The sequence below is a fragment of the Bufo bufo genome, chromosome 6 (assembly GCF_905171765.1).
Source record: "Bufo bufo chromosome 6, aBufBuf1.1, whole genome shotgun sequence".
Lineage (NCBI taxonomy): Eukaryota > Metazoa > Chordata > Amphibia > Anura > Bufonidae > Bufo > Bufo bufo.
The window spans coordinates 325,182,345-325,254,433 of record NC_053394.1 but is presented as its reverse complement, the minus strand read 5'-3'; the positions used below and the strand labels follow the sequence as shown (position 1 = coordinate 325,254,433).

The window sequence follows — 72,089 nt, the reverse complement described above, 5'->3', positions numbered from 1 at the left end:
GGGGACACATGCTGCTGGGGACACCGCTGACAGGGACATTGCTGTGCTGATGGGGATGTTGCGGTGGACACTGCTGATGGGGACATTGCTGTTCTGATGGGACATTGCTGGGGACACCGCTGATGGGGACATGGGTATCCCCATCAGCGGTGACCCATCATCGGTTTCCACATCAGCACAGCGGCGTCCCCATCAGCAATGATGGGGACGCTGCTAATGTGGAAACTGCTGATGTGAACATTGCTGTGCTGATGGGGACATTGCTGAGGACACCGCTGATTGGCACACTGCTGATGGGGACAAAGGTGTCCCCATCAATGGTGTCCCCATCAGTACAGCAATGTCCCCATCAGCGTCCCCATTCTGATGGGGACATTGCTGTTCTGATGGGGACACCACTGATAGGGACACGGGTGTCCCCATCAACCGCGTCCCCAAAGGCAGTGTCCCCATCAGCTGCTAATGGGGACTCCGCTGATGGGGACATTGCTGTTCTGATGGGGACATCATTAATGGGGACATTGCTGTGCTGATGCTGACATTGCTGTTCTGATGGGGACATTGCTGTGCTGATGGGGACACCGCTGATGGGGACATTGCTGTGCTGATGGGGACACCGCTGATGGGGACATTGCTGTGCTGATGGGGACAACGCTGATAGGGACACGGGTGTCCCCATCAATGGTGTCCCCATCAGTGGTGTCCCCATCAGCACAGCAATGTCCCCAACAGCAGCGTCCCCATCAGTGGTGTCCCCATCAGCACAGCAATGTCCCCAACAGCAGCGTCCCCATCAGTGGGTGTCCCCATGATGGGAATATTGTTTTTCTGATGGGAATATTGTTTTTTTGATGGGAATATTTTTTTTTTTATGGGAATATTGCTTTTCTGATGGGGACATTGCTGTTCTGATTTGGCCATTGCTGTTCTGATGGGGACACCGCTGATAGGGACATGGGTGTCCCCATCAATGGTGTCCCCATCAGCCGCGTCCCCAACAGCAGTGTCCCCATCAGTGGTGGCCCCTATCAGCTGCTAATGGGGACTCCGCTGATGGGGACATTGCTGTTCTGATGGGGACATCGTTGATGGGGACATTGCTGTGCTTAAGGGTGACACGGCTGATGGGGACATTGCTGTGCTGATGCTGACATTGCTGTGCTGATGCTGACATTGCTGTGCTGATGCTGACATTGCTGTGCTGATGGGGACATTGCTGTGCTGATGGGGACATTGTTGTGCTGATGCTGACATTGCTGTGCTGATGCTGACATTGCTGTGCTGATGGGGACATTGCTGTGCTGATGGGGACATTGCTGTGCTGATGGGGACATTGCTGTGCTGATGGGGACATTGCTGTGCTGATGGGGACATTGTTGTGCTGATGCTGACATTGCTGTGCTGATGCTGACATTGCTGTGCTGATGGGGACATTGCTGTGCTGATGGGGACATTGCTGTGCTGATGGGGACATTGTTGTGCTGATGCTGACATTGCTGTGCTGATGGGGACATTGCTGTGCTGATGGGGACATTGCTGTGCTGATGGGGACATTGCTGTGCTGATGGGGACATTGCTGTGCTGATGGGGACATTGTTGTGCTGATGCTGACATTGCTGTGCTGATGCTGACATTGCTGTGCTGATGGGGACATTGCTGTGCTGATGGGGACATTGCTGTGCTGATGGGGACATTGTTGTGCTGATGCTGACATTGCTGTGCTGATGGGGACATTGCTGTGCTGAAGGGGACATTGCTGTGCTGAAGGGGACATTGCTGTGCTGATGGGGACATTGTTGTGCTGATGCTGACATTGCTGTGCTGATGCTGACATTGCTGTGCTGATGGGGACATTGTTGTGCTGATGCTGACATTGCTGTGCTGATGGGGACATTGCTGTGCTGATGGGGACATTGCTGTGCTGATGGGGACATTGCTGTGCTGATGGGGACATTGCTGTGCTGATGGGGACATTTTTGTGCTGATGGGGACACCGCTGATAGGGACACGGGTGTCTTTGCGTTGTTTTGCTAAAGTTTTTTCTCTTTTGTTCTCAGTCATATCATGCTGATTACAAAAACGATCCATGTAAAATATATACATTTAATTTAATACATAACTGATTTTTTTTTCCGGCCCCCGAATACTTGTAAAATCTTCAATGTGGCCCTCCTGTTGAAAAGTTTGGAGACCCCTGCTCTATTGAATAAAATAAATGGCACTGAAATGAGCATTGCTAGTGGTCTTTATTGTTTTGGAAATTTGGTCAGCAAAATGAGTTCATCCTGTGAACCACAAGAGTAGTCTTGCTTTCTCAGAATAGATTGTTGCTTCTGCTTGTGGTAATAGGAACCGATAAATACTTTTTTTAAGTACCCAACTAAAACGAAAAAACAAACAAACCTCAAACGGATTTTATCTTCACAAGCATCTGCTATATAAAGCCAATTGTGAAAATAATCCTAAATATAAGTGCATCAATAACTAGAGCAGAAGCCACAGTTTGGCAATTATGATTATTTTACCTACAGATATGTCTGTGTTTCTCTGTTGAAGTGTGGCTATGGGAAGAACAGAAGAACAGCCATACTGGTTTGGAAATAACTTTTAAAAAACAGATTATGCACTGCCACTTTATTATCATGTTCAATTAATAACAAAGAGTAGCTCATTTCGCTGAGCTGCTAATGGGCAACCAACATGGCTGTACTTTCTGCTGTCACTTTTGTAAAAATGGCACCAGAACAGAAAAAATGGCAAGTAAAAAAGTAAGAAAAAAAATGCAAACTTTTGGCTAATGATTAGTTTATTAATATATGGGCAAGTTTGTGGGAACAATGAACTAATTTTCTGTTGATTAGTAACAAATTGTTTTTAACGACCATTACCTGGTCAGTATCTGTCTCTAGTGATCAATGCTAAATACTCTAATTGTCGACGTCATTGGGACTTGTGCAGTGTAGATCTCAGGGGGGAGAGCCTACATCCGTTTGCAGCAATAGAGGGCTCATTTTATTCACCATGATCAACCCTACCAGGCAGTATGCCTTGCTTACTTGGGTTGATTATGGTGACAGATGCTCTTTAAAAGATTGTTTGGTTTAGAACAACCTGTTAGGAAATTCTGGGTAATAGAGGGAGGTTTCCTATTGATGATCCTAGTCCAGTGGTCAGCAACCCGCGGCTCTGGAGCCGCATGCGGCTCTTTTGAACCTTTGCCGCGGCTCCGGCATGGGCATGAGCAATGTGTGTGCGGCATGAGCAGTGTGTGTGCGGCGGCGGCGGCTGGGCAGGCACTGAGATGAGCGCTTCCATTGTGGAAGCGAAGCGCTCATCTCCATAGTGATCTGTTTGCATCGCCGTCCTCAGGACAGCGATACAAACAGAAGGCTGTGCGGATGAGCAGGGCAGGGAGGTGTGTCCCTTTCCTGTTCCTCTGATAGGCTGCCGGCACTACTAGGGCAGCAGCCTATCAGAGGCCGGCGTAGGCAGCGCGATGACTTCATCGCGCCACCTGAGCCGTACAGCGCTGGAGTCGGGACACAGGCCGGAAGAGGCCTGCATCGCATCGCTCCAAAGAGGTAAGTATAAGTGTTAATTTTTTTTTTTTTAACTGGCAGTCTGGCACATAATGGTATTATACTGGCACATGATTGGGGAATTTGGGGGGGCCCCTGGAATTACTGGCACATGATTGGGGGGGGGGTCTGGTATTACTGGCACATGATTGGAGGGGGGTCTGGTATTACTGGCACATGATTGGAGGGGGGTCTGGTATTACTGGCACATGATTGGGGGGTCTGGTATTACTGGCACATGATTGTAGGGGGGTCTGGTATTACTGGCACATGATTGGGGGGGTCTGGTATTACTGGCACATGATTGGGGGTGGTCTGGTAAAGGTAAATTAAATATTGTTTTGCGGCTCCCAGTTTTTTTTTTCCTTCGGAAACGGGTCCAAGTGGCTCTTTATGTCTTAAAGGTTGCAGACCCCTGTCCTAGTCTATTAGCTGGAGCAGACAGCAGCTTCATGGGCTAAGCATTAGAGAACCCAACACATCTGGGTATTATATGGACAGCCTTTTTATTTTATTGGAAACTGTTTAATGCTTCATTGCCCTGTGTAGGTGCTGCATGAGGACTGAACACTTGCTACCAGGTTCCACTGTTAATTACATTTGATTGTGTCCCAGATTTAACAAAATGCCGTGTGATGTGGTGCGGCCTCAATAGTTTTCTGTGTGTGTCACGATGCTCCTACCTGGATACCGTTGCTCCCCAGGGTTAGGCACCGAAGCAATAAAGGGGGGCGTAATGGTTGAGGTGGAGAAATAATTGAGCCCACACTTTTGTGAAGTTCAACAGCTTTACTTGAATCAACTTGCATCTGTACAAGAAGTGGTGTTTCCCTTGGTTCCAGAAGGTTTTGGCATAAACTAGCAGGCAAACTTAAATATTCTGCTTTATCTCTCTGCTGTGCTAAACTTAGCTTTAGTCTGGTAGCTGGACGTTAGGGATGTTCTGATACCTTTGGAGTGGGGTGCCTTTGGCGGTGACCCCCTCGCAACACTCTATTGGTTAATCTGTAAGGAGTCAGGTTGATTCTCATCTCCTTCAAACTCTAGACTAGACTAAGACTGACTGAAAACTTCCTGCAGCCCCTCCCTTGGTAGGAAACGGGACTAGCGCACTTTTTCCCAAAAGGAGGAGAATGGAATAGTAAGTTCCATTCTATCTAGAGATCTGTTTGCCATATCTGCTGGCACCTGGTGGTAAACCAGGCATATAACATGTAATACAACAAATGACAGTTACATAGCAGAACAATTAATGCACAGTGTAAGAGGACCAGGAATAAATACACAGATGCCATTATGGTTAGCCCATTAGAGACAGTAGCAGGGTGTAGGAATTGTAATACATTCTGGGGTATTACATAGCCAGCTTATTGTCTTGGAAAAAGAAGGTTGCACAAAGCAAAAGATACTGTTATTGAAAAAACTAGATGCAATCAAAAACTTGTACATGTGAAGCCAGGGCATGATGAGTGTTTTTTTCCCCCTTGCAGTTGATCGGATCATGTCTGTGCCATGTGGTCATACCCTTAAAGGGCTTCTCTAGAATTAAAATATTGATGACCTATCCTTAGGCCAATGGCTGGTCGTTTTGGATCTAACTTCTGTTTGGGTGAACTTTGCAGCCTCTTCCTAGGCCTCTGACATCATGTCCATCAGTTACATGACTTTTGTGCAGCTCAGTCCCGTTTAAGTGAATGGGATTGTGCTGCAATAGCAAGCACAGCCGCTGTACAATGTACGGCGCTGTATTTAGTATACCAGGAAGAGGCTTCAGTGCTCGTCGAAGAAGCTGCAGTGCAAACAAATGGTCAGCGGGATTCCCAGGAGTCAGACACCCATGATCAGAAATATTCATGACCTATCCTGACGATATATAATCAATATATGTAAATCCTGGTTAAGACCTTTAAATATAAACGGGTAAATTTACTCATGAGAGAAAATGACATCAAATTTTAAATGTTAAAAAATGGTGCATCACGCATAATATATTTGGAGCAACTTTCTATGCATATTAGATGCATTTCTCTTCCTTTTGCCACTACATGGTTGTTATAAAAGTGTATTTTGCTTAGCTCAAGGCCTCATGCACACTGCCGTTGTTGGCCGGTGCCCATATTGCGACCCGCAAGCAGTGGGCCCACAATATACGGGCATCAGCCGTTTGTGCACCGCATCATGGATGTGGACCCATTCACTTGAATGGGTCCGCAATCCAGAAGGTATCGCAAAAAGTGCATGCATTGGATGCAGATCATCAGATACGGATCGCGGACCCCATTCAAGTGAATGCATCCGCATATGGTGGGCACATGGTCGGTGCCCGATGCCCGTGCAATTTGCGGTCTGCAGCACAGGCGAACAACGGCTGTGTGCATGAGGCCTAAGGAGTTTCACCGACCAACATATCGAGGACCTACCCATAGAATAGGTAATAAATATCAGACTGGTGGGAATCCTACACCTGGCATTCCCTAACTTCAGCTGTTAGCGGCAGCCTCAGCTCCAGATAGGGAAAATCTGTACCTGGGATTTTACTTTCCTTGAGTCCGATGGCAGCACAGCATGGGCTAAGCTCGTCCCCATCCCCTTGGCTAGGACCGCCCACCTAGATTAAAATAATTAATTAATTAAATCATTAGTAGAGACTACAAAGCTGGCCTCCCACAATGCTCCACTGTGTTTAAAAAGAATAGACTTTCATTCAATGCAAAAATAACAAATCTTATTTAAGGGAGGGTATATTTGTGCTGCCTTCGGACTCTAGGAAAGTAAAATCCCAGGTACAGATTTTCCCTTTCCCATTTCGTCCTACGGCAGCACAGCATGGGATTTGTATAGATCATGAAGGGGGGGATTTTTCATCAAGAACTGCACTTAATACCCCAGTGCCAAAGGCTGAGCTTCTAGCGTTGATGTCTAACCGATAATGCTTCATGAAGGTCTGAGATGAGGACCAGGAGGCAGCATTGCAGATTTCTTCTATAGATACATGCGCCTGTTCAGCCCAGGAGGTTGCGGCAGACCTTGTTGAATGGGCTTTAATTGGAAAAGGAGAAACCATCTCTTCTAAGGAATATGATTCTTTGATAGTTTCCTTTAGCCATCTAGCTAATGTATCTCTGGAAGATTGTTGCCCTCTTCTTGGACCTGTGAACAATATGAACAAATTTTCGGCTAACCGGAACTCTTCTGTTCCCTGGAGATAGATCTCGATTGCCCTTTTCAGATCTAGAGTATGTAGTAGAGTTTGTTCTTCATCAACCGGGTCAGGAAAAAACACGGGGAGAAAGGCTTCTCTATTATTGTTAGCAGTAGAAGGCACCTTAGGAGTAAAAGATGGTATGGTGCGAAGAAGGACCCCATCAGGCAGGATTCTTAAATAGGGGTATTTGGAAGACAGCGCTTGAAGTTCACCTACTCTCTTTGCGGAGGTGACCGCAACCAGAAACAATACTTTGTATGACAGCCATTTTAAGTCAGTTTGCTGCAAGGGTTCAAATGGAGCAAGTGTAAGCCTCCTCAGAACCAGAGAGAGGTTCCAGACTGGTGTAGGCTCTCTATGTGTAGGTTTCAATCTTCTTATTGCTTTGAAGAATCTGAAAATAAGTGGGTGATGGAGAAACTTGTTCTCAGTCATAATATTGATAGCCGTCATGTGCGCTTTTAATGTGTTAGGCTTAAATCCCTTCTGGAAACCTTCCTGAAGAAATTGAAGAATGGATCCGACCTCAATCTTCACATGGTTCGCTTCAGCCAACCAGGCTGTAAACCTTTTACATATTCTAGCGTATTTTTTATTAGTAGAATCTTTGCGGGAACATAATAAGGTCTTAACTACAGAATCAGAGAGGCCCATCTGCATTAACTTAGCCCTCTCAACCTCCAGGCTGTCAGATGTAAATGGTTGAGGCTCTGGTGATAGAAACCGTCTTGTAACAGAAGATCTGGAACTAGGGGAAGCTTCCAGAACTCCCCCTTGGATAGCTGGAGTAGTAAATGGAACCACGACCTCCTTGGCCAGAATCGGGCTATTAATATCGTCTGAGGCTTGTCCATCATTATCTTCCTCAGGACTCTTGGAATGAGAGGTACTGGAGGAAAAATGTAGACAAACAGGCGTCTCCAACTGAAGGAAAAGGCATCCAGTATTGTGGGCTTGTCCATCTTGTTCAGAGAGCAGAATTTGGGAACCTTTTTGTTCGATGCTGATGCCATCAAGTCCCACTCTGGACATCCCCATCTGGTCACAATCTTCTGAAATATTCCCTGGTTCATTTCCCAATCTGCTGGGTCTATTTTTCTCCGGCTCAGACGATCCGCTTGAATATTCAAGCAACCTCTTATATGCAAGACTTTTAGCTCTAAGATATTGGCTTCCGCCCAACAGAAGATCTCTTTGCACAACTTCAGGAGGGAACTGTTCCTCGTTCCACCCTGCTTGTTGAGGTAGAATACAGTTGCAAGATTGTCCGAACGAATCAACACTGGTTTTCCTACTATAAGTTTCTTGAACTGGAGAAGTGCCAGTTGCACTACCTTTAGTTCTTTGAAGTTTGAAGACTTCTTCCTGTCCTCGGAGGACCACAGCCCCTGGATCCAACTGTCTTGAAGATGGGCTCCCCAGCCTCGGCCAGACGCATCCGTAGTGATTACCACTAGGGGTAGATATTTGAAGGTCTTCCCCTTGGATAGATTCCTGGATTGCAACCACCACCTGAGGCTCTGAACTGTTGAAGGCCTTAGTCTCACTCTTGCTTCCAGATTGTGAGAAGTGTGATGCCAGACTTGAAGCATATTTTGCTGTAGTTCTCTGGTATGGATTCTTGCCCAAGAGACCACATCCGTTACTGCTGTTAGATGTCCCAGGGTCTTCATCACTCTGCGGACTGTGGGAGAATGTAAAGAAATGAGAATCTTTATTTCTTTCTTCAGAGCTCTGATCTTTGGTGGGGGAAGAAACAGAGCCATTGAGAGTGTATCTATCTGCAGACCCAAAAAAATCTTTGAGGTAGTAGGAATCACGTCGGATTTCTCCCAATTTATTAAAAACCCCAGTCTTTGAAGCGTCATGATAGTTTGTTTGAGATGAAAGTGTAGAAGATCTTCTGACTGAGCTACCAGTAACCAGTCGTCGAGATATGGAAAAACTTGTATTCTCTGGAGACGAAGATGTACTGCAACCAGGACTGCCACCTTGGTGAAGATTCTGGGAGAGGAACAAAGGCCAAACGGTAGTGCTTTGAACTGGAAGTGTGACACTTTCTTCTTTCTTATGACCGCTATTCTTAGGAATCTTCTGGATTCTTCCCTTATGGGGATGTGCAGGTAGGCGTCTCTTAGATCTAGAGAGACCATGAACTGATTTTCTGTGAGCCCCGCTGTGATAGATCTTAATGTCTCCATTTTGAAATGGATCTTTTTTATGAATTGATTCAGGTATCGAAGGTCTATTATAAGACGATAATTCCCCCCTGGTTTGGGAACCTGAAATATTTCGGAGTATACTCCGGAACTTCTTTGGTGCCTGGGTACTGGTTCTAACTCTCCTTTCTTTAGGAATTCGTCTAGAAGAGAGAAAATTCTGGGATCTTCTTTCTTGTTCAGTAGAAATCTGTCCCTTGGATGACGATCTAGCTCCAACATGTATCTTTCTTTTATGATGTTTAGAACCCAGGTGTCTGAAGTAATCTCTTGCCACTGTGAGTAGTGATGTGTCAGCCGACCTCCTACTTTTTGGCTTCTGGCGTCAGAATTCCTTCTTAGAGGGTTTTCCATCCTCTGATTTGTGCTTTGACTTTTCTGAAGGCATCCAGGATCTCCTGTCAGGTCTGCTTCTGTTGAAGCGTCCTCTTGATCTATACCTTCTATAATTTTGTTCTCTGTATGAACGAAAAAAACGCTTCTTTTCATTACCCTTGAATTGGGGAAAATTCAACGCCTTTTCTTCATTACTGGATTCCAGCAGTCTATCTAGATGGGACCCAAATAACTTCCCGGGCTCAAAAGGGAGTGAGCATAGATTATTTTTTGATGCTGAATCTCCAGACCATAATTTGAGCCAGACAGATCTTCTGACGGAGTTGGAAAGCGCCATATTCTTAGATATTAATCTTAAGGAATCTACAGAGAAATCACAGAGGAACTCCGCTGCTAGTTTCAATGTGGGTAACTGTTGGAGTAATTCTTCTCTGGACACACCGTCTTCTATGTCTCTGCCCAGGTGACTTAGCCAGACCCTCAGAGCACGGGCTACCGGAACCGAAGCCATAGCAGCTTTATTTGTAAGAGACAGGTAGGAATGCAATCTTTTTAGGAGACCGTCCGCCTTTTTCTCCATTGGATCCTTGAGAAGAGAAGAATCATCGCTAGGAAACATGGACCTCTTGGCTAATCTGGCGACAGCAGGATCAACCCTAGCAGGAACTTCCCAACTTGTAGACTCAGCCGGGTCTATTTTATATATAGACTTGAATCTTGATCCTAAGTTAATTTTTCCTATTGGCTGCTGCCATTCTTTACGCATAATAGTATTGAGTACTGGATGGCTAGGGAAAACGGACGCCTTCTTCTTGGGAAAATAAAAAAGGTTATCTTCTTCTTTATCGGCTGTCTCCTCTTTTTTTGATTCCATGATGTTTTTCACTTCCTTAATCAAGTGATTTGCATTACTTTTGTTAAACAAAAAATTGTCTTCCAGGGTAGGCAAGTCAAGCTCTGAGTCTGAAGACACTTCACCCTCAGATCTAGAAGACTCCTCAGAAGATGATGGAGAGACATAATGCTTCTTATGTGTTAAATGCTTTTTCTTTTTGGCTTGCGACAAAAAGGCTTTAAACATAGACATTAATTTTTTGGTTTCTGCATCCGACACTTCTTCTGGATGCGAGCAATCTTCACATATATTAGATGACCAGTTCAGGGGTAAGGGCTGAACACAAGAAATACATAGAGCATGCTTAGTCTTCTGCCTCTTATTAGATCTGCAGTGAGAAAAGGGGAATCATGAGAACATATATATATATATATATATATAATAAATAAAGGATTTGCCTGACCAAGACAGGCTTTTTACCTTATTTCTGCTAGAGCTCGGCTGCCAGGCACAAAGGGGCGCCGAGCTCTGCACAAAGCCGCCTTATATACTTAACTTAATTAGCTGTAGGGGCGCTTGTAGGGGAGGCACCTGGTGTGCTTGAAGACGCACTTCCTGCGTTCCACCGTGCGTTCCACGGCGCAAACCGGAAGTTCGGAGTTCCACTTCCGGTCCCAGACGCACGCCTCCTGCGATTTGAAATAGCATCCAGGAGAGTGAATCACTCTCCTATTCAGCGCCTTCAGCGGTATGCGGTCATATAGGTGGGCTTCATACTCAAGGAATGAGGACAATAAAAAAACACAGTGGAGCATTGTGGGAGGCCAGCTTTGTAGTCTCTACTAATGATTTAATGAATTAATTATTTTAATCTAGGTGGGCGGTCCTAGCCAAGGGGATGGGGACGAGCTTAGCCCATGCTGTGCTGCCGTAGGACGAAATGGGAAAAGCGCAGTGTATGGAACAGAAGCACCACAGCTCCATGCACTGTGTAGTGGCTGTTCTTGGGTACTGCAGCTCAGCTCCCATTCACTTAACAAAGGCCCCTAGTGATATTCTAAGATAATGCCTGTTAGGGCATACCTTAGGCTGCCTGTCCATTTTTATGCTATAATGCAGGGGTAGGTACTCCAGCTGTTGTGAAACTACAACTCCCAGCATGCATACTTCCTCTCCTCTTCTCAGAACTCTCATAGAGATGAATGTAGCATGCTGGGAATTATAGTTTCACAACAGCTGCAGTGCCTAAGGTTGCTGACCCCTGCTATAATGCATTGGAATAAATTGAATCTCTAATGCATTCTAAATATGAATGATTATACTAAAAAGCCCCCAAGTGGCAAAAACAAAAATATTATATTAAATATGAATGAAGCATTAATTATCACATTATTGAAAAATGGAAACCAAAAATCCTAAATCATAAAAATATATGTATGTGCTGTTCCCATAATCGTAGGAACCTAAATGTCATTTAGATTGTAAGCATTTTTGCAGGAACCTTTATTGCATATTGTTTGTTCACTTGCATGGATTAGGTCTCATTCCCATGTCAGTCAGGTCAGTGATTGTCATACAAGTGAGGCCTCATGCACACGACTGCTCTGTTTTTTGCGGTCCGCAAACCGAGGATCCGCAAAAAACGGAAGCCGCGCATGTGCCTTCCGCAATTTGCGGAACAGAACGGGCGGCCCATTGTAGAAATGCCTATTCTTGTCCGCAAAACGGACAAGAATAGGACATGCTATATTTTTTTTTTGCAGGGCCAGGGAATGGAGCAACGGACGCGGACAGCAAAACTGCGGCTCGGATGTGGACCACAACAACGGTCGTGTGCATGAGGCCTGATTTTAAGCCAAAACCAGGTGCGGCTCTGAACACAGAACAGGTGGAGATCTGTCCCTAATACCTTATCTCTGTGGAGGCTCCAATGATGGTTTTGGATCACAGTCACTGATGGAAATCACTGACCGAACACTGACAGACAGAAGGACGGTAAGGCCTATTGCACACGACCGTATGGCTTTTTCAGTGTTTTGCGGTCCGTTTTTCACGGATCCGTTGTTCCGTTTTTTGTTCCCGTTGTGTTTCCGTTTCTGTTCCGTTTTTCCGTTCCGTTTTTCCGTATGGCATATACAGTATACAGTAATCACATAGATAAAATTGGGCTGGGCATAACATTTTCAATAGATGGTTCAGCAAAAAACGGAACGGAAACGGAAGACATACGGATGCATTTCCGTATGTGTTCCGTTTTTTTTGCGGACCCATTGACTTGAATGGAGCCACGGACTGTGATTTGCGGGCAATAATAGGACATGTTCTATGTTAAAACGGAACGGAAAAAACGGAAATACGGAAACGGAATGCATACGGAGTACATTCCGTTTTTTTTTTGCGGACCCATTGAAATGAATGGTTCCGTATACGGACCGTATACGGAACGCAAAAAACGTCCAGTAAACGGGAAAAAAAAACGTCCGTGTGCAATAGGCCTAAGGAAAATGTTATTTATAGTGTTAGGTGAACCATGTACAAAACACACAATATAAATCAAACACTCTCATGGTGTAGTAAAGAAAATAATAATCACAAAATGCAAAAAAAATAAACTATGACAATGAAAATATAAAACATCTAAGGCTGTGAGGCAGTGAGACATTAATTTGAAGGCCATAATTAGCCAAGGGGATAACGTGCGAAAAGAAGTAGACAAGTATTTTATTTCATTCTGAGCTTTTTCTATGGGTCACAAGCTGTGAAGTTTCCATGCTAAGATGCTGAACTATTAACTTACAAGCAGTTTATCAAATTGAACTACAAATAATTCTGCTTGCCACCCACTTATTATGGTTTTCAGCTTCTGCTCAGAATTTACTAATATATAATGTGTACTTGCACTTTGCTCTGACCGCTGCACGTCATTGGTGTCCGAGGGGGCTTAGGGTACTTTCACACTTGCGTTTTTATTTTCCGGCATAGAGATCCGTCCTAGGGGCTCTATACTGGAAAAGAACTGATCAGGTATATCCCCATGCATTCTGAATGGAGAGTAATCCGTTCAGGATGCATCAGGATGTCTTCAGTTCAGTCGTTTTGACTGATCAGGCAAAAGAGAAAACCGCAGCAGAAAACTGAAGACTTGCCTGAATGCCGGATCCGGCATTTTTTCCCATAGGAATGTATTAGTGCCGGATCCGGAATTCAGAATACCGGAATGCCGGACCCGTCCTTCCGGTCTGCGCATGCGCAGACTGAAAAAAAGGTGAAAAAAATAAATGCCGGATCCGTTTTCGCCGGATGACACCGGAAAGACGGATCCGGCATTTCAATGCATTTTTTCGACTGATCAGGCATTTTTAAGACTGATCAGGATCCTGATCAGTCTTACTAATGCCATCAGTTGGCATACGTTTTGCCTGAAACGGTTAGGCAGTTCCGGCGACGGAACTGCTTGCCGGATCTCTCTGCCGCAAGTGTGAATGTACCCTTATATATGGTGGGACAATGAGATGTATGAGATAGGGGGTTTCCAGAAGCATAGAAACATAGAATGTGTCGGCAGATAAGAACCATTTGGCCCATCTAGTCTGCCCAATATACTGAGTACTATGGATAGCCCCTGGCTTTATCTTATATGAAGGATGGCCTTATGCCTATCCCATGCATGCTTAAACTCCTCCACTGTATTTGCAGCTACCACTTCTGCAGGAAGGCTATTCCATGCATCCACTACTCTCTCAGTAAAGTAATACTTCCTGATATTACTTTTAAACCTCTGCCCCTCTAATTTAAAACTGTGTCCTCTTGTAGCAGTTTTTCTTCTTTTAAATATTCTTTCCACTTTTACCTTGTTGATTCCCTTTATGTATATAAAAGTTTCTATCATATCCCCTCTGTCTCGTCTTTCTTCTAAGCTATACATGTTAAGGTCCTTTAATCTTTCCTGGTAAGGTTTATCCTGCAATCCATGTACCAGGAAGGATTAAAGCGCCTATCTTACAGAACGTTGACCATAAAAACAGCAAATAATGATACATGTTACAGGCACCGTAGTAAAAGAAAACACCACTAAAAGATTTTTGCATTCGATGAATGTGGTAAAAAATCCTGAAGCTCCGCAGTCATACGATAATGCATAAATAGCACATAAATCAGGTAGATTATAGAGAAATACAAGGCTAAAAGTGGAATACAAGGATTAAAGCCATTGGCCAGTCAGGAGCTTAGAATGATGTGTAAGCCAGTTCCTATAGATGAAGCTTACTTGCTATATTTTTTCGTCACTGCTCTTTCAATACTATTTTTTATCTTAGAACAGACCTGATTATCAAGTAATTGCCACCCTTATACCGAGACAAATGAGCATTTGTAAAGAGGAGTCTGCGAGTCGCTTTAAAAGTGGTGGAGGCCACGTGGAAAATAGGGAAGGGAGAAAGAGAGAAACATGAACGGTGGCATAGCCTGAGCAAACCAAGTATTGCGCCCCTTCCCCTCGTACAGTGACATGTGATTGGCCGATCCACTGGAGGAAGCGGCATCCTTTCTCTGCATAGCCCCCACTGAGCGCTTTGCATCGAGCAAAGTAGGAATCTGATTAGTCCATCTATGGGGCACTGTGGTTCTACAGACCATTCCCCACTGTACCGGCAGATTAACATGGCTGCACGTATCACGCGCCCTGGATAATCTCGTGCATGCGGCTCTACTGCGAGTACTGGCACATGCTCAAATGATGCACTTACAAAAGGAATGTGATTGTGCACATGCCACCAAAATTCGTTTAGCGGCGCATGCAAATACGTTGATGCAGATTTGTAGTCATATCATTGGCACATGCACCAATGCGCACAATTATCATGGCCACGCGAGATATGAGGGCCATGTTAATCTGCCGGCAGAGGGAGCATCCAGAGCTGTGGGGATGCTCTCTCAAAAGTGTAAATTGAATCGATTCGTATGAACTAATTTGCTCACCCCTCCCCTGGAATGAAACGAATTGCCATAGAAAATGACACACACTTTTTAAAACTGTAATAAGTGGTGTAAAAATGCAAAAAGTCACAACGTTTATGAGCCCTATTCTGCAGCTTTCTGAAGCCATCATTTTGGAGTGCAGGGCGTGATAAACTCTCCTCTATGGTCCCACAATGTAGTTCAGCAGAGAGCACTGCAGCTTACAAGCTCCGCTATGGGTGACTGCCGACAAGCTTGCTGACTAGCTCCCTTGAAAAAATAAAGTATGTACCTTCAAACTCTAAGGCCTCTTTCACACGGGCAAGATTTCCACGCGGGTGCAATGCGTCAGGTGAACGCATTGCACTCGCACTGAATCCAGACCCATTCCTTTCTATGGGGCTGTGCACATCACTTGTGCGTTGCGTGAAAATCGCAGCATGCTCTACTTTGTGCGTTTTTCACGCAACGCAGGCCCCATAGAAGTGAATGGGGCTGCGTAAAAATCGCAAGCATCCGCAAGCAAGTGCGGATGCGGTGCGATTTTCACGCACGGTTGCTAGGAGATGATTGGGATGGGGACCCAATCATTATTATTTTCCCTTATAACATGGTTATAAGGGAAAATAATAGCAATCTTAATACAGAATGCTTAGTAAAATAGGGATGGAGGGGTTAAAAAAAAATATAATAATTTAACTCACCTTAATCCACTTGTTCTCTTCTGTCTTTATCTTTTCTGTGCAGTAGGAAAAGGACCTGTGGTGACGTCACTGCGCTCATCACATGGTCCGTCACATGATACATCACCATGGTGATGGATCATGTGATGGACCATATGATGAGCGCAGTGATGTCATCAAAGGTCCTTTACCAGGTCCTGAAGACAGAAGTGATGCCGGCTGCGTGAAAAAGTGGATTAAGGTGAGTTAAATTATTTTTTTATTTTTTTTTAACCCCTCCAGCCCTATTGTACTATGCATTCTGTATTCAGAATGCTCTTATTTTCCCCTATAACCATGTTATAAGGGAAAATAATACAATCTACACAACACCAATCCCAAGCCAGAACTTCTGTGAAGAAGTTCGGGTTTGGGTACCAAACATGCAGTTTTTTCTCACGCGTGTGCAAAACGCATTGAAATGTTTTGCACTCGCGCAGAAAAATCGCGCATTTTCTCTCGACGCACCCGCATCTTATCCGGGCCAAAAACATGACACCCGTGTGAAAGAGGCCTAAGGGCTGTTTCACACGAGCGAGTCCATTGCAGGAATCACGCTCCGTGTGTGAGCGTGATCCTCTGCTCTGGACTTGCAGGAGCGCACGGCATTATCATGATTTATAATGCTATGTGTCTCTGCATGGCCTTTTTTTCCACAGAATCATAGTGACATAAAGCTGTCAGTATGATTCTGTAGAAATAAGTTCAAGCAGAGGCACACAGCATTATAAATCATGATAATGCCATGCGCTCCTGCAAGTCCAGAGCAGAGGATCACACTCACACACGGGCTGGGACTACACGACGACATGTGTCGTACGACACATAACGCACAACTACACTGCAACATATGTCGCGCGACATTGATGTCGCAATGATAGTCTATGGTGTCGCACTGTGACATGCAACATGCTGCGACTGCGACACGACAGTCGCAGAAAAATCCATTTCGAATTGATTTTTTGCGACTGTCGTGTCGCAGTAGCAGCATGTCGCAGTGCGACACTATAGAGTATCATTATAAAAATTGTTGCACGACATTGGTGCGACAAAATGTCATGCGAAAAATGTCGTTGTGTAGCCCTAGCCTAATACATGTTGCAAATCAGAACCAGTATGAGCTAAAAAAAAAGTGTTTGCAAAGTTGCATGAATTTCTATGCTACGTATAAATGTAAAACAGTGTTCAAAGGTGAACCTATGCGTTCCTGATTTACAGAACTTATAATATCGCCTACAACGAGCTGGAAATTTCCATAGTTTAGTTTACAGGGCATATAGTGGTGGAATAGTCCAGCAGAATGGCAATAGCTGCCTGACATATTCATTGTTGTCCTGGTTGCATGTGCAGCTAAGGTGACCACATCATGGTGACAGTCCATAACAATCGTTCTGCAGCCGCCCACACTTCCCCTGCTACTACCACCTCTTACCACATTTCATAGTAATTTTATCAATTGTAAAGAAAAATACATTTTGAAACTTTACTATTAGAATTCATGAAATTCTTTTGCACAGGTTGAAATTACTGCTCATCCTACTTCTGGTTTAATTTTTCACCCGTGGCAACAGATTTAATTGTAGTGTTTAATCAACCAAGAAATTGCAGAAATTACAGTTTCAGCTTTTGCAGCCCTGAACTTCTTACCTTGCTTCCCGACACACAGTTATACCATTTGCCTGCCTAGTAGGGGGAACGTACTGCTCAGAGATTTTTACAGCTGCCATTGAGTAGATTCATATGTCATTATCTCCCTCTCTCTGGATTGCATACTGAGTTTTGCTACAAGAGCATATGATATAGATGTGTAACTCAAGAGCTCCTTCTTCTTGATTGTCAGGGCCAGATGAGATGAGATGCAGGAACCTGGACCTGTCAATCAAGAAGGAGAGGGAAGGGCTGGCAGAGGAAGCAGGAGGAGCAAGGGTGCACAGAGTGTCTTGGGCCCACCCTCTGTACTCTTAACTGCTCATTTGCATATAGATTGCAAGTACTTGTTCTCCAGAACGGATTGTTAAGTGAAAGGTATTATTTAATTAAAGGGGTTATCCAACCCTTATAATGACCCACCCAATGTCTGGGCACCTCATATAGATTATACTTACCAGGCCCCGCGGCACCCGCGTAGATCCTGATCCCCACACAGCTGCCACTGCATCTCCCTGTTTTTCGGATCAAAACATCGGCGAAGGAGGGGAGGGGAAGCCAATAACAGGCCGCGACAGGGACGAACCTCCCTAGCATTGCAGGTGACGCGAAAAAGCACCCATGATTTCCTAATCTTGGACAATCCAGGGAAATTATTTGATTCCTTCACAATGGAAAGGTCCTAATCATCAAAGCTTCATCTTTTAAAGGGAACCTGTCACCAGTTTTATGGTGTCCTAACTAAGGGCAACATAAATAAGTGACTGATTCTCTTAGCAAAATGCTGGGTCACTTTCTTTAATTGACCCAGTCAATCTGCCAACATCTTGTATTGAAAAGCTCCAGCTGATAATGATGAGTCATGAATATTTATGAGCTCTTGACTCTCCCGCCTACCTGCTGCTGATTGACAGTTATTTTCCATATGAATCAGCAGCAGGTGGGCAGGGGAGTGGCTATAGCTCTGAATTAAAAAAACGCTGGACTCACTGATATCACGCTGGACTCAAATCAGCTCATTAGCATGCGGCATGCGGCATCTTTTTGTGTATATTATGAGGTAACCATCTGTCACACCAGTAAGTGAATACATCTAAGGTACTTTTTAGTAGTTAATGATTGTATATAATTAGTTAGATTATAATCAAATATCCACATGACAGGTTCCCTTTAACCGTTATGTTTGACCATTGGTGTTATGGTAGGTTCCATTAATTGGTAATTATTTCTGCAATGCTACTTTCTCATGAATCACATATTTCCCAAACTGATTCTGATTGTGGATTCCTGAACATTGCCTTGAGCTGACAAAGTTTATATAATGCTTGACTGAGTAAAAAGCAATGTGTAACCAGAAAATGACCTATTGTTTAAATCACATTTTTATGTTTAACATATTTGTAAATAATTTTTGTTGATGTTATCTTTAATATTCCATGTCAATATCTATATGTAAACAAAAAACATAAAACCCTGCACTTTTCGCACTGGCCACTAAGCCTAATAACAAGCGCCATATCTTGATCTGTACAGATCACTTTACTGCAGTTATCTGCTTATCTGTAATTCTAATCCTGCCTGTAATTATATCACCTCTGTGTATGGATAACATGGGATCCACCTTTTACAATAGGTGATATTCAAAGCTTGTGTATTCTTTCCTTGTACAATGACCTCTGCACAGGTCACAGAGCATGTCTAGAAAACTCTCCCATAGAAGTCAATAAGGTCCCCTCCTGACCATTTGTCTATGGCCCATGGGACTGCCATAAAGCAATCTTCTTAATGCAAGATGACCGCCCCCATAATCATGTTCAGAAATAGAATAAAAAATCTGCAATCAGAAAATAAAAACAGATTACAAAAAAGGAGGTGTTTCTATCTGGTTTTAACTGGCAGATACATTTTTTGGTGATGCATTTCCATAGTAGTTGCTACTCCATTACAGTAATTTTGGCAGGCTGGTCACTCCAGGGGACCTATCCTATTTGGTGATAACAGCCCTTATAGTTGTTCTGTAAAGTTCCACAGCAAAATAAATTCTTCATCAGCAATATTTTTACCTCTGTCACTTCTGGACCAGAAACAAGCACTTTCTGCATAATTGCCTGTCAATGTGCCTGAACACAAGCAGTTCTGCAAAAAAATAAAATTTATTTATTAATGATATCGAGGATGGGATTAATAGCACCATTTCTATTTTTGCAGATGACACTAAGCTATGTAGTACTGTGCAATCTATGGAAGATGTCCATAAACTACAAGCTGACTTGAACACTCTGAGTGATTGGGCATCAACTTGGCAAATGAGGTTCAATGTGGATAAATTTAAAGTTATGCATCTTGGTAGTAATAATTAGAGATGAGCGAATTTCTTAAAAATTCGATTCGGTCGGTTCGCCAAATTTTCCAAAAAGATTTGTTTCGATTTGTGGCGAATCAAGTTAAAAAACAGCTATTTCCTGGCTGCAGAGAGCCTGTATAGTGGTGTAGAACACCGTGCCTTGCAGCAAAACACATAGTGAGTCTGCTGTAGTAGTGAAACATTACTGTGAGTCAGTATGACACGCAGATGATAGGCGTCGCTTTTAGAATCACTGCACCCTTCACTTCTTTGTGCAGTTACGGGGCCTAAAGTGACCAAATAACTCAAGTGTGAACTCAGCCTTACAGGTCGATGTTAGCGTCAGGTATAAAGAACCGTGCAGAGGCCCAAGATCCTACTATAGAGTGAAAGAGCGCATTTCTTTTACACCTTCGTCAGCTGATTTCACATAGATGTCTACAGAACCTGTTCTATTAAATGCTTATACAAGTAGAGCCCCCCTGACAGAGTGGAGAGGGTGTCAGCAGTAAGTGTGTGTTGACGTCACTAATTATTTTGCCCTTCCTCTGCTCCGTCAGAACAATAACCCCCCAAAAAACGTATCCTGTCTGTTGAGCATCCGCCTTCACTCGGTCAACATTTGGTCAGTAATCCATCAGTATTGCTAATACCCCCAAAAAAACCAGGAGTGGATCCAAAACAGAGATGACACGTGAATGGAATATTTGCATGTCTTCTGTGTTTTGTACCCACTCCTGCTTTTAGCTACCGAATCACAAGCCAATTCTGATGGGACCATGCAGGCCTTACAGCTGCTACACAGACAGGATCTGTTGTGTCTCATTTTTCCTTCCTTCTGACAGATCAGAAGAAGGGTCAAATAAATGATGATGTCAACCAGGCCAAAATAGCAAAATAGTGGCCCAGTCATGAAGTGGGGAAATGGGAACAGCATGAGAAGTCCACAGAGTGGCCTAATGACATACTGTGGAGGTGGCAGCAGCATCAGGAGACCACAGACTGGCAAGGTGACATAGTGTGGAAGTGGCAGCAGCATCAGGAGACCACAGAGTGGCAAAGGGACATAGTGTGGAGGCAGCAGCAGCATCAGGAGACCACAGAGTGGCACAATGACAGAGTGTGGAGGTGGCAGCATCAGCATGATGAGGCCACAGAGTGGCAAGGTGACATAGTGTTGAGGTAGCAGCATTATCAGGAGACCACAGAGTGGCAACGTGACATAGTGTGGAGGTGGCAGCAGCATCAGGAGACCACAGAGTGGCAAGGTGACATTGTGTGGAGGTGGCAGCCGCAGCATGAGGAGGCCACAGAGTGGCAAGGTGACATAGTGTGGAGGTAGCAGCAGCATCAGGAGACCAGAGTGGTAAGGTGACATAGTGTGGAGGTAGCAGCAGCATCAGGAGACCACAGAATGGCAAAGTGACATAGTGTGGAGGTTGCAGCAACATCAGGAGACCACAAATTGGCAAGGTGACATAATGTGGAGGTGGCAGCAGCATGAGAAGACCACAGGGTGGCAAGGTGACATAGTGTGGAGGTGGCAGCAGCATCAGGAGACCAGAGTGACAGAGTGGGGAGGTGGGCGGCACTAACAGTACCCGCTGACGATGGTGGGTGTAAAAAGGAGCACTTGGCATCAGATGTGTGGCATCAGGTGGGTGGCAGCATCAGAATAGTAGCTGAGGCAGGTAGCCAGAAGAAACCGGTCTCTTTTGTCAAGGTTTGAGTGAGGCAGCATGGATGATCTAATCTGATGCATCAGGCATTGGTGGGTGGAAATCCTGGCTGATCCACTCCTGATTCATCTTGACAAAGGTCAGCCTCTCCACATTGCCAAAAGCAGGAGTGGGACACAATCCTACTATAGCGTGAAAGAGCGCATTTCTTTTACACCGTCATCAGCTGATTCCACATAGATATCTACAGAACCTGTTCTATTAAATGCTTATACAAGTAGAGCCCCCCTGACAGAGTGGAGAGGGTGTCAGCAGTAAGTTTGTGTTGACGTCACTGATTATTTTGCCCTTCCTCTGATCTGTCAGAACAGTAAACCCCCAAAAAACAGATCCTGTCTGTTGAGCATCTGCCTCAGTCAGCATTTGGTCAGTAATCCATCAGTATTGCTAAAGCCCAAAAAACAGGAGTGGATCTAAAACAGAGATGACACGTGAATGTAATATTTGCATGTCTTCTGTGTTTTGTACCCACTCCTGCTTTTAGGTACCAAATCACAAGCCAATTCTGATGGGACCATACAGGCCTTACAGCTGCTACACAGACAGGTTCCGTTGTGTGTCTCATTTTTCCTTCCTTCTGACAGATCAGAAGAAGGGTCAAATAAATGATCTAATCTGATGCATCAGGCATTGGTGAGTGGAAATCCTGGTTGATCCACGCCTGATTCATCTTGACAAAGGTCAGTCTCTCCACATTTTGGGTGGACAGGCGAGTTCTCCTCGAGGTAACTATGGCCCCCGCCGCACTAAACACCCGCTCTGATGCCACTCTACTGGCCAGGTAGGACAGCTTTTCCAGGGCAAACTCGGCCAGTTGCGGCCACAAGTCCAGTTTGGCTGCCCAGTAGTTAGTCCAGCGGATCTTCAATGACGGCAGGCAGGGTGCACTCCAAGTATGCCACCACCTGCTGGTTCAGGTTCTGCTCTATGTCTTACTGCTAGTGAGTAGTTTCTTCACTATGCGGGTGAAGAAAGATGCTCATCAGTGACTCTAGACTCAGGTTGCTGCTGATGGAGCTGGTACTGCTCCTGCCACCCCACTTCCCCCAGCAGCCATGGCAGTGGAATGTGAGCGCAGAGGGCACCACCGGTCAGACCTGCGAGAGGATGGACGATGGCAGCGGCGTAGCTATCAGGGAAGCAGGGGAAGCGACTGCTTCGGGGCCCGAGCTTAGAAGGGGCCCCCGACACAGTACTGAATGTTTTTATTAGATATACAGGCTTCCCCTATGAACTGCTGTGCTGTACTTTAAAGAAGCAGGTACTACATGCAGCAGCAGTGCTGGAGCTTCCCCCACTGAAGGTTTAGTGAGGAGCAGACACAGCACTCTTCCTCCATGCTGTCTCCTCCTCCTATGGCCGTTCTTACTCTGGGATCCGCAGTACTGGCCGTGTGAAAGAGGCCTTATAGTGATTGGCAGTGTTCAGATTAATTAGACATTGACAGCGTGTCCTAGTGGTATGCCACCAATGTATATCCTGAAACAACCTCTTCAAGGTACTGCAAATAGTAGGGTAGTTACTTAAGGTACGTATATGGGTTCCATTTTACGAGGTAAAACTTGATGGACCTGTGTCTTTTTTTCTACCCATTTAACTAACATTACACTTACTTACAGATCAGTCTGACAAATTGTGAGCAAAAGTGGGCAAAAAGAGTCCTTTAAATAGCTGGGAGGATTGTGGTTTACATGTACAATATTTTTCTCTCCAATTTCAGATGAGAATTTTTGTCAAATAACGTCTTGAAAAAAAATAAAGGAATCCCCTGTGGTTGTTCTCCTTAAGATGACTGTAGAGCCTTGTGGCCCCGTGCAGAGCTGAAGGTTGTAGGCAGCTCTCGCCAATGACTCACCTGTCTAAGATTCAAAGTCTTCTGTCATCTTATCCTCCTACTAGGGAAGAAATATCACATTTTCTTGTTTTTCATTTTGTAAAAAGGAAATGAACCTACTAATGATGATCATAAAGCAGCGTCGATTATAGGGTGGAAAGATCATATAGCGAAAGGGACTGCTTTCAGGAAACTGTTTGACTCACAGATCATAGTTCATTGAGTTATGGTACAGTCAAAAAGAAAATATAAAAGAAGTAACCGATGTACTCCCCCTAAAAGCATAGGGTATCCTCCTGTATGTAAGAATAACATTTTCTCAGCGCATGTAAAGGGTAAGTTCATATTCATGAACCTGTAAGAATGTATCACGGAATAAAATAGAAATGTATCAATACTCCCAATATAATCGCTCTTTTTAGTGACAGCCATGCTCAGATAGACACATGCAGGGCAGAGGATCGACAGATATACTGGATGTTGTCTGGAGTCAATTGACAGGTTACAGGATGCACCAAAAGAATGAAATATGGTATGTGGATCGATTTTGAGGGTAAAAGAGGAGAACACAACATTTTGAATATGCATATACTGTATATACTGTAAATAAGGAAAGTAACTTGAATAATAACCCGATATTTAATGATTTCATGGTCTTTGTGTAAGATCGTCAGAGGCATGAGAGCATCTTAAAGGGAGTCTTTCACCAAATATGACCATTACAGACCACTCAGATCAGGTTCTCCATTACTTTCCCCAGATTACTATGGTACCTTTCATAATGCCGTCCATCGTCGATTTGCTCCAAAAAACAGTTTTATACCATATGGTAATTAGGTTATGAAGGTGCCCAGGGGCGGCGTTCATGCGGCCGGTGCCCAGGCCCCTTGGCGCTTTGCTTACCAAACCCCTCCTCTTTCACCCCTCTGGCCCGCCCTTGTTTAATCTGATTACCTCCTCCTCTCTGTCTGAAATCCCGTGCCTCTGCCAGCTGGATTGGGTTGCGCAGGCTGGCGCATGCCCATTGAAAGTCCCTGTTCCTCTGCCCATAATGGGCAATGCAGTGCGCACGCGCTGGGAATGTGTGGAGCAGCGAGGACGTGGGATTTCAGACAGAGAGGAGGAGGTAATCAGATTAAACAAGGGCGGGCCAGAGGGGTGAAAGAGGAGGGGTTTAGTAAGCAAAGCGCCAAGGTGCCTGGGCACCGGCCTCATAAACACCGCCCCTGGGCTAATTACCATATGGTATAAAAAAATCATTTTCTACTGCTTCTTGATAATACATTGGTGGAGATTTATTAAAACTGGTGCAAGGTTACAGTAGAAAAGTTCATCATGGCAGACTCCAGATCTTTCTTCTCAGAGGACCTTTAGCTAATGACAGCTATGGGCCATTTCTCAGTCTTCTGAGTTTTTAGGCCTCGTTCACATTTCCGTTTTTCACTGACATGTGATGTCTGCATTTTCTGCGGACTGTACACGAGCCCATTGATTTAAATGTGTCTATTCACATTTTAGTATTTTTTTACTGACTGCGGGACATTAAAAAAATCCCGGGACATGCACTACTTTGATCCGTGATGCGGACCAAGCACGCCCTTTGAAGTCTATGGATCCGTGAAAATCACTGACACACATCCGTGTTGTGTTCATTTTTCATGAAGACTAATAGGAGATTAATTTTCAGCTGAGCAACGTCAGTGAATTACGGATGGTAAAAACAGACACACGGACCAGCCACGGATCCTTCACGGACAGCTTCATGGATGAAACACGTATGCTTTTTTCACGTGACACGGAAATGTGAGCGAACCTGGCCTTAGGCCTCTTGTACACGACCGTATGTCTTTTTCAGTGTTTTGCGGTCCGTTTTAAACGGATCTGTTGTTCCGTTTTTTGTTTCAATAGTGTTTCCGTTCCATTTTGCCATTCCGTTTTTCCATTTGTTTTCTGTTTTTTGCGGATCGCAAATAAAAACGGAAGCATGGCATATACAGTATACAGCAATTACATAGAAAAATTGGGCTGGGCACAACATTTTCAATAGATGATTTCGCAAAAACTGAACGGATACGGAAGACCTAGGCCTCCTGCACACGAACCTGTGCGCCCCATGGCCGTGCTGCGGCCTGCAAATTGTGGGCCGCAATGCATAAACACCGACCGTGGGGAAGCCATGGTGATGGATCATGTGATGGAACATGTGATGGACCATGTGATGAGCGCAGTGACGTCACCAAAGGTCCTTTTCTCCCAGGTCCTCAAAGAAGAAGAAAGAAGACAAGCCGTGGCAGCGCGAACAAGTGGATGAGGTGAGTTTAATGTTTTTTTGTTTTTTTAACCCCTCCATCCCTAATTTACTTAGCATTCTGTTAAGAATGATATTATTTTCCCTTATAACCACGTTATAAGGGAAAATAATAACATTTACACAACACCGATCCCAAACCCGAAATTCTGTAAAGCAGTCTGGGTTCAGGTCTGGGTACCAAACATGCAGATTTTTCTCACGCGCGTGCAAAACGCATTAAAACGCTTTGCGACACACCCGCATCCTATTCGGCCCTCACACGCGACGTCCGTGTGAAAGAGGCCTTATACTTCTTCTATCCGCTGGATTAACTTCTTGCTTTGGCTATAAAAACTACCATAGACATGAAAAACAGGTGGAGTTTTTCAGAAAATGTTGTGTGTGAACCCAAAATATTCCATAAAAGACAAATTAAATCTGATTAAATTAATGGTAAACCTTTCATCTTTCCATTCTTTATAACTATGTCAAAAGTTACTTTATTAACCCTTTCAGGACCCAGCCATATTTCACCTTGAAGACCAGGCAGTTTTTGGGAAATTTGAAGTGTGTCACTTTAGGTGGAAATATCTTTGCAACGCTTTTACTTATCCAAGCCATCTGAGACTGTTTTCTCGTGACACATTGTACTTCATGATAGTGGTAAACTTCAGTCAATATTTTTAATTTTTAGTTTTCCAAAAATCCCAAATTTACCCAAAAATTCTAAAAGTTCGCAACTTTTCCAAATTTCAATTTCTCTGCTTTTAAAACAGATATCTCAAATAATAGTTATTACTTTACATTTCCCATATGTCAACTTTATGTTTGGACCATTTTGTGAAATGCCATTTTATTTTTATGGGACATTAGAAGGCTTAGAAGTTTAGAAGCAAATCTTGAAATTATTCAGAAAATTTCCAAAACCCACTTTTTTAAGGACCAGTTCAGTTATGAAGTCACTGTGGGGCTTAAATAATCAAAACCACCTATAAATGGACCCATTTAAGTTAATTGAAAATGAAAGGAAAATGTAGATGAAATTTCAGAATTTCACTTTTTTGGCAGATTTTCCATTTTATTCAATTTTTTTTTACGCTAACAAAGCAACGGTTAACAGCCAAGCAAAACTCAATATTTATTACCCTGATTCTGTAGTTTACAGAAACACCCCATTTGTGATCATAAACTGCTGTACAGGCACACGGCAGGGCGCAGAAGGAAAGGAGCGCCATATGGTTTTTGGAGGGCAGCTTTTACTGGGATAATTTTAAGTTGCCATGTCCAAAAATTGACCCCAATTTGGAAACTACAGTAAAACGTTTCAGTTTTGTTGGTACCATTTTAGGGTACATATGATTTTTTGTTGCTCTATATTACACTTTTTATGAGGCAAGATAACAAAAAATAGCTGTTTTGGCACAGTTTTTATAATTTATTTTTTTACAATGTTCATCTGACAAGTTACATAATGTGCTATTTTTATAGAGCAGGTTGTTACGGATGCGACAATACCAAATATGACTATATACTTTTTTTGGTTTTGTATGTTTCAGTTTTACATAAATCATTTTTTAAAAAAAATTTTTTTTAGTATCTCCATATTCTGAAAGCCATAGTTTTTTAGGTAGGGATTTTTATACAGCAAGTTGGTACAGACATGGCGATACCTAATATGTATACTTTTAATTTATTTAAGTTTTATACAATAAAAGCATTTTTGAAACCAAAAAAATCATGTTTTAGTGTCTCTATATTCTGAGAGCCATAGTTTATTTTTATTTTTGGGCGATTGTCTTAGATAGGGTCTCATTTTTTGTGGGATGAGATGACGGTTTGATTGGTGCTATTTTGGGGTGCATATGACTTTTTGATCGCTTGGTATTACACTTTTTGTGATGTAAGGTGACAAAAAATGGCTTTTTTTTACACCGTTTTTATTCTATTTTTTTTTTATGGTGTTCACCTGAGGGGTTAGGTCATGTGATATTTTAATAGACCTGGTTGTTACGGACGAGGCGATACATAATATGCATACTTTGTTTTATTTATTTAAGTTTTACACAATAAAAGCATTTTTTAAACAAAAAAAACGTTTTACTGTCTCCATATTCTGAAAGTCATAGTTTTTAAAAAAAAAAATACAATTGTTTTGTGCTTTATTTTGGTAAAGGAGCTTTTTTTTTACATGAAACTTTATTTTTTTATTATGAAAAACACATTTTTTGCCTGTGAGACCTAGTTTAAGAGGCTGGATCTCACAGGCTTCAATAGAAGGCAAGCCCTGATGCCTATGGAAGGCATCGGGCTGCCTTCTCTGCCATCGGTTCCCCATCACTGCAGCGCAGGGACCCTATGGGGAAGCGGAGGGAACCCGTACCCTTCGCAAACCCTCTGCATGCCGAGGTCAGCTTTGACCGTGGCATACATGGGGGTTAATACGCCGGCATTGGTCTTTTCACCGATGCCGACGTATGCAGCAGGGGCCCGGCTGTCAGTGACCGCCGGGTGCGTGCCGCTGATCGGGCGGGCGCAGCTCCTGCACCCGCCCGATCAGCCCGCCATACATTTACGGCGCTGGTCCTTAAGTCATGTCCACCAGCGCTGTACATGTACGGCGGATGTCCTCTACGGGTTAATGTTCGTAATACCAAAACAAAGCAAAAAAAAAGCAGAATATTTAATTAAAGCCTCATCCACACAAACGTTGTTTGGATCCGCATCTGAGCAGCATTTTTTGCAGCTTGGATGCGGACCCGTTCACTTCAATAGGGCCACAAAAGATGCAGACAGCACACCATGTACTATCCGCATCCGTTGCTCTGTTCCGTGGCATTTTGCGGACAAGAATAGACATTTCTATTATTGGCGGCATCTGTGTTTTGAGGATCCGCAATTTGCGGATCACAAAACACGGCACCGGCGTGTGCATGAGGCCTTAAAGGAACATATTGAACTCTTCAAGGAGATTTTCTTGTTTTTAATCTTACACTAATAGGACTTTATTGTACACCAACATCCTAATTATTATTAATTTATTTATAAAAGGAAAAAAAAAATTGTAATTCGTCGGATCCTTTTTTATCAACTTTTTTACATATATTCATAAAATGTATTATTCTATTCTTAGGCCTTGTCCACATTTCTGTGACATTTCCGTGAAGATGTCCGTGAAGGATCCATGTTTGGTCCGTGTGTCCATTTATACCATCCATGTGTCATCTGTAATCCACGGATGTTGCTCAGCTAAAAAATTAATTTCCAGATGATCTGCTATCAGTCTTCAGTGAAAAACGGACGCAAAAAAAAGCTGAATATTTAATTAAAGCCTCATGCACACAAACGTTGTTTGGATCCGCATCTGAGCAGCATTTTTTGCAGCTTGGATGCGGACCCGTTCACTTCAATAGGGCCACAAAAGATGCAGACAGCACACCATGTACTATCCGCATCCGTTGCTCTGTTCCGTGGCATTTTGCGGACAAGAATAGACATTTCTATTATTGGCGGCATCTGTGTTTTGAGGATCCGCAATTTGCGGATCCCAAAACACGGCACCGGCGTGTGCATGAGGCCTTAAAGGAACATATTGAACTCTTCAAGGAGATTTTCTTGTTTTTAATCTTACACTAATAGGACTTTATTGTACACCAACATCCTAATTATTATTAATTTATTTATAAAAGGAAAAAAAAAATTGTAATTCATCGGATCCTTTTTTATCAACTTTTTTACATATATTCATAAAATGTATTATTCTATTCTTAGGCCTTGTCCACATTTCTGTGACATTTCCGTGAAGATGTCCGTGAAGGATCCATGTTTGGTCCGTGTGTCCATTTATACCATCCATGTGTCATCTGTAATCCACGGATGTTGCTCAGCTAAAAAATTAATTTCCAGATGATCTGCTATCAGTCTTCAGTGAAAAACGGACGCAACACGGATGCCTTCCATGTTGTGTCCATGATTTTCATGGACCCATAAACTTCAATGGGTGTGTTTGGTCCGCATCACGGACCAAAGCAGTGCATATCTTCTTGATTTTTTTTTTTTTTACTGACCCACGGTCGGCGAAAAAAAATTTGATGTGTGAACAAACACATTCAAATCAATGGGTACGAGTGCTGAACATAAAATACACAGACTTCAGAGCAGAACTGCGATTGCGTTCCGTTGTTTAGTTTTTATCGCGCGGGTGCAATGTGTTTTGCACGCGCGTGATAAAAAACTGAATGTGGTACCCAGACCCGAACTTCTTCACAGAAGTTCAGGTTTGGGTTCAAGGTTGTGTAGATTGTATTATTTTCCCTTATAACATGGTTATAAGGGAAAATAATAGCATTCTGAATACAGAATGCTTAGTAAAATAGGGCTGGAGGGGTTAAAAAAATAAAATAAAATTTAACTCACCTTAATCCACTTGTTTGCGCAGCCGGCATCTCTTCTGTCTTCATCTGTGAGCAATAGGACCTTTGATGACGTCACTGCGTTCATCACATGGTCCATCACATGATCCATCACCATGTTATAAGCGAAAGTAATAAAGATCGGGTCCCCATCCCGATCGTCTCCTAGCAACCGTGAGTGAAAATCATACCGTATTCCGCACTTGCTTGCGGATGCTTGCGATTTTCACGCAGCCCCATTCACTTCTATGGGGCCTGCGTTGCGTGAAAAACGCACAAAATAGAGCTTGCTGCGATTTTCACGCAACACACAAGTGATGCGTGAAAATCGCCGCTCATGTGAACAGCCCCATAGAAATGAATGGGTCCGGATTCAGTGCGGGTGCAATGCGTTCAACTCACGCATCGCACCCGCGCTGAAAACTTGCCCGTGTGAAAGGGGCCTTACTGTTTGTGGACACAAAATTATTTTGTTGTGCATAAATGTACTGTGCTTTGTCCCCCGACACACACCAACACACCGCAGAGCTCGCATCATGCTGCCCACCTACGCACATGTAAGATGCAACAGAGAGAGAGATGAGGCTGTTCAAGACTATTTCAGTTTCATGTAGATGAAGCCACTCAGGAACTCGACAAACTCATGTCTGTTTTAGAAAATTAAAAATATTGCTACATCTGTATCTTTGAACGGAAATATCGAAACGGAGTGCATACGCAGTACCTTCCGTTGTTTTTGCGGACCCATTGAAGTGAATGGTTCCGCATAATGACCGCAAACTGAACGCAAAAGAACGGGGAAAAAAACGGTTGTGTGCAAGAGGCCTTAGCCTGTCTGTAGAGTGAGTCTCTCTCTGGAGGACCTGGCATGCCCATGTATTACAATACCAGGAACAGGTATTAATTAGCTCTGGGAGCCTCCGGTACTTATGGCTGATGGCTCCAGGTGCTCTTCTAAATTCAACTGTTTTCAGGACAGCGATACAGTTGAATACCGTGCTCCCTGGGTTCCCTGCCCCACTGTTCACCCTCATAGGTCACAGACCACTAGACCTGAAACCTATGAAGTAATGAGCGCAGGTGGTCATAAAGCAATGACATCATCACCACCACCTGTGCCAGAATACAGGTATCTCCGCAGACCAGAAGAAGCCTGTTTCCAGCACTGAAAACAGTGGCATAGAATGGAAATTTACCAATCAGATTCCACCTTTCATTTTTCAGAGCTCCTTTTGAAAATGAAAAGTGGAATCTGATTGGTTGCTATTGGCAACTAAACCAGTTTTCCTTTACAACCATTTTGATAAATCTCCCCAAGTGCCTTTTTTTTTTTCTTTTTTCTTTTTTTTACTTGGCCACTGGGGGAGCATACTACTTGGGGCACTATAGGGGGCATTATTCTTAAAGGGCATCTGTCAGCAGATTTGTACCTATGACACTGGCTGACCTGTTACATGTGCGCTTGGCAGCTGAAGACATCTGTGTTGGTCCCATGTTTATGTGTCCTCATTGCTGAGAAAAAATGATGTTTTAATATATGCAAATGAGCTGATAGGAGCAACAGGGGCGTTACCATTACACCTACAGGCTCTGCTATCTCTGCAACTGCCGTGTCCTCTACACTTTCATTGACAGGGAAAGTCAAGGACATCATTTTTACACTGCCTGGCCTGGTCAATCAAAATGCAGGGGGCGCAACAGTGAGAGTGCAGAGAGAGCAAAGCCTCTAGGATTAATGGCAACGCCCCCCATATGAACATGGGACCAACACAGATGCCCTCAGCTGCCAAGTGCACATGTAACATGTCAGACAGTTTTGCCCTTTAATGGGGGCACTATTATTAATGGGGGCACAATTGGCCGGCATTATGATTGCTGGAGGCACTATAGGAAACAATATTGATACTGGGAGAATTACTATTACTGGGGACATTATGGGGCATTCTTACTACTGGGGGCAATTTAAGGGGCATTGTTACTACTATGACCACTATAGGAGGACATTATTTCTACTGGGGACACTGCAGGGGGCTTTATTTTTACTGGAGCCACTCTAGAGGAGTATATTACAACTGGAGCCACTATAGAGGAGTATATTACAACTGGGGCCACTATAGAGTGCATTATTACCACTGGGGGCACTACTTTTTCTGTTGTATAGTATTTCGGGGCACAGTATAGTAGGCGGCAATAGGGTTACACTGTTGTGGCATCAGGATGGGGAGTTTGTGTTGAGAAGTGAGGAGGATGCTAGAAAAGTGAGGAATCTAAGATACATGTGTGGTCAACGATGCAGTGATTAGACGCGGCTGAAAGAAGTCATTGTGACAGTCTGGGCCAAACGGAGACGATGAAGAAAGAGAACATCTACAATCAGAGAAGATGTCACTGGATGTCATAGATATGTAATGCTGTATGTTTGGCAGCACTGAAGGTAGGACTAGCTCGGTGCTGTGGTCCATCTTTCACATCCTCAGCTCCTTCCTCTATATCTTAATTATTTTTATTATTTCTGGAAAACGTTTTTTTCTCATTTCATACAACCCTTTACAGCTGGCCATAGCTTTTAGATAGCTGTCAGCTGAATGCCTGCTTAGCTGACAGCTGAAGAGAGTCAGAAGGCCCCTTACATATAAGGGTTCATGAACCTATTTTCTTTCCACGTCCGTTTCGTTTTTTAGAGGACCGTATGCGGAACTATTAATTTCAATGGGTCTGCAAAAAAAAAAATGAAGTTTTTTTGTGCATTCCGTTTCTCTATGTCCTATTATTGTCTGCATTACAGACAAGGACAGTACTGCTCTATTAGGAGCCAGCTGTTTCGTTCCCCAAAATACGGAATGCACACAGTATTTTTTGTGGATCCGCAAAATACATATGGTCGTGTGCATGAGCCCTAAGGCTGTGTTCACATATCATGGAAGTCTCCACGCTCTGCTCATCCATTGTACATTCCCCAGTGACTCTCATTTCCAGACCTCCTACGGTATATTGTAAAAGGTTTGTTAAGATGCATTATTGTTACGTATACAACTACTCATATATTTGGAGAATTATGTGTCTGCCCAGGAGAATGACTTCATTATGGACTGTAATGGCGCTGTGAAATCCAATATGTGCCATTTTACAATTGACCCAAGTTGTCAGTAAAAGCCTAAATGTGACCAGTGTTGTGTCTTGTTGGCTATATAAGCAGTCTGGGGTATTATAATAATCCTGTGTCAATGTAACCACTCAACTGAATGGGTCAGTGTTCAGTTTGGGTGCCATCTGTTCTAAACTTGGAAACGTTACCAGTCGAAAAGCAGCCATAGAGAATAGGTGTGCACAGTACTAACACAGCATCTAAAATGAAGCCATGCTGTTCCTCTCTATGCTTATGGTTGACTATGGAAGTTTTATTTTGTCATATTCTGTATGAAATCAGAGGCCTAGGGTGGTACATTTTGTTGTATTATTACGTCTATGGATGCCTTTGTATGGCTCCATAAAACTAGGAGCTTGTAGAGCACCTTGAAGGGGTTTTCCAATGTCTCCTAGGGATAAGAATGGCGGGGGTCCGACACCCAGCACTCCCACTGATTAGCTGTTTTTAGGCAGCACTGGAAACAACACAGTGGATGGAACTGGAAGCAGACAGCTCTCTCCACTGTGTAGTTGCCTTGTCGGGTTACTGTTATATTCACATGAATGGGAGCTGAGCAGCGTGGACACTACACAGGGGCAGAGCTGTCTACTTCTGGCTCCGTCCCTTGTGTCATTTCCAGCGCTGGCAAACACAGCTGTGGATCGGCTGGGAACAGGTCATCAATATTTAGACCAGGGATCAGCAACCTCCGGCACTCCAGCTGTTCTGAAACTACAACTCCCAGAATTCTCCTTTCACTTCTATGGGAGTTACAAGAACAGCTGAGTAAGGGCTGTTTCACACGAGCGAGTCCATTGCGGGAATCACGCTCCGTGTGCGAGTGTGATCCTCTGCTCTGGACTTGCAGGAGCGCACGGTATTATCATGATTTATAATGCTATGTGTCTCTGCATGGCCTTTTTTCCACAGAATCATAGTGACATAAAGCTGTCAGTACGATTCTGTAGAAATAAGGTCAAGCAGAGGCACATAGCATTATAAATCATGATAATACCGTGCGCGTCTGCAAGTCCAGAGCGGAGGATCACACTCACACACTGAGCGCGATTCCCGCAATGGACTCGCTCGTGTGAAACAGCCCTAAGATGTATGCTGGGAGTTGTAGTTTCATAGCAGCTGGAGTGCTGAAGGTTGCTGATCCCTGATCTAGACAGTAGAAAACTCCTTTACTACAGCTGTGGGCATATGGCTAGAGGTCCTTGATACAAGCTTCATTCTGGAGCTAATGGTGCAGATTCATGAAACTGTCGAAAAGAAAAGTATCTTTGTTGCCCATAGCAACTAATCACAGCACAGCTTTCATTTTGTGTTCTGCTCTCGAAAAATAAAAGCTGGTCTGTGATTGGTTATGGACAGCAATCTCCCCAATATTATTGCCTCCATAATTTTACCATAAATAATTGATATTCTAATGACTATTTCTGTAGCTGTTTAACATATTATTTGATGTTATTATCATAATGGGACCATTAACCCCTTAGTGACCACTAATATGCCTTTTTACTGAATCAAGCAAAGGGGATTTTAGCTAAACAACTGGCTTTAATCAATCATTACATGTACCCAAAATGGTGCATTGAAAACTATAACTTGTCCTGCAAAAAATAAGACCTCATACAAGTACATTGATGAAAAAAACGAAAAAATTATAGCTCTTGGAATGCGATTTGAAAAAAAAAAAAAAAAAAGTGTGGTCACTAAGGGGTTAAATACTTTCAGAATTCAGACAGGACTTTCAGTAGGCTGTTTTCCTACCACCCTGCAATTACATTGACCTCAAGTGCTTCTGATAACATTGCAGCGGAAGTTGATATTGATGCAGTTGCTAGTGTAGTACCCCAGAGTGTCACTTCCATTCCTACACCCTGCTACTGTCTCTAATTAGTGATGGACAAACATCTGCCGGGACGGTTCGCGAACTCGATGAAATGTTCGTGAACCGCAAGTTCGCTGCGGGTCCCATTCATTTTAATGGCAGGCGAACCTGAAAAACCTTCAGCTGATATTTGCAGCCAAGAAATAATTACTAGAAGTGCACAAATAGTCCCACAACATGGACAGTGACATACCACATGTATTATTCGAATTTGCGATCTCCATTCATCATTTTTTTCAATGCGAAATATCGGCAATGTAATTTTCGCATACGCGCATGCGCAAATGCACTATACAGTACCCAAATGCACTATAAAGAAAGTATATTGGTATATAACACCCCGCTTCAATCAGTTTTTTTGGGGGGCGACTGGTATATCACACCAGTAGAAATTATTTGTTCCAATAACGCTCGTCCCTCTATATACCCGCGGTATCGCAGCAGAACCGCACACAACTGCCACACAATACAAATGCACTATAATATACTTTCTAACATAGAAAGTATATTATAACATTGTACAAGGAAGGCAATCCATTAGAATATACATAAAGATAAAACGTAACCTTTAATAATGTTACTATGAGGGTCCATTCACACGTCCGTAAGTGTTTTGCGGGTCCCTATATAGATCTATGTGTTTTTGACTCATTATAAAAGTATAAGTATATCGCTCCCCTCTGTGTATCACACATATCGATAGCGCACCTATACTAGTCCTTAAAATTACTTTTGTGGCCCTATTCACTACCGTTTGGTGTCCCTAACAGCCTGTCCCTGCTCCACACAGCAACCTCTCCCTACACTGGCAAAAGACGGAATGTAAAATGGCGGCCAGATCAGGTTTATTTATAAGGTAGGGGGTATGTCCATGTGCTGAAATGTCTCAATTGGCTGTCCTGTACCACCTGATGGATGTGTCATGGGTCAAAGTTCTTCACAATGTAAAAGAATATGGTGGGTGCAAATTTCTCCATACGTTCGCATGTTCGGCGAATCGCCAACACGCAAAGTTCGCCGCGAAACGACCGCCGGGCGAACCGCAAGGCCATCTCTATCTCTAATGTCTAATACAGTGTTTCCCAACCAGTGTGTCTCCAGCTGTTGCAAAACTACAACTCCCAGCATGCCCGGACAGCCTTTGGCTGTGTGGGCATGCTGGGAGTTGTAGTTTTGCAACAACTGGAGGCACACTGGTCTAATAATCTTTGTATTTACTCCAGGTCCTTTAGGCCTCTTTCACATGACTGTATGGCTTTTTCAGTGTTTTGCAGTCCGTTTTTCACAGATCCATTGTTCTGTTTTTTTGTTTTCGTTTCTCCATATGGCATATACAGTATACAGTAATTACATAGAAAAAATTGGGCTGGGCATAAAATTTTCAATAGATGGTTTTGCAAAAACGGAACGGATACGGAAGAGATGCGGATGCATTTCTGTATGTGTTCTGTTTTTTTTGCGGACCCATTGACTTGAATAGAGCCACAGAACGTGATTTGCGGGCAATAATAGGACATGTTCTATCTTTCAACAGAACGGAAATACGGAAACGGAATGCATACGGAGTACATTCTGTTTTTTTTTGCGGAACCATTGAAATGAATGGTTCCGTATAAGGACCGTAAAAAACGGCCTGTAAACGAAAAAAAAAAAACGGTTGTGTGAAAGAGGCCTAAGGCTACATGCATACGACCGTGAAATGAATGGGTCTGCATCCTATCCGCAAAAAAACTGAACGGACACGGAAACAAACAATGTTTGTGTGCATGTGCATGTAAGACATACTCTACTTTTTTTGCGTGGCTACGGAACGGATATACTGATGCGGATAGCACACGGTGTGCTGTCCTCATTTTTTACGGACCCATTGAAATAAATGGGTCCACATCCTATCCGCAAAAAAAAAAAGGAACGGACACAGAAACAAAATACGTTCGTGTGCATGAGGCCTAACTGTTATTCGTTGTATTTCATGTACTGTGCCTGGTTGTCCAGCAGGTGGCGTTGTGTATCTTGCGGAGTGAGAGATATCTTTAGATAGAATGGAAATTACCATTCCATTCTCCCCTTCTTGGGCAGAAGTGGGCTAGTCCTTCCAACCAAGGTAGGGACTGCAGGAGGTGTTTAGTCAGTCTTAGTGGATGCAAGTGTTGGAAACAGACGTGTAAAGATGTAGCAGCGAGGGGAAGGCCCCCCTCCTGCAGCAGGAGTCATTCCAGAAGGAAGCAGCTTATAGAGCACCATGACTCCTTACAGATTTACAGATAGAGGGTCACAAGGGGGTCAACAGCCAAAGACACCCCACTCCAAAGGTACCAGAATCGCTGCAGAGTCCAGCTATCAGACTAAAACCGAGCCTAACACAGCAGAGAAGGAGAAAGTAGAATATTCAAACTTGCCTGCCAGTTATCCCAAAACCTGCTGGAACCAAGAGAAAGATCACTTATTGTCTGGATGCATTCCTATAAACTTGGTACATGATCAGCCCTGGGGTGGGGGGCAGCACATTGCACTAGTTTTATATTTGAAGTATCTCGTAGTTGGAGCTTCACATTAAATTTCTTTGAAATCAGGGATTTTGATGCATTCCTAGGGATTTCCTATAAATTTCAGTGAATTAACCCACATAAGTGTTTACTGGTCTGTTAATCATAAGACTGGGCCAGCATATGGGACAAGCTCACACATTCACAAAGTCCCTCCATATTTACTAATGAGGCTCATCAAGTATGTTCACATTTTGATTTCACCAAAGTCTTTCTTGTATCTGATCGATGATGGCCATGTATTGCTCCGTCCAAGACAGGAGAGGACATTTATTTTATAATAGACAATTTGAAAGCTTCTAACAGAGAACACAAACGTCTTTAAAACACACAGAAACTGAAAAGCAGCACAGCCGCCATAAATATAGTAATGTCCATTCCGGCACCTTTCAAACTGCATCGGCCGGCGATGTTGAGCTGAACAGGAACTGGTTCACTTAAGTCCATTGGCTCATGAAAATTGTTCATTTCCCAAACACTGATGTGAGATAGTTGAGTGAGAAGCCATAGCTTATGCCTTCCACAGATGCTCTCTCTCCAGAGCTGTCACTGAGTCCATGTCTTCTGTCATAAACATGTAAGAACTGACCGCCTCTCGGAGACCTAAGCTCACCGGACAATCTTCTTCATCTAAGTTGGTATTGCCACTAAACAGGGCAGAGCTGAGGGATAGAAGAAAGGCATGAGAGTATTGAAAACAGTTTGGTAGATTACTTTAACATCCTGGACTTCACACTCCATACAGTTCCTCACAAATCTCCAACATGGCTATAACTAGGTCTAGTGCCTTCACTCCGATTCTCTTCCTATAATGTATTTACCTGTTTACTTATTCCCACACTGCCGGTATTTACCCCTGAGCTTCTATGGTTGGGGTTGTCTTTCCAGTAGTAAATTTGTCCCACTGGATCATGAGCTATATACATTGTTTTATGTGCAGCCTGTGCAGTGCCAGCCTTAGGAATGTGTGACCTGTATGTCACGTAGGTCATTACAGATGGCCTGATATCTGCAGCTTGTCACCACCTCAAATCTTCCTCATTCGATAGCAGTGGTGGCGAACCTATGGCACGGGTGCCAGAGGCGGCACTCAGAGCCCTCTCTGTGGGCACCCGCACCCTGGAAATAGTCTATGGTGTACCAATATGCCTTAGACTTTTCCTGCCATTCATCAGCGCAGGGCGCACTGTGAACAACAGCACAGGCAACGCACTAAATGTAGCAGGCTATTATGGCTAAATAATAGAGTACATGGAAGATATACTATGTGGGACTGTAGTATTCAGGTTAAATTGAGGTATTGGCACTTTGCGATACATAAAAAGGGGTTTTGGGTTGCAGTTTGGGCACTCGGTCTCTAAAAGGTTCACCATCACTGTTCTATAGCATGGTTTTTAAACTACTTTATTGATGGCACTGTTAGGCTAGTTTCACACCTACAGCGTGAATTCTGGCAGAGAACAGCCTGCCAGAATTCTCCGGATCTGGCACTGCCGGATACTAACGGAATTTCTGCCGGCCCCATTAAGTATAATGGGATCTGGAGTAGATTCTAGCAAAAATAAGGAGAATCGGCTGGACACAAACCACTGCACGGTGCTGCCGGATTAGGCAGTTGAATTTAGGTTCCGCAGTTATGAAAGTAGCCTTAGTTGGTGACTTTTGGTTAGTATTATTATATGTATAGTGTTAGTTACCAAGGCACTGTGGGGCGTTGCTATTTAGTCAGTATATAGAATATTATTTTTAAAGTACTGTATATGGTGGTGGTGGCACAATAGAGTAGCCCGGATATTTAGACAATTGTATAGAAGTGTTATTTGGCCAGTGTATGGTACTGTTTGCATTTGGAGCACTGTTTGATATGGTTATTTGTACACTGCATTTCAGTACACCATAAATTCTCTGTACAGGGCACTATTCAACATAAGCGGCCATGAGAATGTGTTGTGCGGGATGATGAATATTAACTAAATAATTAACTGAGGCCTTCAGGGTCTATATACAGTAAAAGCATAAACCCACAATGTGCCCTTCCCACAAATGGTGCCAAGTACAAATGTTCTCACATACAGAACCTGTAGTAATGTAAGTCTGTTCAGCTGTGTCAAATGCCAGAATAAACAGCAAGGCTGTCTGGTCAGGGACTATCATCCTACCCCTTGGGCAATATGCAAAGTCATTCTCTTTCACAGGTGCCACAACTGGCCTCCAGGCTTTATTCTGCTCTGGGGCACCTTTTCCTCATATATGTCCCTGACTCTAAGTCACAATCAATAATTTTGACACTTTCATAATAATAGAAGAAATAAGGAAGATCCACTTAATGTATGTGGTCATTTGGGATTTCATTCTGTAGTTTACCTATCTAGATCTCTCCAGTTCAGTGTTGGTTTCCGGACAATGACGGGTACTGATGTCAGAGCAGCAGGGGGAATAATTCCTTGTACAGCACAGGGCTCCTTTAAGATGCTGCAAATTCCATCTGCCATTTCTTAAAGAGGAAACAAAATAAGTACATGCATTAGATAAATGGATTGCGGTGCATTTCACCACCATAGATGACAGAAGCATTGGTTGATCTCCATCTTTTATATATGTTCTTATGTGCAGTAACACTTGTCTCAGCCTTATTCAGTAATTGCAATACCAGATAAGAGTGGTGCAGTTTCTGGAAGAAAGCAGTCATGTTTTTATGATCTAAGGATCTAAGGCGTCTTTTACACAGGTAGCAGACCAATCCGGCAAAGAACAGCCTGCCGGAGGTCTCCAGATCCAGCCTAGCCGGATAGTTCCAAGTGCACGCCAGACCCCATAGACTATAATGTGAATCCAGCTGCTTTCTGGATTTTGTGCCGAGATTCGGCCAGGCAAATATCACTGTGCCTAACAGTTATTCTCCAGCCAAATCTTAGCATAAATGCTGGGGAGCAGTTGGATCCCCACTGGTTCCCAATATAGTCAATGGGCCCTGGTGGTGAACGGCAGTATCCGACTAAGCTGGATTCAGAGAACTCCTCTGCCAGAACAGCCTGCCGGATTGTTCTGCCTCCTGGGTGAAACTAGCCTTTCACGTCCTTGTATTATTACTTTTTAAACCATGGCCTCACCAGAGTAGTAGTCCACCATATCCTGGAGTGTTGAAAAGGTCAGACGAGGAGAAATATAATACCAGCCATTTTGTAGCTGATTAATGCGATAATGCTTGATAGAATCCAGCGTAGCTTGATTTGATTTCCGAACTGATAAACTGTAACATCCTGTAATCAAGACATATTTTATATAAATAGGTGTCCTATAGTCAGCACATTGATGGTTGTGGTGGAGGTCGATCCCCAGATCTTATTATACAATGACTACATGTCAGTTTTCAGACATATTAACTTTATTACAAAAAATGTAATGCCCAATATAGTATTACATTCTATATACCATATACCATATACCAAAACATCCCGATTCTACACCCTTACATAACCCTGGTATAGTTTACCACTACACTCATACAACCATATTACTCTACTACACCATACAACTATACCACTAGATCCCTCTACTACACTGTGACATTACTCTACTACAGCAAACCCCATTGGAGTTATGTATACTTGCTACTTTTTTATGGTTATCCAGCAAAATACACCCCACTTAGATATGACAGTGGCTGAACAAACAGTGTACTGCACCTGCGTATGAACACCAGGCTATATGGTTTCCTGTTGCTAATGTCTTCAATGCAACATTTCCACAGCTCATACCACATAGCGTTTGACAGGTGTGAGGACTTCCTGAGGGCAGACAACAGTGCTCTTCGACCCCTTAAACTGATTTGACAGACATCTAGTTTATAGACTATGACTCCATTCATCACAATCTGCAGTTCCTGACCTCCCAAGTGTCCCTCTTTTGGAGGGGCAGTCTCTATTGTGGACCCAAGTCCCTCTGTCCTTCTTTTCTCCTTAAATGTCCCTCTTTTTTATCTGAGTTATAGATTTGCATTGTTACATTTACAATATTGATCAAGAAAGTGGTTTCTGTTTCCTATCTGTATTTTAGACACCACCTTGTATATTATTTCATTATTTGATGCAATTTGGATTTTAGAAATTTCTATATTCAGATAATTTTTGCACTATTATGCACTAAGAAAACTATTAAAGTGTATAAATATAGAGGAAAATTTACTTTCACACAATGAACATTAAGGCTATGGCCAGGCCCGTCGCTAACAGACAGGCAAAACAAACAATTGCTTGGGGCCCCGAGCTGGTTGGGGCCCCGAGCTGGCCAAGCAGAGTAACTCAGAAGATCCAATGGTATAAAATATTCTAACCCCCAGGCGTTCCCATGGTGACGGGGACGCTTGCCTGGTTAGAATATACCATCGGATCTGAGTTTTTCGAGCTCAGTGAGATCGTAAAAAACTCAAATCCGATGGTATATTCTAACCCCCAAGCGTTCCCATGGTGACAGGGACGCTTGCCTGGGGGTTAGAATATACAGGGCCCCGACTACTTTAACTTTAATCATTGCTCATTGGCATTGCTGAGTGAGCTGTTTACTTGGATTATTTCGGATATCTCTTACTTTGTCTTAGCTCCGGACTCCGGTAATAGCAGGCAGTGCGGGGGGCGGCGCTCACTCACTGTCACTGACGTCACGCGCCTGCTCCTCCCACTAGGCGGCGCAGGCGCGTGACGTCAGTGAGTGAGCGCCGCCTGCACTGCCTGCTGTTGTTACCGGAGCTAAGACAAAGTAAGAGTCAGAGATATCCAAACAATCCTAGTAAAGAGCTCAGTAATGACTTGAGCAATGATTAAAGTAGTTACTGATTCGTTTATAAATATACTGCTGTGCTGTGAGCGTCGGGGAGGGGGATCTGTGGATGGCACTGTAGGGGGATCTGTGGATGGCAGTGCCATCCACAGATGATCCCCCTACAGTGCCATCCACAGATCCCCCCCCCCCCTAAACAGTGCCATCCACACAGATCTCCCCCCTAAACAGCGCCATCCACAGATCCCCCTACAGTGCCATCCACAGATCCCCCCTCCCCTAAACAGTGCCATCATGATGATCATGGCACTGTTTAGGGGAGCAGGGATCTGTGGATGGCACTGTTTGGGGGGGATCTGTGGATGGCACTGTTTAGGGGGGGATCTGTGTATGGCAGTGCCATCCACAGATCCCCCTACAGTGCCATCCACAGATCCCCCCTCCCCCCTAAACAGTGCCATACACAGACCCCCCCCCCTCCCCTAAACAGTGCCATCATGGCACTGTTTAGGGGAGGGGGATCTGTGGATGGCACTGTTTAGGGGGGAGATCTGTGGATGGCACTGTTTAGGGGGGAGATCTGTGGATGGCACTGTTTAGGGGGGAGATCTGTGGATGGCACTGTTTAGGGGGGAGATCTGTGGATGGCACTGTTCAAATTTCATGCACATTAAATGCAACAACAGTATTTGCACTGTAAACCTCCTTTTTTATTTTATATAAAGTGTGGGTGAACTTAAACTGTATGGCTATACTGTGGTTCCTGTAGGCTTTGCGTGCGTAAGGTGTGGAGGGGGGGGGGCCTCCATGTCTATTTTGCTTGGGGCCCCCAAATTCCTTCAAACGGCCCTGGCTATGGCTACTCGACAACCTGGATCTCTTGCAGCATTCATTTCTATGGGATCACCACAACTCAGCGATCCTGGCCATCACACCATTGTCACTGTGTAGCCCTAGCCTAAGTGTCCCTCTTTGACCATCCAAAAAGTTGTGAGGTATGCATTTCTCCTTAATATCCTATTCTCCCATGTTGCACTCACAGCAGGCCAGAAAGCTGAGATAGAAGTAGCTGTTTTTCATAGCTTTCACGCTGACACTAGGCTACCCCTAGGTCTGTGGTCAGAAATATAAGGATGCCACCATGAAACTTGGCAACTTTGTGGACCCCTCTAAATGTATGATGGGGAGGAACGGATGGCGTATTTGTGTTAGAGTACAGGAAAAAGTATGTATAGCAAGGTTGCCAACTGCCCATAACTTTCTGGACGTCTGGAAAAATAGACAACTTTTTTTCTCTGTGAAAAAAAAGATAGAAGTGTCCGTCTATAACTGAAGAGAAAGAACGGCATTTCTGCCTTTTCATAAGACTTTATCTTTTATTGAATCTCCATTAAAAGCAAGGAAACCACCTTCACAAAACAGTAAAGTCAGTTTACGCATTTCAGGCTCTGAGGCCATTACTAATAGTATAGATCTGGGCACTCCCCTACATCACACCTGTGATCAATTGTGAACTCTGACATCACCACCAGTGCTGACGGGGCAGATATATCAACCTCTTTAAAACACATCTCCTGACCAAAGCACCTTGGATGTGGTGAGCTGGCTACTGTTTGAGACCATAAACAAGACCCATGTAACCTGATCCCGCAGTCGTTTGTAACCAACCTCCCTCTGTCTTCTGTCCTCTACTTCTTGCTAACCCACCAAATAATTAAATGGGTTCTACAGAATTGTTCTATTCATGCCCTATCCTCAGTATAGGCCATTAATATCAGATCAGCGGGTTCCCACTCTCTGCCCCCCCCCCCCCCCCGCCAATCAGCAGTTCTGTAGTAGTTCCGGTGCTGGACCTACACAGCTCCGTCTACTGTCTAGTGCTGCTGTGCAGTGCTGCTGCCATTACAGTGAAAGCAGCAGTATTCAGAAGTAGTGATTCTGAGGGTGCAGAGAGTTGGACCCCCGCCAATCTGGTATTGACGACCTATCCTAAAGACCATATAAAAATCCAGGAGAATCCCTTTAATTTATCAGATTGTATTTTACCCTTACTTTTTTTTTTATTATTATGTTTATTTTAATGTGGTGTGTGTGAACTGTCATTTTTCAGAAAGGAACAATTACTTGGTTATCATTCAAACTGTACCTCTTCTGGTTTCACTTTCTCGAATCAAGAAGGAACCACTTTGGTTGCAGTTCACCAGAAGCAGCTCTTCTGCTTTCTCCCGGTTTATACCTTTATATAACCACCTGTAAAAGAACAGGGAACTTGAGGTTAGAAATTACCTGATTCCTTATGTGTCACGTTGTGGACAGTATTTTTTGTGATATATTTGTATTGGGGAAGTTATATGTAAAACCATAAGAATTTTTTTGGGCAATTCTTGAAATTATGCACAGGAGAGGTTTCGCAACACATGAATGTGGTATCTTTCTCATAGGAGTGCAGATAAGGTCAATATATAGGGGCAGATTTACAAACTATGGGGCTCATTTATTAAGACCGGCGTTCTCCGCAGTCTGTCTGTGCTGCTGGAGGCCTCTACATATGTTTGGTGCTTCCTCCAGCAGGCTGTGCAACAGACTGAAAGCTACACCAGATCCCTTGCTAGCGTAGATTTAAGCCATTTTGTACGCCAAGCCCCCTTTTCTTGATCTGTTGGAAAAGTGACGTGAGCTGGGAAAAGTAGCAGATTTTGCTGCAAAATGGCATGCAACAAAATCTTCGACTGATATATGTCACAAAAGTAGCATATATCAGTTAATAAATGAGGCCCGATGTCTAATATTTAGGTTGATATTTAGACTAGACACCCTAAAGATGACCCAAATGTATCCCAGTGGCTCGCATTGTGTAATGAATTTGGTTAAAACCTTTTGTCTAACTTTATGCTACCTATTGTTTGGCCTACTTTGCACCATCATTTATTGGCTAAATTTTGGTGCATGTTGTCACATTTTAGGCTACACCCCAATGTCCACTAAGACACACCCCTTGTCAAACAAGGAACAAAAAGTATTTAAAACCCATACTAAATCTGGAGTAAGGCATATATGGTGCGCCAGTTTTTTTGGGACAAATTTAGCCACAATTTTGGCTCATTTAAGGTAGTAACTAAGGATACTGTATGCATTCATCTAACGGTAAGGTCACACCAACAAACTGCTACATACAGATGTGACCTTCCTTACCTATAATATTGCCACTAGATAGAGACTTTAAAAAATTTTTTAGACAGATATTGCCCTGGTTGGATTTGAACCCGTAGCCCCTATGTTCCAAGAAAGCCCGTAGCCCCTATGTTCCAAGTGTATTGTGCAGTTGTAACTATCATGACATGACACACATACACTTACCTGTTGTACACCTTGGCAACATACTTTCTAGGCATGTAGCACTCTTGCCCAGTAGAAACTGACTTTACTTTCCACCAGTCACCATCCCTGGAAAACATTAACAAACACCGGTCACCTATTTTTACATTATTAGAAACAGGTTGTCATATACTACTATTCATGGGATAACCCCTTTACATTTTAGAATGAATGAATGAACTGAAACTATGGACTCCTCATGCACACTTCAGCTGGAGCTGTAATAGGGCACTTATAGCAGACAACCAGGCACTACTATACCTCGGTATGTCTCTGGTTTCATACGGATTTTCCCTGAAAATGCAAGTACTGTATATCCATAATACAGTGCCATATGGATGTTTCATGGGGCAGCACCCAGAGTCCCTATGGTTCTGAAGTATGGAGCTATAGGGACTCCCTATGCTTCTATGCAGTCTCTGTGCACATGACTGTCTTGTGTATGAGGCCATATGTATGGATTATGCCTAAGCTTGGGTTAAGTGAGTATCTCAGAGAATAGTAACCAGAAAATGTATTTATTTGCGTCATGTTGAGCTTGCAGGAAAAAACCACAGCAGTTTGAGGTCACCTACTCAGAAAGGATGTTCAGCTGCTCCCCGAGTCGAATGCTGAAATCGCCTTGACCACCCGCAGGAAAATTGTACAAAGCCACAAACACGCACTTGTCCACTACTGAAAAACAGAAAGCCATGTTTGTACATTATAGAGAACGTCACACTGTGTGCTTGAACATGCAGCTTAGTGAGCAGTTCTGCATAGACTGTCAATGATGAGGATGCTGAGAGTGAGTGGAAAAAAACATTTACAGTAGTCCTTTATCTGAGAGTTTTAGCTGATTCCTGAGCTATTGCTAGGTCTTCTGAAGTGTCTGCTTGCAGAAGACAAGAAGCAGACTTCGCATGATTTTAAAATCCACATCCATCAGCAATTCCATAATGCATTGCTGTGAATAGATCTCATCCTGGTGGCTCCTAGCAGTCATCTTCTGACAAATTCCCCATGGCTGTGCCTAACGGCATGGTAGGACATTGGCACCCTATAGACTGCAGACTATTCCAAATTAGCCTATTAAGATAATAGTGTCGCCAGGTGGGGGGTACTTCTCAACAGCTGGGCTTTCGGTGTAGGCATCTAACAGTGGGGTGGAGATCTTTGAAGTATCATGAATGCCTGGAACATTTTAGTAATTTTTTTAATGATGGGCACAAAGCCTTTCATTATTGCCTCTATAGTACAAGAAAATGTACCCACTTTGGGACCTTGCAGACACTGGAATGAAATGATCCAAAATGTAGGAGAATCTCTTCAGAGCTTTCAAGCATTCCATCCAGAGGTGCGCTTTCCCAATGTATACCTCTCATAGAACATTTTGATGTATCCCTCTGTATAGAGTGCCATTGTTAAAAAAAAACACATGGTATACATACTGTATGTTTGTGTTTCTGTATAGGCATGTGTAGTCTGCTGTGCTTCCCTATGAAGGCATGTTGACAATTAGAACCCCAAGGCCAAAAGGACACTGAATGAAGAGCTAAGACTGAGCCTAAGAGATACTAATTGTAGTGGAGGAGTGTTCCTGACTCTGGATCTAAAAGTTGGAAGAGATATACTATATGGCATGTAAAACAGCTCCATGCATGAACAAAATATTTTGATCCAAGAGCCAGTCTCATAGACAATGAGATTAGGAAAGTCTTTCCTTATCTAACAAGCTCATACAGTATGCAGATCTCTATGGCAATAGAATACAAACACTTTTGATACAATATATATTTGGAATGGAAACTTTGTGTGGATGCATGCATATTTCAAATGGAAGGGGTAATATTATACAGTATTCTATGATGATGCTATCTTGAAAGCTGGCCTGTGTTCAGATAATGGTTGATTATCACACAGTGCTTTGTTGTCTACTATTTGCATTGGGTTGTCTTTCGCAATGAGTGGTGGAAAATATGAATACTGCCACCGAGCACAGTGGAGGCAGGCTCTTGGCACAGCATACAGAAGAAGGGCACTTTGAAGTGGAAAAGACGATGGTATTTTTTTTTTTTTAGCACAATTCTGGAGAAATTTCTAACAATACATTTATATCCTTTGCACATTAACTCCTTCACGCTTATCAGTTGAAGGCATCAGACAAGAGGAAGAACAATATCCTCCTGGCTGCAGAAGAACTAACGGTGCAGTATATGCAGTGCTGAGGGTTCTGTGGACTAAAGTGGTCCTCCGGGACTACGTCAGTGCAGATCGATTAATAAACACTCTAATTTCCTAATATCGCTATGCTACAACTTAGTCCTATTAGGACTGTGACTGCAGGGAGGGTACTAATTATGTACTTATACCTTATCCATAGATTAGGGACATTATTGCAAGCATCCAATGTAGAAACCCCCAAAATTGAAGCTCAAGACTAAATTGTACCATAGACGACTTTAGGAAAGCAAACCCCTTTTAAGAGATTAAAAAAATGTCCAATTCTTACCAATGGGGTTTATCTGAGCGCTGGACATAGTGGCCTCTATAGCTGAATATCCCCTTTTGCTGGGCAAACTCCCCATTCCTTGGGTTGCTTTCAGGAGTGAAATTCTTTCAGTAGTAAAAATCTGCCAGAAATAAGAACCAGATTATTAAGCCGTTTATAATGAAATAATTAATGATTATGTTTCTATTACGTGTCAGGCCCCCGGAACACAAACACAATGGTAATAACACCAGATATAGCACAGATCAATAGATCAATTAACCTTTCTTGTATTATATGAGTTACGGTTATGCAATAGGCTTACATTGCCCTCTCTTTCTTAATCGAAGGACTTGTATGTAAAGCAAACATTGACATCCAGTGACCATGACATCCAGTGGTTATTAAAGCAGATGTGGATCCACTGTGCTACTGAACTGATTTTAACTCCTATACAGAGATCTGGACTCCGCTGCAGGGGAACCACGAGGCTGCTACCTCTCACTTCAGACGCTGCTGATCCATGGAGGTTAAAATACACAGACACAGAGCACTGGGGAATCAGGCAAAACATAGGAAACACTGAGGGATCAGGCAAAACCATAGTAAGTAAACAAGATGAGGTCAGGGCAGACAGTGTACAAGCAATCCAGCAAACAGTCTAAAAAATCACGCAGAGAAGGGTTAAATCCAGAAACAAGCAGACTTTGGTACACGGGCAGGCAAATAAGATAATGACACATCTTTTCAGGACACTAGAATACTAGAACCTATTGCTCAGGCAGCTTTCCACAGGGAAATACCCTAAGGTGGCCAGCCATTGGCTAAGGAGGACTAAGGTACACAAGCTGGCCCTTTATGAGTCAGAGGGAGTGAGTGTTCAACAGGCAGCAGGAGGAAGGGCAGCAGAATTTCGGAATGAAGAGGAGCAGGCCAGCGCTACTCCAGCAACTGTACCTGCCGGGAAGAAGCGGGCAAAGCAGAGTTGAATTGGCAATTTTTTTACCACAATGATAAAAGGTTAAACTGCAGTCCTATGCAAAACCACTAGCAACACATTGTAATATCACAGCTAGGCCTATGCTAGACATACAAGGTACAGTAGTAAGTGCTTTGTGCTCAATGACAGTATTTTAAACAATAGTATGACATACCGGCATCTGACTCTCTATTAAGGAGTTCACATGGTTTTTGATACAGATCAAAGACCTCGAATGCTTGGAAAACCGCTGACAGTTTTCCAGCTCGATAACATTTTTTTAAACAGAAGTGAAAGAACATAATCATCACATATACATTGCCTATACATAAAAGTCTATCTCTGTCGTAAGGTGGAAAATTATTGATGCAGTGTTCCAGGGGTATAATATATGCCTTCCACATTACCGATAATACAGTGTTCAGTTCATGTGGGTGATGGGAAGACTACTGTTTTATAATCTAAAAACAGAAAAGATGGTATATGGTATAGAAATGGCTGTAGAGTGGAAAAACAAAGCTGCAATACTTAAAGGGGTTGTGTCGCAAAATATAATCTACATTTTTCAAACAAGCACCTGGATCTGAAAACTTTTGTAATTGCATGTAATAAAAAATTTAGTACAGTTAATGAGCTATTCAATAAAATCTATCGGTATAGCGCCACCTGCTGTTTGTTCTTTTCCTTATTTCTTGTCCACTTCACTGAACTGGTTGAACATGGTCACATTAAATCTTCAACTACTACCAGCCATATGTTCTGTAGGAAGCTGTGGCAGTTACAGGGAGAGAGCTGCGGCAGAAAGAACATGCCCCTGATCTGTCAGGCTGAAGAGAATCTAACAGAGCAATTGGGAGCAGTGAATGTGGAGATCTCTGGACCCATGTGAGGTTCTAGCTTTGGCAGAAAGGTGTTGTCATGTACTATATGATGTATGATTTTAATTATTTACATCAATCATGGCAGAACCCCTTTAAAGTGCACCTCTCATGAGCCAGGTTCATTCTGAATTTGGGTAGAACTTGAAATCGAAATTTGACAGTGTTTAAGACTGAGTTCACATCAGCGTTCAGATTTCCGTTCTCCTGCTCCGTTTAGGAGCAGGAGAATGGAAAGGACGGATCGGCACATAACTGAGCCGAACGGAACCTAAGGACCCCATAGTCTATAATGGGGTCCGTTAGGTTTCCGCTCAGAAGATGAATTTGGAGCGGAGACAAAAGTTTTGCACGCAGGACTTTTGTCTACGATTCAAAAATCTTCCTCTGAGCGGGAACCTAACGGACCCCATTATAGTGTATGGGGTCCGTAGGCTCCGTTCGGCTCAGTTATGTGCCGAATCCGTCCTTTCCATTCTCCTGCTCCTATGGGGTAAAAATTCCCCTGCGTCTTATGGGGTAAATACTAATGAGCGCTTCCGTTATGGAAGCGCTCATTAGTACCGGAGGACCAGGAAGCGGTGAAGATCCTCTGTGACCTCACGCTGTGCGCGCCGGTTCACAGCAGAGCCAACAATGGGAAGAAGACAGAGAGCGGGCGGTGAGGAGGGGCTGCGTACAGGAGCAGGAGAGGTAAGTGGTTTATTTATTTTTTTTTTTTTCAAATTTAAGTTTTATTGAAATTTTTCTGGTACAACCAAAATAGAGACAAATGCACATTCAAAAAATGTTATCAATTTAAACATAATGTCCACAGAATTGTGTTGGGTATACACCCGTTATCACATAGCTTAGCTCATGGAAGAATATGAGTGAGACGTATCTAAATGGACATGTAAAATTTCAGTAACATATAGACAGACAAGACATTAGACAAGGGATTAGGGGGGAGGAAAGGAGGGGAAAGGGTATAATTTCTGCTAAAGCGGTTAAACTTGCGCATCACGAAATGTGTCTGAGGAACGAAAGACTTCCCAGGGGCCCCAAGTCTGTACATAGCGTGTGGTGTCTGAGGGCGTAATACAAATGAGATCTTCCAACCTCTGATACAAGGCAATTTCGTCAAACCACTCCTCAGGTGAGGGGGGAGAAGAAGATTTCCAATGTCTGGGAATCACTGCCTTTGCTGCCTGAACCATATATTTTAGAAGGGATTTTTTATATGCCGGGACGTTCAGGACACTGTCGAATAACAGAAGGGCTTCTGGAGAGTTTTGGATAGGGACACCCGTGATCTCTTTAATCATTCTATGAACGAAGTTCCAAAAGGGCCTTAAGCCGCTACAGTTCCACCATATATGGATCATCGTGCCTTCCTCATTCAGACATCTCCAACAACGATCCGACACCGTCGGGAACCATTTATGGAGTAGTGCTGGTACTCGGTACCATCTGGATATAATTTTGTAGCTCGTTTCCTGAGCTTTGGCCGAAACCGTTGATTTGTGTGTTAGAAGGAAGCATCTGTTCCACTGGGCTGGAGTATAATGATTCCCCAGATCTCGCTCCCAGGCTTGACAATATGGGGGAAGGCATGAGGATCGCTGGTGTATCAGAAGTTTGTATACTGAGGATATGGGGTGTGAAGTCACTGAGGAGGAGATACACATCCGCTCAAACTCAGTGAGTTTTCTGTTCAGAGTATGAGTTCTACTTAGAGAGGCGTAGAAGTGTTGAAGCTGCATGTGTTCAAAGGAGTTGCGGGTTAGTGGAGCCTCTAAAATTTGGGATAGGGGTTTTAGTGTAGGGCCAGAGAGAACTTGGCAAAACCTGATCGGTCGGAATCTTGAGCTTTGAAGAAAATGTTTAGAAGAGTGTCCTGGGGGGAATCTAGGATGATCCGTGACTGGCACCAGAGGGCCTTTAGGGTCAATCAGTGAGGATGGGCGACCAATGGATGCTAAAGTTGCAAGGGTATGGTGAGCAGTGAAGGACAAATGTGACAATGTTTGGCGTGGAGAGCCCATTAGCCATGGGAGGGTTGATACCGCACACGTAGAAGTATCTTTTGTAATTTGCACCCACGCCTTGGGGGAATCGGTACATGTCAAGTCCAACAGTCGGGCATGTGCTGCAGAGTGATAGTATAGTCTACAATCTGGAAGACCTACTCCTCCCGTTTCCTTGGTGCGGGTCATTATTTCCCATTTTATCCGCGGTCGACCAGGGGCCCATACGAATTGTGTGAAGCACCTACGGAGCTGGGACCAGAAAGTGGACGGTATGTGAAGGGGAATAGTTTGTAAAAGGTACAATAGTTTTGGTAAAAGGGTCATCTTTATAATACTAATCCTTCCAAACCAGGAAAATTCTCGTTTACGCCATCCATCTAAATCTTTTTGAAACTGTACTAGGAGGGGCGCAAAGTTCAATTTATGAAGATGTGAGAGGTCTGCTGTTATTTTAATCCCCAGATACGTTATGCCTTTAGATGGCCAGGCAAAGGGAAAAGAAGCCTTAAGAGCAGGGGTCAGTTCGCTCGGTAAAGTGACGTCTAGGGCCTCTGACTTGGACATATTAATCTTGAAATTGGACCAGGTACCAAATTGAGCTACCTCCCGAAGTAAGGACGGTAAGGAGATACGAGGATTGGTTATGTAGAGCAGGAGATCGTCAGCAAATGCCGCACATTTATATTCTCGTGATCCGATCTTTATTCCTGTTATATCTGGATTGGCACGAATAGAAGCCAGCAGGTGTTCCATAACCAGAACGTATAATAAGGGGGATAATGGGCATCCCTGCCGTGTCCCATTATGGATTGGGAAGGGGGGGGAAAGGGTACCATTTACTTTGACTCTAGCGGTGGGATGTTGGTATAATGTCAGGATTTTTGACAGGAATGTTGGGCCTAGACCTATATGTGAAAGGGTCTCATGGATGGCATTCCAAGATATCCGATCAAAGGCCTTTTCTGCGTCTAGGGAAAGCACCATAAGGGGGGTCTTTTTGGATTTAGCATAATGGATAATGTCTAGGGTTTTAAGAGTGTTGTCCCGGGCCTCCCTCCCCGGCACAAACCCAGCCTGATCAGCAGAAACCAGGGAAGGCAAATAAGCATTCAATCTGTTCGCCATTAATTTGGCGAATATCTTGAGATCCACGTTTAACAGGGAGATAGGACGATAACTGGCACATAGGTGCGGGTCCTTTCCTGGTTTCGGAATGACCGTAATATGCGCCTCCGTGGTCTGCGCCGGGAAGGGGACCCCAGGAGACACTCCATTGAAAACCTGGAGCATAATAGGGGATAGATTAGAGGAAAAGGCCTTGTAAAACCTAGCCGTGAACCCGTCAGGGCCTGGGCTCTTGCCACCCGGGAGTGACTTAAGTACCGTATGGAGTTCGGTGTCTGTGAATGGGGCCTCCATAGTGGCAGAATCAAGCGCAGAAAGTTTGGGGAGCAAGAGAGGTTGGTCGGGGTGTTTGCCCACCATTTGAGGGGACGGCTGGGGCAGGTTGTAGAGCTTCGAGTAAAAAGAGTGGAAAGTAGTCGCAATATCAGCGGATGTGTGGATCATACGATCTTGGGCATTTTTGATAGCGGGAATATGGGAGGCTGCTAGTCTTCCCTTTAGAGCCCTTGCCAGCATACGACCACTTTTATTCCCGTATTCGTAGAATTTACTCCTGCAAACTTGTACCATACGTTTGTAGGATACATCTAGGAGACGTTTAGCTTCCATACGTGCATTTTGGAGATCATGTAGGGTTTGCAGGGTAAGTGCTCGTTTGTGGGCAAGTTCCAGGGAGGTGACTCTTTGCAGAGCAAGTTTAAGTGAATGAGCTTTCTCCTTCTTGAGACGGGCGCCGTGCTTAATGAGTACACCTCGAAGAACACACTTCAAGGCCTCCCATCGGATCGGAATTGAGGTAGAATCTTCCTTATGATCTGATAAGAAATTTGTTATACTGCTAGCAAGGTCAGCAGCGCACCCCGCGTCAAGAAGGAGACTCTCATTTAATCGCCATGTCCATTCCTGCCTAGAGAGAAAGGGCAAATTCAAGGAGCAGTATATGGGAGCGTGGTCCGACCAGAGGATATTTCCTATTTGTGTGGAGTCAAGCCAGGATAGGGCCGACTGCTGGATAAGGATATGATCAATACGACTATATGAGCCATGGGGGGCAGAATAAAAGGTGTAGTCCTTGTCAACTGGGTGCTGGATCCTCCAGGCATCTCGCAATTGTAGTTGGAGCAGTGCCCGTTTTACCTTTTTAATGGTGGGATATGTAAGAGAGGCACGTCCAGTCGAATTGTCAAGTGTCGGGTCAAGTGTCAAGTTAAGGTCACCACATAAGATAGTTGTCCCCCTAAGTATCGGTATGACGTTATCAATGAGGTTTACAATGAAGGAGGCTTGATTTTGATTAGGGGCATATACATTAAGGAAGGTTAATTCCTGGCCTCCAATAAGTAATGTGAGGGCCAAATATCTTGCATCTGGGTCGGCAGTACACCCCAGCACTTGGTGGGGTAAAGACTTATGGATCGCTATGGCAACTCCTTTGGTCTTATTCACCACATTGTTTGCAAAGTGCCAGGTGGTGTAGTGTCGATGTCGTATGTTCGGGGCGCTACCCTCCTTAAAATGCGTTTCTTGGAAACAGACAATATGTACCTTTTGACGATGGAAGTGATGAAGTACCTGGGCCCTTTTTTCGGGAGTGTTGAGGCCTTTCGCGTTGAATGATGCAATCTTCAGAGACCCCATTGCTGTGGGAGGTGGGGGGAAGGAGAAAAACACAAGGGAGGCACGGGGAGACAATCAACAACAAGAAAAAAACAAATATAGAAGAACAACAGTTAGAAGTAGTCAAACAGGTGAGTAACCCTAAGAAAGGGGAGAATAGGGTGGTTTTATGTGACCCGAAGGTCCAAAGAGGCTGTCGCCTGGGGGGGAAGGGACCCCAAGGGAAAGTCTCTGCTTATTTGGGGGGAAAAGTGTCAGCCGGACAGGAGCTGGCCCCCCACAACACCAGTGGATGCAGATGGGAACTTAAAAGCACCAGCAAGTTTAAAGCACAAAAACAGATAAAGAGAATGGGCAAACAGCTAAAAGCCAATAAAAAAACATTCGGCATATTAGAGCTTTAGTAGACCCAGGCAGGTACAACAGGGAGTCCCTCAGGTGGTAAGGCGAGGTGAGGATCTGCGACCAGAGTATTCCGATCCTTTCTGGCGCCGTCCTCTTGAGGCCTGAGCCAAAGAATTGGGAGGTTTTTCAGCATGCAATGGACGTTGTCGCCCTCTCGCCTCAGGGGTAGGCTGGAGGAGGGAAGGCCAGGGTCCCAATTCAACCGGTGGCAAGTCCAGCTGCTGTAGAAAGTGGGGAAGATCTGTAGGGTCCCGCAAAGTGACAACTTGCTCTTTAGGGCCTGCAAGCAGGGCAAAAGGAAAGCCCCAACGGTAGGGGATGCTGCGCTCTTTGAGGAGGTGTAACACTGGGCGTAAGGCAGCACGTTGGGCCAGGGTGTGGCGGGATAAGTCCTGCAGCAAGATGAAGGGGACACCGTCGTAAGAAAGAGACGACATCTGTCGGGCCTTGAGTAGGATCTGATCTTTGATGGCGTAAAAGTGGACTCTGCAGATGACGTCCCTTGGTTTTGAGGGGTCAGGATTGGGAGGTCTCAATGCCCTATGAGCTCGGTCAATCTCGATGCTGGAGCTTGGCGGACGTCCCAGAAGATCATTGAAGATTTTTACAATGGTAGATAAAAGAGCCGCCTGCGTTATTGCCTCAGGCAGGCCTCTAATCCGAATATTATTGCGACGGCTCCTGTTTTCGACATCATCCAGATGGTATTGCAAGGCGTGTATCTGTGCATCGTGGGATTGTAGTTTGTCTTTCAATACCTGCACATCTGCAGACAAGGAATCATGTTCCTGCTGAACAGTGTCCACCTTTGTATCAATCAAGGCCATCTCAGAGCGTACTTGTGTGAATTCCTTTTTACATTCTTGTAAAATATTAGCTGCAAAACTAGAAAGATCTGCCTTGGTGGGAAGTGAGCACATCAGATTGCGCAAGTCCGCCATGGTAGGAGGCCGAGAGTCCTCGTCAGGTGGAGGAGCGCGCGACATAGAACCCTGGGGCAAAGGTAAAGAGCCTTCTAAGACTGATGCTGCAGGGTTAGCCAGGGTCTGTGTGCCTGAGGAGGCGCCACCATCATGGCGTGGGTGGGATCCGTCCCATGATGAGCCCGTGGACCAGTGTGGGGAGTTTGCTGGGGACGGCTCAGGAGAGTGAATAGAAGAAAGCTCCCGCAGCACGTACTGGGAGGAGGCCGCAGCCTGTGGTAAATTTGAGGTCTTCTCATTAACCCCTTCAGGTTGCCCCAAGTGAGAATTATCCCTCTGTGGCTGGGGGTGCCCCATAAAGCTGGCTGGGGCATCTGACCAGGGAGATCTAGCGGGAGATCCCACCCCTGGGCTCAGTGAAGCTGCGGGCGAGGTGGGGGTTCTAGGGCCCCAGACAACAGGGTGAGGGGTCAGCTGAGGAGTCTTCTGTAGCGGGGGGAACTCCTCCTCACTAACCTGTATCGCCGGGTCGCAGGGAGACATCGTGGCAGCTGCCAGGTCTCCCCCCTGGGCTGAGGATGTCGGCTCAGCGTGTGCTCCAGGGTACTCTCCTTCCTGGACATGCGGCGTCTGGGCTCGGTCAGGGCTGCTGCTTAGGGTCGGCACCGACGCAGACCGGGCTCTCCGTCGATCCGGTGGGTGCGACCGCTGATTCAAATTTTCAGCTTCCCGCTCGGCTGTCTCTGTGAGCGGAGTTTCCTCAGGGCCGGCGGCGCCATCTTGGAAGCGCTTGGCGCGCTCATTCATACCGGGTCCCGGCGTCGCAGGTTGCCTGGCAAAGAGCCTGGGAATGTCTCCCTGTGAGGATGCCAGAGGGGCTAGAGAGCGGGTCTTGCCTTTCTTAGGGACTTTGCCCATCTTTAAAAGGTTGCTGGCGGTGGATTAACTCCGGTGCTATGGAGGAGCTCGCAGCACACACGTCCTCACTCCTGCATGGCTGGCCACGCCCCCCCGGTTTATTTATTTTATTAAACATAAGGCGCTGGGGGCCAAAATGAGAGGCAATAGGGGGCTACAGAGGGCTCCTATGAGGCAATGGGGGCAATATGAGAGGCAATGGGGAGCTACAGAGGGCTCATATGAGGCAATGGGGGCAATATGAGAGGCAATGGGGGCTACAGAGGGCTCATAGGTAATGGGGGCAATATGAGAGGCAATGGGGGCTACAGAGGGCTCATATGAGGCAATAGGGCAATATGAGAGGCAATGGGGGCTACAGAGAGCTCATATGAGGCAATGGGGCAATATGAGAGGATATGGGGGGCTACAGAGGGCTCATATGAGGCAATGGGGGCAATATGAGAGGCAATGGGGGCTATAGAGGGCTCATATGAGGCAATGGGGGCTGCTGGGGGCCAAAATGAGAGGCTATGGGGCTACAGAGGGCTCATATGAGGCAATGGTGGCTACAGAGGGCTGATATGAGGCAATGGGGGCTGCTTGGGGCTAATATGAGAGGCAGTGGTGGCTGCTTGGGGCTGATATAAGGTCTGATTGGGGGTCATTCACATTGGGGTCTGAGCTGAGGTCTTGTTCGGGGTCCTATTAACATTGAGGGTCTGATTAGGGCTGTTAGCTGAGGTCTAATGAAAAATATTTTTTTCTTATTGTCCTCCTGTAAAACCTAGGTGCATCTTATGGGCTGGTGAGTCTTATAAGGCGAAAAATATGGTATCTATCTATCTATCTATCTATCTATCTATCTATCTATCTATCTATCTATTTATAATCTTCTATCTATCTATTTAAGAATATCATCATATCAAGGGTAGTTTTTTTTTAAAAGATTGTCTTATGGATAGGTTTCAATGAAACAAATGGTTCACATATTCTATACGTATGCCGAGAGCAGCACAGCAAATCCATGCCCTAAGGTTATAATGGGGTATATATGAGAGGGTTGAGAAGTGTGGATGAGTTTTTTATGCACTTTTATATCAAGAGAAAACAGTAAAAGCCCAAAGACTTCAAGCAAATTGTGGCAAAAACCAATACATAAATGGCTTTGTAGATTGACCACTGGGCCAATGATTTGACATAAAGTGCAGTTTAATTCTATTTTTTTCTGAAAATTAGTGGCAAATACTGCTTTTTGCAATGGTACACAGGACCTGTACAAATAAGATCACATGACTCTATGTGCTCAGGTCCTGCACTGTTTAAAAACCTGCAGCGTTAAAGGGAATATGTAATCAGAAAATGACCTATTGTTTAAATCACCATTTACGTTAAACATATATATTTTTTTAATTTCTGTCGATTTTTTGAATTTTTATTTTCCACGTCATATATGTTTTTAAAAAATGTACATAATCCTGTAATTTTCACACTGGCCACTAGGTCTAATAATCGGTCATGATTTCCTGTTCTGAATGTGTAACTTTTCCCTAGCCATCATATTATCATCATCACAGTCAGGATTAGAATGACAAGTAACACTTCTGTATAGATAACACAATATCCACCATTCACAATAGGTAAAGTCACAGCTTAACAGCTTCCTCCTGACCTCTGCACAGGTCACAGAGCATGCCTAGAAAACTCTCCCATAAAAGTCTTAATATTTCTTAGGCCTAGTGGTCAGTGTAAAAACTAGGATTTGAGTTTGTTTTTTAAAAACATGTAAAATAAAATCACCAAAAATTCTAAAAAATGTTTAACTTAAAAATGTGATTGAAACAATAGGTCAATTTCTAATGACACATCCCCTTTAAATTCACATGACCAAGGAAGTTAAGGTCATAAGGCCAATAGGGATAACAGCAAGGATACAAAGGTGGAGCATGTGAGCTGCTCTGTAAGTGTACAGGGTCTGGTCTGGTACAGGAGTCTGTGTTTAGCAGGGTCTGGTCTAGGGACTGCAATTGTTTCAGTCGGGGTTTGAATTTGTTTTGGGGGTTTTAAATTTACTGAGTATTTATTTTGAGAGTTTGCCTGGGGTCTGAATTTACCCGTGCTGCTATAGATGTTGGGGATGGCTGCATATATAAGGGGTCAAAGACATCTCAGCATCAAACTCTGCAGGCAGGAGAAGTCGTCACAGTGATCTGGAAAGTATGGAGAGGAAAGGCAAAGACAAGTCATCACCTGTGAGTTCCCAGGTTTCTAGAGGACTAGTCTGCCCAGCTGACATAGATGTTATATTAAATCCTTGCAATGTACTGATAATTGAGTGCTATCTTTCCCATTTTGAGATGGATTTGTTGACCGGACACTGTGCAGGGCACAACCCTTTAACAAGCAGAATGGTAATGCCCAAGTGTGAATGCTAGCACAGAAAGGTGGTGTTAACTGGGCAGTGGTGGGGAAGGAGGTGAGCCAAGTTTTGGGTACAGCCTATGGCCTATAGTCTACCTAATCCTCCATTAAAAGAATATATAAGCCAGAGTTAAATGAGAAATTCAGCTCTGCTACATCTAAAGATAGCAGGATTATACATGACACATACATTAGAAGACTAGTAACCTGATTTAAGTGTCGTTACCCCTAGAATTCTTAGAACATAGTTATATATAGGCATTGCCTCCCACCAGTGGTTGAGGTTGAAAACCATAGGAAAAATAACTTAGTGGCTGTATTGTGGGGACAGACTGTTATATTCTGCTGCTTAGTGTTAAGGTTGATATATTTTAGTGTCTATCAATTGATAAGAGTGTGCCATTACTATCTGTACAGTATCGTGCCATTGTATGTTTTCTATTTTATTCTTGGAGAGGATGTGTAGACTAATGCAATGGATAAAAAGTAAACCAACAATTTACATTCCTTATGTTTATTGTAGTTTTTTTTTTTTTTTTAGCATTTTAACAGTTAAATATTTGTTAATATTTTTGGTGCTATACTGGTGCTATATTTTACTTAAATTTTTCCGCAGTTGGTCAGCATGTTGGCTCATGGGCATTGTTTTAAAAAAATAAAAATAAATGATTAAACAAAAAAATATAACTTCCTTATACATACATATATACATGGGTACAGCTATTAAAGGGGTTGACGGGGATTAGTTTATTTAAAAAAAAGGTAAATTGCAAAAAAAGTAGAAAATTTTTTCATTCTTTCCCAATTTCTGCCTTCTCCCCATCCTTCTATCATGGCCTTAATGAAGTTGCGTCCATAGTGAAGTAACGTCTCATGAACCAGTGCCAGTCACATGACTTTAAGCCTTTGTAAACCACCGATAAGTAGGATTTTGCTATTTCTGTTATTCTCATTGGTTGCTTGTACTACACAGGGGACCACTGTTATTCTGATATGCAATTTATGTCTGTTGTCATTTGACTAAACAATGGGGGGACTCATTGACAGATATGGGATACGATTCAAGCAGACATTTTCTGTTATAGATGGGTTGATACAGGCCTCCATGAGATTACTGACAAAATTCACCTTGATTACTACTATTATTACTATTCTAAGAATTCAAGGGGGTTCCTTGTAGACAATTGCAGCAGATAATTTAGAGATTGATGCTGACTAAGAAGGGTTTCACAATGTGGTCTTTCAGGGAAGACGACCTGCAAGGAGAATATTCATACTGAAAACACTCAGGGAGCTCTAATTGTCAATGCATGACTAAGGGCTCTTTCCGTCGTCGGGGCTCTATGCCGGAAGAATCCTGATCAGGATTATCCCAATGCATTCTGAATGTAGTGAAATCTGTTCAGGATGCATCAGGATGTCTTCAGTTCCGGAACGGAACGTTTTTTGGCCGGAGAAAATACTGCAGCATGCTGCGCTTTTTGCTCCGGCCAAAAATCCGGAACACTTGCCGCAAGGCCGGATCCGGAATTAATGCCCATTGAAAGGCATTGATCCGGATCCGGCCTTAAGCTAAACGTCGTTTCGGCGCATTGCCGGAGCCGACATTTAGCTTTTTCTGAATGGTTACCATGGCTGCCCGGACGCTAAAGTCCTGGCAGCCATGGTAAAGTGTAGCAGGGAGCGGGGGAGCAGTGTACTTACCGTCCGTGCGGCTCCCCGGGCGCTCCAGAGTGACGTCAGGGCGCCCCAAGCGCATGGATCATGTGATCGCATTGGACACGTCATCCATGCGCATGGGGCGCTCTGACGTCACTCTGGAGCGCCCCGGGAGCCGCACGGACTGTAAGTATACCGCTCCCCCGCTCCCCGCTCCTACTATGGCAACCAGGACTTTAATAGCATCCTGGGTGCCATAGTAACACTGAAAGCATTTTGAAGACGGTTCCGTCTTCAAATGCTTTCAGTACACTTGCGTTTTTCCGGATCCGGAGTGTAATTCCGGCAAGTGGAGTGCACGCCGGATCTGGACAACGCAAGTGTGAAAGAGGCCTTACAAGCATGTCAACATGTTGTGTAAAGATGGCACCTCCCAGATATTGTTGGTACCAAAGACTGTGGAGCCCTGGTTACCTTTTATGTTATACAGATAATAATGTGTTAAGATTTACAGTCAGGTCCATTAATATTGGGACATCGACACAATTCTAACATTTTTGGCTCTATACACCACCACAATGGATTTGAAATGAAACGAACAAGATGTGCTTTAACTGCAGACTGTCAGCTTTAATTTGAGGTATTTACATCCAAATCAGGTGAACGGTGAAGCGCTGTACAATTAGTTCTGAAGCATTTGGCTGAATCTGAGCAGATAATATTGCCCGAAACACTTCAGAATTCATCCTGCTGCTTTTGTCAGCAGTCACATCATCAATAAATACAAGAGAACCAGTTCCATTGGCAGCCATACATGCCCACGCCATGACACTACCACTACCATGCTTCACTGATGAGGTGGTATGCTTAGGATCATGAGCAGTTCCTTTCCTTCTCCATACTCTTCTTTTCCCATCACTCTGGTACAAGTTGATCTTGGTCTCATCTGTCCATAGGATGTTGTACGAGAACTGTGAAGGCTTTTTTAGATGTCGTTTGGCAAACTCTAATCTGGCCTTCCTGTTTTTGAGGCTCACCAATGGTTTACATCTTGTGGTAAACCCTCTATATTTACTCTGGTGAAGTCTTCTCTTGATTGTTGACTTTGACACACATACACCTACCTCCTGGAGAGTGTTCTTGATCTGGCCAACTGTTGTGAAGGGTGTTTTCTTCACCAGGGAAAGAATTCTTTGGTAATCCACCACAGTTGTTTTCTGTGGTCTTCTGGGTTTTTTGGTGTTGCTAAGCTCACCGGTGCGTTCCTTCTTTTTAAGAATGTTCCAAACAGTTGTTTTGGTCACGCCTAATGTTTTTGCTATCTCTCTGATGGGTTTGTTTTGTTTTTTCAGCCTAATGATGGTTTGCTTCACTGATAGCGACAGCTCTTTGGATCTCATCTTGAGAGTTGACAGCAATAGATTCCAAATGCAAATAGCACACTTGAAATTAACTCTGGACTCATTATAATTTGAGTAATGAGGGAATAACACACACCTGGCCATGGAACAGCTGAGAAGCCAATTGTCCCATTACTTTTGGTTCCTTAACATGTGGGAGGCACAAATGCAAACTGTTGTAATTCCTACACCGTTCACCTGATTTGGATGTAGATACTCTCAAATTAAAGCTGACAGTCTACAGTTAAAGCACATCTTGTTCGTTTCATTTCAAATCCATTGTGGTGGTGTATAGAGCCAAAATGTTAGAATTGTGTCGATGTCCCAATATTTATGGACCTGACTGTATATTAAAGGCTATTCTTTTTATGATTGAGTTTTACTCATTTTGGGCTCAAAATGATTCTTTCAACTGGTCTTTATTAAAAATATTCAGCTGTTCTTTCACAAAGGGTTAACTGTTTTTCCAGCTGTGTGATTGGGTCATCTAAGAAACCTTATCTGTAAATTACTAAAAGGTCATAAACACTTATATAAGCCACCTTCTTATCAGTAAGATAAGAATTGCGCTATAATAAGTGTTTAGGAGGTCAGAGATCAGAGATAAGGAGCCGTCAACTGAGCTGCCTGAGAAACAATAAAAATATAGAGCCTGTTACTAGAGAATCTCAGGGCTGTACAGAGAAAGGGTCTCAAAATTTGTAATAAAGACCAGTTGAAAAAACAATTTTTAGCTCAAAATTAGTACAATGCAATAATAAAATAAAAAAATGACCCCCAGAGGTGTACATAGCCTTTAACACCAAGAAGTGTGAGCCTTGAAAGTGACAAAATGACACTAAGTAGCATTAAGGAAGATATTCCTGGACTGACAATCTGGCCTACATTGGGTTGGATACATCCAGCACAGTCTCTTGCATGCCAGGACAGGGTTCACAGCAGGAAGAGAACTTATTTTGTTATATTCATTCCCCCGTATAGGTAAAGGCTCCACAAAAGCAAATAATTAATTTTACTAAACTTAAGAGTTTTCAGTGCTGGTATTGTAGTAAAGTGGGGTTGCCAACTGTACAGAAATTTCTGGACAATCTGTAAAAATGGATAACTTTTTTCCTGTGTTCGTGAAGAAATTTATGTGTTTGAGATATTTTGAGCCTGGTGGTTCTTGAGTAGGTTATTTTGGTGCTAATTATCACCATTTCATCACAGTAAATGCTGGAGATTCTTATCAGTATTTTGAGCTAAAGACATGGATTACTTATAATCTTTTTCATTCATTCTGGTTTCCAATTTGTTGTTAAAAATGTTGGCTGCCCATGATTTTTTTAAATTAATTTGTCCAGAAAAAGGAAAAATTTAAGTTGGTAGTAGTGAGTAGGGCCTGAATCTGCAGCTTCTTCTACATTTTGTAGATTTATCTTTCAAACTTAAATGGCCACCATTATCAGGAAAACCACAACACTATTGCTGAGTGCACTTATCAGCTCTAGACAGGCATTACAGAGGAACACACTTCACATGTATGTACTAATACAGTAGTTAGACCTCTTTTACATGTCAGTGTTTTGGTCAGTGATTTCCATCAGTAAGGCCTCTTTCACACGGCCGTTTTTTTTTCCCGTTTACTGGCCGTTTTTTGCGGTCCGTATACGGAACCATTGATTTCAATGGGTCCGCAAAAAAAAACGGAATGTACTCCGTATGCATTCCGTTTCCGTTTTTCCGTTTTTCCGTTCCGTTTTAACATAGAACATGTCCTATTATTGCCCGCAAATCACAGTCCGTGGCTCCATTCAAGTCAATGGGTCCGCAAAAAAAAACGGAACACATACGGAAATGCATCCGTATGTCTTCCGTTTCCGTTCCGTTTTTTGCTGAACCATCTATTGAAAATGTTATGCCCAGCCCAATTTTATCTATGTAATTACTGTATACTGTATATGCCATACGGAAAAACGGAACGGAAAAACGGAACAGAAACGGAAACACAACGGAAACAAAAAACGGAACAACGGATCCGTGAAAAACGGATCGCATAACACTGAAAAAGCCATACGGTCGTGTGCAATAGGCCTAATTGTGAGCTAAAACCAGGATTAGATCCTTCCCAGTGATAAGGTATAAGGGAAAGAACTGCGCCTGTTCTGTGTTTAGTCTCACACCTGGCTTTGGCTCACAATGACTGATGGAAATCACTGACCAAATACTGACCAAACACTAACTTTGAAACAGGCCTTACATTGCAATGGTAAAATATCATGATAAAAATTCTAATTTTGTGTAATATAAAACTCGTGTGCTCTGATGACATATTGTGGTATATGGGAAAGAATTAGCCAGTGTCACTATACTTCACAGGATACATGGATATGAGATCAGTAATGACAGGTAAATAGATAGAGAGAAGGAAGGAAGATATTTTTGGAACATTTTGAGGTTGCATTGGGATAACTTGGTGCCAAACAGATTGTTAGAATGTTGTATTGTAACTGCAAGTAATAGTTACCAAAATTTTCCCTTTTATTGTAGACAAGCATTTCCTGCTATTTATGGTCCACATTGCAGTAGGAGATAATGGGGCACATTTTTAAAAGTTTTCTCTCTCAAAACACTGGTGCTAGCTCTACATGCACCTTAAAATGTCCAACACCACCCAAATGTCACAAAAATGCCAAAAATGGAAATAAATAAGTCTGTAGGCTAGCCGTCAATTTTCAGTTGTAAAAATTGTGGCAAATGTTCAATAAATTTTGCTATGTTCAACATGTGAACGAAATAACATTGTATCTTTAATCTGTAGGCCAGCACAATTACGATGATACCAAATCTATATAGTTTTTCTTTTTTATTTGTATCCTCTTGGGGTACCTACAGCTTGTTGATTACTTCTTATTTCATTGTTTTGGAGGATGAACAGCAATTTGGTTATTGTTTTTTTGTTTCTTGGTGTTTACCAAGTGGAATAAATTACACATTTGTCATAGTAGTTTCAGTTGCGATGATATCAATTACCGTATGTGAACTTTTTTGCTATTTTTTTTTGCATGAAAGGACATTTTATAGGAAAAAGTGGTATTTGTTTTTTTTTGTTATAGTTATAAACATTTAATTTTTTATTTATTAATATTTTTTTAGTCTCTCAATTGCTTCTATAATGCACTGCAGTACTTATGTATTGCAGTGTATTATAACTTTCAGTGCAAAGGTACTAGGTGTACAAAGATAACATTAGGTCCCTAGTAGCCACTGGCGCCCTACGATTGCATTGCATCAGAAAAAGGAAGGCCTAACGTATCTTGCAAGAAGCAATAGATTTATCATACTGTAACTGATAAATTTGATGCTTTTTCTGTTGGTCTTGTTTTATACTGCCGACATTAAGAAGCTTCAGACTAAGGCCTCTTTCACGCGAACGTGTGAGCTCCGTGGCCGTATTGTGGACCGCATTTGCGGATCCGCAATACACGGGCGCTGTTCCGTGGGCATTCCACATCACGGATGCGGACCCATTCACTTGAATGGGTCCGCAAATTCGGAGATGCGGAATGGTGGGGAACGGAAGCACGGAACGGAACCCTATGGAAGCACTACGAAGTGCTTCTGTGGGGTTTCGTCCCGTACTTCCGTTCCACAAAAAGATAGAACATGTCCTATCTTTTTGTGGAACGGGTGGATCGCGGACCAATTAAAGTGAATGGGTCCGCGATCTGCTGCGGCTGCCCCACGGTTGGTGTTCGTGCATTGCGGCTTGCAATTTGTGGCCATGGGGCGCACACGTTCATGTATTTCCAGTTTTCTAATTCCTGATACATTGATACTTCTTACATAAAGTGAAGCCATTTGTTTTCTGGCAAATAAAGTACATTTTATGTCATTGCACTGTACTATATGCTTTATCTGGTATATATGGTAAAACACTTTAACCATGGATGAAGCATGAGTGTCAGTGCACCACTTTTATACAAACCCAAAAATACCAAAGAAACTCAAATGAATATCATAACCTCATAAATTTCGAACCCAATTTTAAAGAATAAAGAATACCATTTAACTAGCTCAGAATTAGCAGCTAGAGACCCGGGGAAATAATAACTGTTTTTATTGGCATAGACAGAACCAGTACATTATTGCTGATCAATAACTGCACCTTCTAAAAGTACGTATCTTACTTAGCCAGATATTTCACAGATATTCTTCCGATACACACAATCAAACTCTCTCAGCCACAGTTTATTAGAAAGACACACTCTTTAGGCATTTGTACGTGTGCTGCCTGGCAGATGTTCATATGCACAAGGATTAATACCACGCAAGACCTAAAACAGCCGCATAAAGCAAGAAACAAAAGTACAACGCTCAGCTAGGAAGTGCCATTTATACTATATACTAATATTTCATAAATTTGCATCAAATATATACTAGTTTGTATAGTTAAAGGGTTTTCAGGACTGAATGTACAGTATAAGAATTGTTTATATGCATATAGAAAGAAAAACTGCAAAACCATTGTCATAGAAATGCAAAACTCCTGTACAACCACTTTAAAAAAAGAAAAAATCTCTAATTATTGTAAAATTCCTTACCTAAACTTTCAAGAAATATTTTAAAACAGTTTTTTTAAACTTTAAAAATAATTTTTGTAATATAATTTATTTATTCATGTCATTGTTTTACAAGCAAAACAGGCCCCCTAACTTCAGGCCTTCTTGAAGCGCTCTACATTACAGCACATACAGAATCCATACATCGTAGCCATATATGAGGTGTGTGGGTTCTGATTTCTACAATATGCGCTGCAGTGAGCGCTGTACTGTCAGGTGCACACATTGCCACTCCTGCCTGTGCCTGCTCCGCTGAAAACTCTTCAATTTTCTATGCCAGGCTTTAGCAGAGACAAGCGGGGACAGGCAGAACCAGTGATGTGCTGTGCAGAGCAGATCGGTGCAGGGTAAGCTACACCACTGTTCTATGGCAGAGGTTTCAGCGGAGGCGGCACAGGCAGGAGCAGCGATGTGAGCTCCTGCCTGTACATCATTCACTGCAGAACATATTGTAGAAGTCATTGCATATATGGCTATGGTGTACAGATTCTGTATGCTCTGCTGTAAAGACCGCTTCAGGAAGTTTCGAACTTTGGGGTTATAAAACAATGACATGAAAAAATAAAGTATATTACAAAAATTTAATAATATATTTAATATTTCATATTTATATTATATATAAAATATATAGTTATATATTTATAATATTATATATTTATATTTCATGAAAGTTTAGGTAAACTTTAAATCCAACATCTGATAATCCAGAATCAAGGAGTAATACATAATTAATATTAACCATATTTAACTACAAATTCCAGCCTGACTGTGGATGTAATTATAAAAGTAAAAGCATCACAGATCCCTGTGTATTCCTGTAGATCTCTATCCCTGCGTAGAGATTAGCATATCAGTATATGCTGTAGATACCCCTCGCATTAGACAGAGCAGCTGTAGCTCGGGTCACTAGATTTGCAGTGGGGGCAACCAGTGTCAGACTGGGGTGCCTAGGGCCCACCAGTAAAATTCATTCAGGGGGCCCACTGTACAGCTGCATGCAAATGTTACCTGCTCACACAGTGGCAGATGCAGCAAGATGATGCAGGTCACCGGGGAAAGAGGATACTGTCTGGCATACCTCTGTACCTAGACTGTACCTAGAGGTCATCTCAGACAACCAATGCTTCTATAATAATAAACTGGGTAGTCTGTTAACGTACCCAATTTTTAATACGAACATGGGCTGGTTGAAGTGCTGTATACTGCCTATAGACAAGTAGTTCATTCAGTCTACTTTGTCATGTGCTACTTTTGCAGGGGATGGAGGACTAGGGGCCCACCATGCTCAGGGGCCCACCGGGGGATTCACCTGTGGGCCAGTCCGAGTCTGGGGGCAACATTTGAGGGGTACAAAAATTTTATTGTTATCTGAACCACTAGTTCCTGCACAGAATTGCAATATAATAGACAGAAGCAGAAGAACCAGCAAAGATAACAAATTAGAAACTTCCCTTCATTAACCCCTTAAAGGGACTCTGTCACCACTTTCTAACCCCCCCTTTTCAAAGTATTGTTATCTGCATGGCGCCCCTGTGATTATAAATGTGTTGTTAGAAGTTAAATTCGCCGTCTCCTTTTGATAAAAAGAGCTTTTATCTAACCTGTCAATCTTCTTGATAAGGTGCCCAGGGCGTTTCTTTTCGTCTCAATCTGCCGCCCGCCACCGCCACCGTTGGTGCCCAGCTCCTCCCCTCATGCTTTCAGCGCCGCCTGAATGTAATCAAATACGCCTCCGGCTCTCTCTCAGTGCCCCCTCCTCCTTTTCAAAGATCCCGCGCGTGCGCACAGGGCTGTGCCTGATGCGCCCGTGCGGACATTTACAATCAGCCTCATTGAGCGAAGTGCGCATGCGCGCACTTCGCTCAACCTCCTCATCAGACGAGCACTGCAGCCGGCTGGCTGCAGTGCTCGTCTGATGAGGAGGTTGAGCGAAGTGCGCGCATGCGCACTTCGCTCAATGAGGCTGATTGTAAATGTCCGCACGGGCGCATCAGGCACAGCCCTGTGCGCACGCGCGGGATCTTTGAAAAGGAGGAGGGGGCACTGAGAGAGAGCCGGAGGCGTATTTGATTACATTCAGGCGGCGCTGAAAGCATGAGGGGAGGAGCTGGGCACCAACGGTGGCGGCGGCGGGCGGCAGATTGAGACGAAAAGAAACGCCCTGGGCACCTTATCAAGAAGATTGACAGGTTAGATAAAAGCTCTTTTTATCAAAAGGAGACGGCGAATTTAACTTCTAACAACACATTTATAATCACAGGGGCGCCATGCAGATAACAATACTTTGAAAAGGGGGGGTTAGAAAGTGGTGACAGAGTCCCTTTAAGGACCAATTTTTTTTTTTTTTAATTCTGCATTTCAGGAGCCACGACTTCACATAGCGATATGAGGGTTTATTTAAAATGTGTTTTTAATAGAACCGTTTCATTTACCATAACTTGTATTTTAATAAAATGGAGAAAAAAATTGTGCTATCCAGAGCTTTGTGCAGAGTGGGCACAGGCATGAGCAGCAATTTGTGATGAAGGGTTTCCTGCGCCGGAGCTAAGCGTGCACAGGCAGGAGCTCTGCGTAGCACTTCAGTGCAGGTGTGCCTATTCCTGTTGAACTCTAGAATCTGTATACAGCACATATGGTTACGGCGTACAGATTCCGTATGCGCAACAGTGATAAGTGATATACACTTTAGGAACTTTGGGGCCCTAATTTGGCAGGAAAGCAGTAATATCAATTAATAAAATGCTTTACAAAAATGAATTTTAGGACATTTGGAATAGTTTAGAAGTTCTGTGAAAGTTTAGTCACACTTTAAGGATCACATACTTTACTATGATTGTCCGATAATCTTGAATATTTGATCCTGTCAAGTGTGCTCGATACTGTATTAAGCATTGGCAAGTCTTGGCATTTTTTGCGTTTGTTTTTTAAAAGGTATTTTTAGGATGGGATTTTTAGCGCTCAAAATTTTTTCATAGGATTATTTTTTTTCTATAAAGAAGTCTATGGGAAAAACAGCATAAGGCCTTATGCACACGACTGTTGTGTTTCGTTCCGCAAAATGGGGTTCCGTTGTTCTGTGATCTGTTTCCATTTTTGTTTCCGTGTGTCTTCCTTTATTTTCGGAGGACCACTAGACATAAAGGAATGTAAAAAAAAGTCTAAGACAGGTTTGCCATGCAAATGATAGGAAAAAAAACGGACGTGCGGACGCGGATGACAATCTTGTGTGCCTCCGCGTTTTTTAGCGGTCCCATTGACTTGAATGGGTCCGGGAACCGTTTTCCGCGGAAATAATAGGACAGGTTATATTTTTTTGACGGACTGGAACCACGGATCACGGACGCGGATGGCAAACGGAGCATTAGCTGAGTTTTCAACGGACCCATTGAAAATCAATGGGTCCGTAGAAAATCACGAAAAACTGTGCAACGGACACGGAATAAAACAACGGTCTTGTGCATGAGGCCTTATACTGCATAAGTGCAACAGTTTAAAAAATATATACTGTGAAACCGCTATGGCTGGACTCATATAGGTAGTTTTTGTGGCACATTTATGGGCAAAACACTGAAGTGGACCCAAAAAGAAGAACTCTGAGAAGTTTGATGGACAGACTGTTACCTCCCATCCTGTGTTTGACTAAAAAGAAAATAACAACCACAAAACGGCAGCAAAAACAACATGTGGGTTTCCAACCTAAAAGAGTTTTACTTTATTATGTTACTAAATAGTCATTTTTCACTTTTGATGCCCTAAATGGACCATTATTGTTCCACTTGCCCCACTATGTTACTACAGACTTTATGACCCACTAGGCTCCATTCACATATCCAAGACAAGTATGTTAAAACACTGGTAGCCGAATCTATGGGTTCTAGCCCTAGATTTACACGAAAACAATGTAATAAAAAAGAAAACTACCGTAGTACAAATATAGCAGAGCTGAATTTGATATTTAAAGCACATTCCAACAGTGACAACTTATCACACATCCACAGAATAGGAACCCCTACCAAAAACAAGAATGGGGGTCCCATGTCCGCTGGTTGAATGGAGCGGAGGTTGAGCATGCATACAGCCACTCCAGTCTATGTGTTCTGTGGAGTTTGAATTGAGCAGCAGTGCGCATGCTCGACCCCCACTCCATTCAAACAGGGGCACGTGGACCCCGTTGTCATGATCTACAGTTTAGACCCTGTTCAGACCCCCACAGACAGACTGTAGATAGGAGATAATTTGGCATTCTGGGACCTCCCCTTTAAATCTGTAGTTTTAGCTTATGCAGCACTATTACCTGCAGTCCTATGTAAAACATATGAATGACAAATTTAGCTCTCCAACGTTTGACACACTCAGCTCTACGAAATAAAACATAATGTGATGGTAGTACATGGTAAAACTTACTTTGCTTGCATCTTTTCATCCCCTGTGAGCGAGGTGTGGGTTTACGACAGTGAAAGTTAATGAGGGAGGAAGTTTCCAGTTTGGTAGCTGGGTTCTTAATGAACAGCATGTAGTGTCAGACCAGCATCTCATGTGCGAAGTCTCTGCCGGTGACATTACAAGCTGCGTCGCCACAGGTTTGTCACTCCCAGGACTCTCAGGGGAGACCTGAGTCTATAAATTGTAGGAGTGCCTGAATTCGTGTCATGGATTGTATGCTGCAATATCACTAGACGTATAGATCATGGAAACTACGTATTGTTTTCGTGCCTCTTTAATACACAGCACACGTTGAAAACACATTTCTCAATGATCACACGTCAGTCGCCCCCAGACTGGCATTCTGACGACCCACTGCACAGCCATGTAGAAAAAGTTCATGCCCCCCCGAATGACAAAACCACAAAAAAAAACACAAATGACT

General features: G+C 43.4%; 1 protein-coding gene across 1 annotated transcript; it reads right to left on the bottom strand.

The window, feature by feature from the left end:
- Positions 1–37,599: 37,599 nt before the first annotated feature.
- Positions 37,600–71,773, bottom strand: SLA2 (Src like adaptor 2). The gene is made up of 8 exons (XM_040435967.1): positions 71,627–71,773; positions 48,327–48,447; positions 46,411–46,510; positions 45,818–45,904; positions 44,607–44,710; positions 40,795–40,944; positions 40,049–40,178; positions 37,600–38,346 (listed from the first exon to the last, which is right to left on the bottom strand). The coding sequence occupies exons 2-8, from the start codon at positions 48,400–48,402 to the stop codon at positions 38,196–38,198; spliced, it is 798 nt and encodes a 265-aa protein (XP_040291901.1). The 5' UTR covers positions 48,403–48,447; positions 71,627–71,773; the 3' UTR covers positions 37,600–38,195.
- Positions 71,774–72,089: the final 316 nt, after the last annotated feature.

What these genes read in the sequence shown, in the direction of transcription:
- SLA2 (XM_040435967.1), bottom strand. Translation starts at nt 48,402, where the DNA reads ATGGGGAGTTTGCCCAGCAAAAGGGGATATTCAGCTATAGAGGCCACT. An exon ending in CAGCTGAACATCCTTTCTGA is followed by an intron (nt 45,905 to 46,410) that starts GTAGGTGACCTC and finishes AATGTTTTCCAG; the next exon opens with GGATGGTGACTGGTGGAAAG. An exon ending in AACTGGAGAGATCTAGATAG is followed by an intron (nt 38,347 to 40,048) that starts GTAAACTACAGA and finishes TCTATCCCTCAG; the next exon opens with CTCTGCCCTGTTTAGTGGCA.